Source organism: Dromiciops gliroides, chromosome 4, assembly GCF_019393635.1.
Source record: "Dromiciops gliroides isolate mDroGli1 chromosome 4, mDroGli1.pri, whole genome shotgun sequence".
Taxonomy (NCBI): domain Eukaryota; kingdom Metazoa; phylum Chordata; class Mammalia; order Microbiotheria; family Microbiotheriidae; genus Dromiciops; species Dromiciops gliroides.
Window position 1 is genome coordinate 311,052,528 of NC_057864.1, and position 72,089 is coordinate 311,124,616.

The 72,089-nt window shown below is 38.1% G+C and overlaps 1 protein-coding gene and 1 pseudogene across 1 annotated transcript; one reads left to right on the forward strand and one right to left on the reverse strand.

Moving 5' to 3' along the window:
- Window positions 1-14,235: 14,235 nt before the first annotated feature.
- LOC122755065 lies at window positions 14,236-14,555 on the forward strand (annotated as a pseudogene).
- Window positions 14,556-17,748: 3,193 nt separating this feature from the next.
- CGA (glycoprotein hormones, alpha polypeptide) lies at window positions 17,749-40,728 on the reverse strand. Its single transcript, XM_043963389.1, has 4 exons — window positions 40,600-40,728; window positions 21,105-21,211; window positions 19,628-19,812; window positions 17,749-18,025 (listed from the first exon to the last, which is right to left on the reverse strand). Exons 2-4 carry the CDS (start codon window positions 21,202-21,204, stop codon window positions 17,948-17,950), a joined length of 363 nt encoding a protein of 120 aa, XP_043819324.1. The 5' UTR covers window positions 21,205-21,211; window positions 40,600-40,728; the 3' UTR covers window positions 17,749-17,947.
- Window positions 40,729-72,089: the final 31,361 nt, after the last annotated feature.

Below are 72,089 nucleotides of genomic sequence, written 5' to 3' on the forward strand. Positions count from 1 at the left end.
TATCCACTGTGTCATCTAGCTGCCCCTGGAATTAATTTTTTTTTCTTTTTTTCTTTTTTTTTTTTAATGGGGCAATGGGGTTAAGTGACTTGCCCAGGGTCACACAGCCAGTAAATGTCAAGTGTCTGAGGCCGGATTTGAACTCAGGAACTCCTGAATCCAGGGCTGGTGCTTTATCCACTGCGCCACCTAGCCGCCCCTGGAATTAATTTTTTAAAAAGAAAAAAGCATGTTCATGTTATGATATAGAGTATTTATTTCAATATAATTTATTACTATATAGTGGAATTACTCTGAAATAAAACTCAGGCACTGAACCACACAACTAAAGGGGAATGGTGAAAACATGCTGTATCATCTTGCTAACTAAAAGACAATATTTCAATGCTCTGTCTTAATAAGGTAGGAACTGCTATTTATATTACTATTAATGTGGATGAATTCAGAGTATTTATTGAAAAAAAATGTGTTACATGCCCAGGATTTAAAGTGGATGCAATAGGGGAAGCTAGTAGGTGGCACAGTGGATAGAGCACCAGCCCTGGCGTCAGGAGTACCTGAGTTTAAATCCGGCCTCAGACATTTAACACTTACTAGCTGTGTGACCCCGGGCAAGTCACTCAACCCCAATTGCCTCGCTAAAAAACATAAAAATAAAAAAATAAAGTGGTAGCCATCTCTAGGACAGGGAGGAGGGGAGGAGAGAAGGGAAAAAAAGAAATTTACATGATAATTTTGTTATATATTCGAAAGGAATAGCAAGTTGTGCATAGTAGATTTGTAGTTTAATGTACAATCATTTTTTTTATTTTACCTTTTGTGGAAATGTTTGTTTTATTCCATAAATTAAAATTTAAAAAATAAAGTGGATACAGTTAATATTTTTTAAATCATTGTATTGGCTAAGATTCTTATTCTATGTAATAACATAAGATAAAAAAACAGCCCCTGTCCTCAAAGAGTTGACTTAACAATAACAACAATTGATATTTACAAAGTTCTTTAAGGTTTTTGAAACACTGTACATATATTATCCCACTTGATCCTCACAAAAGCCTTGTGAAGTATATGCTATTCTCATCTCCTTTTGACCTATGAAGAAACTGTTTGAGAGAAGTTGAGTGATTTGCCCAAAGTCACATACTTAATATGTGTCTGACGTGAGATTACAGTTCAGGTCTTCCTCATTCCAAGATTCATATTCTATCCATGATAACAAGTTCCTTTTAGAAGGAGTTATAAGTGAAGGCAGGATAAGATTAAACTATAAACCCTTAAATCTAATTCTGATCTATACATTTCTAAATCCCTCTGAATGTGATCCCTCCACAGTCTGACTCCAATTTAGAATGCCAATGTTATTGGCTAATTCCTTTCTTTCACTTTACATTTGAGCCAGTCCAGAATTGGACTACTAGATGTTTCCTGATCTTGTCCTATCCTCTCCTACCTCTGCACATTCATGTAATTTGACCCTAGACCTGGAACATATGTCCTCTTTATTGACATGAGTTGAAATCTTTCTTCTTCTTTATAGATTAGATCAGGCCCCACCTTCTCCTAGAACCCTTCCTTATTCTACTACCACCCCCATCCCAACCTTCCATATCAAATTTTCTAAAGGCACTTCGGATGTCTCTCTTCACCTCTATCATATCCTATTCTGGACCATATGTCTTTCTGACACAAATCATAGCAGGTAAAACCCAGTGAAGTCTCCATAGAGTTACCTAACTCAGAGAAAGTAAGTGACTTGTCCATGGTCACATAAGTAGTAACCTAGGTCTTCTTGACACCAGACATAGCACTACACCACACTGACTCTCAGTTCTGCAGCCAGATATAGAGGGAGAATCATCTAACAATCCTAGAATGTTTTCTTTAGAAAGCAGTACCCTCTACTAGATGTAGAAACCAAGTAGATACTTCCCTGGTCTTCCTTCAAATACAAGAGGTGAGAAATATTGTCCTACCTTGCCCCATGGTAAATTGGGGCTGGGAACTGTCCAAATACTGAAACAGTTAATCAAGTAATCTGGAACTATGCCCAAAGAGCTATAAAACTGTTTACACCTTTTGATCCAGCAATACAACTGCTAAGTTTAAATCACAAAGGCATCCCCCCAAAGAGAAAAAGACCTATTTGTACAAAAATATTTATAGCAGCTCTTTTTGTAGTGGCTAAGAATTGGAAATGAATGCCTATCAATTGGGGAATGGCTAAACAAGATGTGGTATATGGTTGTGATGGAATATTATTGTGCTCTAAGAAATGACAAGCAGAATGATTTCAGAGAGGCCTGGAAAGAAATATGAACTGATGTATAATGACGTGAGCAAAAACAGAACATTGTGCACAGAGACGGCAATATTGTTTGATGAAGAACTGTTACTGACTTAACTCTTTTCATCAATACAATGATCCAAGATAATGCCAAAGGACTAATAATGAAGCATACTCTTCACCTCCAAAGAAAGAACTAATATTGATGGAAGGCAGACTAAAGCATGCTATTTTTTACTTCTTTTCATTTTTTTCTTTTATTTGAGTTTTCATATACAAAATTACTAAAATGGTAACATTTTACATAATTGCACACATATAGCCTATATTTGATTGTTGGGAGTGACACCTGGAAGTGGGGGGGTGGGGGTGAGGAAGGAAGGAAGGAGGGATAGAATTTGGAACTAAAAACTTAAAATAAAAATGTTTACTATGAAAAGAATAATTCAAAAAATTAAAAAAAACCAGGCAATCATTGTTTACTTCTCTGTAAATTTCCAGTCTAAAGAAAGACCTGCATTAAAATAAGTTCAGAAGATGAATACATTTAAAATGACTTATTATGACAGGGAAATTATTCCATGTTCCTAAAGTCTACTACTGGAGCACAAGTTCCGACAGGCCCTACTAAAGTAGGAAGTCTTTGAGTCTGGCAACAGACTCTGTGTGCTACCTATGGACAAGCCTGAAAAAAGAAAGGCTCATTTCCAGAAGATTGGGCATCAGATCATTTATTTTTTGCCCTCAGTGAGTCACAAAATGAACAAAAATATAATGGATAATAATATAAATATAATGGATAATAGAATCATATATAATGGATAATAAAAATAGAATGGATAATAGAACAATAGAGTTAGAGCTAGAAGGGAGGTCGTCTAATCCATCCTTTCTTGTCACAGTTGAGAAAACAGAGATCTAGAGAGGAAGAGTTACTTACCCAAGATCACATAATAAGTGGAAGAACCAGGATTTGAACCCATATCCTCTGACTCTAAATCCAGAACCCTTTCCATTGCACTCAAGGTGCCTCAGATTAAACTACATTTTCTTAAACAGTAATCTTTGAGACACATGGTTGTTTTCCTCTCAGAAAGATTTTTACTTTTACCTGGGATTTTAAACCATGCCTTCCATTCAAACAGCTTTATCCAAACAATCATACCAATCTTTCAAATAAAGCAACATATTTGTGAGGCAGCCTTTGATATGAAGTTTCATTGATGTGAAGGATATTGTTTATACTTCCTGCTTAGAGAGAATCTTGACTGCTTCCTCAACAACCTGACCTCTCCTTTTTTTTTTCCTGTTTTTCCTCTTCCCACTCTCTCTCTACACCTCTGCTTTCAGGTCCTTATGACTTGCAAGCACTGGGAATGAGGTTCAATAGGCCAACATTCATCAGAACATATGCTTTTCTGGGGCTCAGAAGAGGAACGCATTCAGAACACCGGCACTTATTTCCTTTTCATGTCTCCTGTTTTGAAGTCCAATGCGATAATTAAGTTTCCTCTTTGCTCTGAGGAGACTGAGAGTGCATCAGCTCTTTGTAAAAAGAGTGTTTAATATTTACAGTTCAATGTACTGCACTATTTTGTAGAGATGAAATATGGAAATTAAACAAGGCACTCAGGGAAGAGAGCTTCTTTTGTGGCTTGGGGCGGTGAGGAGGGGGTGCTTATTAAATCCAAAATTAAATGTGTATGAGGTTGTTAAATGAATTAAGAAAATCTGTACAATGAAGTTAATGTCCTATCATGCTGCAAAAAATAAAATCACAAAATCAGGACAAATATTTCACATCTAAGACTGAATTTTACCTTAATACAATGGCACAATGTTGTAGTGGTGGTGGTGGTTGAGTCATGCCCAACTCTTCATGACTGCATGGACCTGTCCATGGGGTTTTCTTAGCAAAGATACTGGAGTGGTTTATCCTTTCTTTCTCCATTGTATTCCCATTTTACAGATGCAGAATTGAGACAAGAATTAAGTGACTTGCTCAAGGTCACACAGATGTTATTGTTCCTTCTTAATTTCTTTTTTTTCAGACAATAAACATTTTTGTTTTAAAGTTTGGAGTTCCAAACTTTTTCCCTTCTTCCCTCCCTCCATGCCCCACCTCGCTGAGCTGGTAAGCAATTAGATATAGATTATTAATATATAATTATGTAAAAAATTTACATAATAGTAATTTTGTATAAGAAAACTTTAATAAAAGAAAAATGAAAGTGAAAAATAGCATATTTCGATGTGTGTTCAATTAATATCAGTTCTTTCTTTGGGTGTGGAGAGTATGCTTCATTATTAGTCCTTTGGGATTATCTTGGATCATTGTATTGCTGAAAATAGTTGTCATTCATAGTTCTTCATCAAGCAATATTGTTGTCACTGTGCACAACATTCTCTGGGTTCTGTTCACTTCACTATACATCAGTTTACATAAGTCTTTCCAGGCCTTTCTGAAATCATTCTGCTTGTCATTTCTTAGAGCATAACCATATACCACAGCTTTTTTAGCCATTCCCCAACTGATGGGCATTCCTTTGATTTTCAATTCTTAGACACTACAAAAAGAGCTGCTATAAATATTTTTGTACAAATAGTTATTTTTCTCTTTGGGGGGATGTCTTTGGGATATTCCTCCTTAATTTCAAAGAGGACCAATAAAATCATAGGTTAATGTCTTGACTTGCTTGTGAATTGGATTTAAGCAAGGCAGAGTTGCACAAAGTCATTAGCCTCATTCTCACTTCCAGAGTCATCAAAGTCCAGTGTCAAGGCAAAAGTCAGGACAACTAGCAATGGCCCAGGATTCAGTGGATGGCTTCAATGCCTGACCAAATTTTAAGCCAACTTTGTGGCCACTGGAACAAATTGTTCTTATCCACCCGTTCCACCAGAGGAAGTCTTCACACACTTGAGGTAGACATCCCCCTAACTCACCAACAGTTTTGAAGCTTATTGGTTACCCTCAACTTGGATTAGCCCATTGACTGAGACAGTTTATTAGGGTGTCTCCATTGTACATGCTACAGGTGAGAGCTGGATGAGAGACGAACACCAAAAGTGGATGAGTGGTCCTGAAAAGGGCTTGGCAAGCCTTCACACCAGAGGTGCTAGTCCACACTGAATACCCCATATACCTCTAGTAAGTGTCTGAAGCCAGATTTGAACTCAGTTTCCTGACTCCAGGCCCAGAGCTCTATCTACTATAACACCAGCTGGCCTCTTCATCCTATGTAGCTTTCTGAAAAAAAATTTCATGATTCTGTCTCTATGGAGAAATGGGCCCATTGTGTGAAAGGCAAAGTTCTTATTCTATCCAGGAAATTTTGGGAGGAATCCAGGGCTGAGAGTTTTCATTCTATGTCTGAAACTAATTCACTGTGGAACCTTAGACAAGTCACTAACTTCTCTGGGGCCCAAGATACATATCTATCATCCATTTATTTATTCATTCACTTATTTATGCAGTCCTTCAATAAACAATTATTAAATACTTACTATGTTATAATAAACTGTTAGATGCCACAGACGATAAAGATAACACAATAATTATTCTAAGAGAGCAATAAAAATATATACAAAATAAGAGGGAGTTATACAAGACAACTATAACTATATGAATATATAAAACTATTAAAAATAAATATAAGTGAATATAACTTCATAATATCAGGTATCTAGATATGGAAGGAACTTCAGAGGCCATATAGTCCAATATCCTCATTTTACAAATGAGGAAACTGAGGGCTAAGGAGTTAATGACTTGAAAAGGTTATATAAGAAGCACATGGAAATCAAAGGAAAGATTTTAATCCAGACCCTCGGAGTCCAGAGACAATTTTCTTTCCACTATACTATGCCACCTCCCTATACTTGGGTTGAAAAAATCGTGTGAAAAAAAATTATGTTTTTAGTAGATTGAAAACTCAATATGAGGTAACAGTGTGACTCAACATTCAAGAAAGTCAATACAATCTTGAGCTACAAATTATTTTTGCAGTCATATTGTTTCAGACTATGAAGTGATAGTTGTTCTTCACTTTTCTCAAGTCAGGCCACATAAGGAGTGCTGTGTTTACTTCTGGGTGTCACATTTTAGGGAGAATATTGACAAGCTAGAACATGTCTAGAGGAAGGCAACCAGGATGATGAGGGGCCTTGAAACCAGGCCCATGAGGAGATTGGCTGATGGAAACTGAAATAGCCTTGAGAAAAGAATACAAGCAGTATAAAAAAGTTTTATTCCAATATTTGAAAAGGTGTCATATAAAAGGATTTTAATTTTTCTTCTTGGTCCTACTTGGCAAAAGAAGTAAGAATTGTAAAGAGGTACATTTGAAGTATGTGAAAGGAAAAAATCCCCTAATATTTAGAATTAGTCAAAAGAGGAATGGGCTCCTCTGGGGAGTAAAAGTGTCCTCTTTCTTGGGGGCCTTAAAGTGGACACACAGGCAGGAGACTTGATCAGTTACCTTTGAAAGAAAATAGTATACTCCAAGATTCTGTGAATCTACAGTAAATATGTTTTTAGTAGATTAAAATAGTGCTCCCAAAACTTTTTACTCTATTGCCTTGGAATCACTACCTGATGACTTAGGACATAGGTCAAAAGGGAATGATAGAGCTGGTACAAAACAGATTCATTTATTATACACCAACTATATGCCAGGCATTGTGCTAAACACTTTCCAAATACTACCTCATTTAATCCTCATAACAACCCTGGGAAGTAAATGCTCTTACTATCCCCATATGCAGTTGAGAAAACTGAGGCAGTTAGAGATTAAAGGACTTGCCTGAAGTTGTAAAATTAGCATCTGATGTCAAATGTGACCTCAGGTCTCCTTAATTTCAGACCCAGTACTCTATCTACTATACCAACTAGGTGCTATAAAGTTCTTTACAGTTTACAAAGCACCTTACAAATATCTCATTTCATCCTCACAACTCTGGGAGGTAAAATGCTATTTTTATCTCCATTTTGCAGATGAGGAAACTGAGAGAGACAAAGGTTAAATGATTTGCTCAGAGTCATACAACTAGTAAGTGACTGAAGTAGAATTGCACTCATCTTCCTAACTCCAGGTCCAATGTTCTGTACAGTGTACCACCTGGCTGCCTTAAGAAGATAATGGAAGAAGCAGTATTTAAGGGCTTTGAAGGATGAATTTCAAAAAACAAATAAAGGAAAGAGCATTCTAAACCTATAAAAAGATGTGTGAGCAAAGATCTGGAAATAGTGAAAGCACAGGATACATTTAGAAGACAGCAAATAGTCCTATTTGACTGGGGCACAGGATGTTTGTATGTGTGCACACAAATGTATATACATGTATGTATACATATATATGTATACATATCACCTTGGGTAAATCCCTTAACCTTTTAGTGCCCCTAGGCAATTCTAAATTGCAAAGCAATTACTGCTATGCATTGGTAAAGAGTTTCCTTATCCTATATGAGTGAAATCTATTAAGGAATAGTGAGAGGATCACTTTTGATTAACATGGTGACAAGAAATGTCATATACTCTAGGAACTATGTAAAAAATAACATTCTAACTTAACCAAGTGATAATTAAGAAAAACAAAGAGAGGGGCGGCTAGGTGGTGCAGTGGATAGAGCACCGGCCCTGGAGTCAGGAGAACCTGAGTTCAAATCCGTCCTCAGACACTTAACACTTACTAGCTGTGTGACCCTGGGCAAGTCACTTAACCCCAATTGCCTCACTAAAAAAAAAAAGAAAGAAAGAAAGAAAAACAAAGAGAAACAGCAATAAACCCCTTCAGTCCAGCCCAGGATTGTGCAAGAAAGACAGTCCCGAACTGCACGTATTAGAAAAGGAGAAGGTAAAGGAAAAGCTAGCAGTGAAGCTAGCATAAACTCAATTAAACAGACCTAAATCCCACAGTACTTTAACCAGAGATGTCCCTGTAGAGAAGAGGCATAGCCCCTTAAGTGGGAATGAAGAGTAGTCTACACTCTGTCTCCACCTCCTCAAACCCCATTCATTCCTTCTTGTTGTTTTTTCAGTCTTGTGACCTCATTTGGGGTTTTCTTGACTAAGATACTGAAGTGGTTTGTCATTTCCTTCTCCAGTTCATTTTACAAATGAGGAGACTGGGGCAGCTAGGTGGCGCAGTGGATGGAGCACCGGCCCTGGATTCAGGAGGACCTGAATTCAAATCTGACCTCAGACACTTAACACTTACTAGCTGTATGACCCTGGGCAAGTCACTTAACTCCAATTGCCCCGCAAAAAAAAAAAAAAAAAAAAAAAAAAAACAAATGAGACTGAGGCAAGAAGGGTTAAGTCACTTGCCTAGGGTCACATAACTAGTAAGTGTCTGAGGTTAGTTTGAACTCAGGAATATTAGTCTGCCTAACTCCTTACCTGAAACTCTATCTACTATGCTATCTTGATGCCCTTCACCCCTTGTAATTTGATTTCTGTTTCTCCCATTCTACTGAAGCTGCTTCTCAAGGCAATAAGATTCCCAGGAACACCCATGTATGATTATTCCTATGAAAAATAGCTTATTTCAGTCTTTTTTGTACTAAGACTCAATGTTAGCATCCATGCGAGGCTTTGTCTTTCCTAAGGGTCTAAATTGGGGTTTCTTTCTTATGTTCTGTTCCAACATTCCATTTTGGGATACTGCTAATCACTAATAAGTTTTCCCTTATGCTGAGCCAAAATCAACATTTCCCCCCTCCCCAACTTCTACCCACAGCTCTTAGTTTTACCCTCTGGCAATACACAGAATAAGTCTAATCTCCCTTTCTGCATGACAGCCCTTTAGATATTTGAAGAAAGCTGTCATGTCTCCCTAAATAGTCTCTTTCTCTGGCTAAAAATCCCCAGTTCTTTCAATCATCTCTCATATCACATAATATCCAGACCAGTCACCAGGCCCTTCTTTGGATAGGCTTCAATTTTTTCAATGCCTTTCTTAAAATAACATGCCCAGAATCAGAACCCATTTACATTTTAATAGATTGTCATTCCGTGAGTTGTGACCAAAATCACTCATCACCTGGTCAATCTTCCAGTAGAAAGTCCTTCTCCAGGTAGTTCAGCTGGTTCTTAAGTTAGCACACAGTCCATTGCTAGGCAGATAATCAAAGCCTTCTTGGTCGGTAGGACCTGCCACAGTTAGGCTTCCCATTTGAGAATCCAGGTGCATCCTCTTCATGAAGCATTAAAGCAAGACTCTCCACAGAGGATATAGGTGAAGCCAGCTAATCATGCCTACCCCAGCTAACAGCTTCCCAGTCTGGCCATAAGGATGAAACGAGGCAATGTATATAAAGCTCCTTATTGTCTTTTTAAGTACTATACATGTCAGCTATTAGTGCTATAATAGATTTTAAAATCCTCTTTAACTTTTCAAGTCCTAAACAAATATAAGATAGTTTTATCATTCCGATTTAACTTTTGTCAACTGTGTGGAACTGGGTTCCAATTTCCTCTGTAGGATTATGGTCTTCATGGATTTCTTTAGGTTACTTGTAGCAAGGAGTAACACCCATCATTTTGGTTTTACCTTCCTGAGGGAAAAGATTCTTTGGAGAAGCTGAGAGTTTCACCAATAAGAGGCAAAAAAGGAATCAAACTATGTTTGAGGTAATGTTTGCTTCTTGATGCTTAAGAAATATGGAGAAAGGTATTAGAATGCCTTTACATAAGCTGTCCCCACCCCTGATGCCTGGAATGCACTCCCTCCTGACCTTCAAATCCTAAGCATCCTTTAAAGTTCAGTCCCATGATTTACACATAAAGGGTGATACCATAAGCAAATTTAGAGATCATGGAATCATTTTTCTGTCAGATTTATAGACAGAGGAAGAATTTAGGACCAAAGAAGATAAAGAGACCAGTACAAAATGTAAAACAGATAATTTTGATTATATAAAACTAAAAAGGTTTTGCACAAACAAAATTAATGCAACCAAGATTATAAGGGAAGCAGAAAACTGGGAAAGAATTTTTGGAACAAGTATCTCTGATAAAGGCCTCATTTCTCAAATATATAGAGAACTGAATCAAGTTTATGAAAATACAAATCATTCAGGAGTAGCTAGGTGGCACACTGGATAAAGCACCGGCGCTGGATTCAGAAGGACCTGAGTTCAAATCCAGCCTCAGACACTTGACACTAGCTGTGTGACCCTGGACAAGTCACTTAACCCTCATTGCCCTGCAAAAACAAACAAACAAACAAATCATTCCCCAATTGATAAATGGTCAAAGGATCTGAACAGGCAGTTTTTAGGCAAAAAAAAAAATCAAAGCTATCTATACTCATATGAAAAAATGCTCTACATCACTATTGACCAGAGAAAGGCAAATTAAAACAACTCTGAAGTATCATCTAACACCTATCAGAGTGGCAAATATGATTAAAGGAAAATATTGGATGTTGGAGGGGATGTGGGAAAACTGGGACCCTAATCCACTGTTGGTACAGTTGTGGAAAGATCCAGCCATTCTGGAGAGCAATTTGGAACTATGCCCAAAGGGCTATAGAACTGTGTGCACCCTTTGATCCAGAAATAACACTGCTAGGTTTATATCCCAAAGACATCCCCAAAAAGAGAAAAAGACCTATTTGTACAAAAATATTTATAGCATCTCTTTTTTTGGTGGCTAAGAATTGGAAATCAAAGGAATGTTCATCAATTGAGGAATGGCTAAACAAACTGTGGCATATGATGGTGATGGAATATTATTGTGCTATAAGAAATGACAAGCAGGATGGTTTCAGGAAGGCCTGGAAAGACTCGTATGAACTGATATATAGTGAAGTGAGTAGAACCAAGAGAACATTGTGCACAGAGACAGCAATATTCTTTAATGAAGATCTGTGACTGACCTAACTCTTCTCATCAATATAATGATCCAAGACAATCTCAAAGGACTAATGATGAAGTATATGCTCCACCTCCAAAGAAAAAAACTGATTTTGATTGAACACAGACTGAAGCATGCTATTTTTACTTTCTTTCATTTTTTATTTTATTCAAGTTTTCTTATACAAAATGACAAATGTAGTAATGTTTTACATAATTGCAAATATATAACCCACATCTAATTGCTTACCACCTCAGGGAGGGGAAGAAGAAAGAGGGAAGGATGGATAAAATTTGGAACTCAAAACAATAAATAAAAATGTTTATTATTTTTTAAATAAATTTCAGTTTTTGTACCATCTCCCACATGAAAGCTTTCCTGATCCCCTCAGCTGTTGGTGTCCCATCTCCCCATTCAAGTCCCCCACACCCACAGCCACCCCTCCTGCCTTTACATCCTATTTATCACATTTATTTTGTACACACTATATGTGTTGTATTCCCTGATAGAATGTAATCTCCTTGAGGCCAGGGACTGTTTCACTTTTCTGTTTGTATCTCCAGCCCGTACTACTGAGCCTGACACACAGTAGGTGCTTAATAAATGTTTCTTGATTGGTTGACATAGTGGAAAGGACAGGGAATCCCCAATCCAAGGATGTAGTTGTTACTCTCTTGCTGGTATTTCTGTAAGCTTCATCTCTTCTTTAGCCCTTGGTTCCCTTATTGGCAAAATGAATTTGATGTTTGAAAAATATTTTGATAACTATATTTTATTATAATGGGTTTTTCCTTTGGAATTCTACATATTTCATAGTATACATTTTAAAACATTATTCTAATAAGGGCTGAATAGGCATCACTGCATTGCCATAGGGGTCCATGACAAACACACAAAAAATTTTTAATTCCTAACGTAAGTGATTTCTCAATTTTTTTCCAGCCCTAGATCCTATGTTGTAACCTAGATATCTGGCAGTGGGAGACATCTCTTTAATTTTCTTTTCCCATCTAAAGAAATTAGAATTGATGAGAAATGTCCCCCAGTACTCCAGCTTGCTTGCTGCCGAGCACTAGCAGAAAACCAATTTACATACATACAAAGTGCCAGGTAGTGACTACTCTTGAACAAAAGTATTTTGCTGCTTTTGCTTATTGCTATTTGGGATTGCCACCCCTTCTCCCCACCTTAAACCAGGTTTTATCTGGGGTGGCTATACTTTCTGTATCATTCCAATTCCTGCTCCCAGTTTCCCACCTCTGCCTGGTCCAGAATAGAGGCTACAGTGGCAAAGTGAGCCCTAGCAGAAAGGACAAGGCTGAAGGGGAGGAAGTGAGAAAGAGCAATGCCCTGCTTGTCATTTGTTGCCCCCTGCTCTTTTTCCTACATGTGGGGTTTTGGAAATATAAACCCCAATTCATTTCCTCACCTTCAACATGTGTGGTCCATCCTGCTTTTCACTCCTGGAGACTTCACCCATCCATCACTCCATAATCTGAACTCCTATTTTTTTTTTTTTGCTCTATGAAATACTTTTTTTTGGCAGTTTGATTGATATGGCAGTAAGATCCACATATAATTTTTCCTGTGAAAAATAGAAGCTTCGGTCCTTTGTATATGAATCATCATCATTAGCATCCATACAAGACTTTATCTTTTCCTAAGGGTTTAAATTGTGGATTCTTTTTATGTTCTATTGTATTTTTATTTACTTTGTAAAATATTTCCCAATTACATTTTAATTGTTATTTTAAGTTTCAAATTCTCTTCCTCCCTTAACCCCGTCCCCTACCCATTGAGAGGACAAGAAATACAATACCCATTATCCATATGAAGCTGTACAAAACATACTTCCACATTAGTCATATTAACAAGGGGGGAGGAGGAAGCAAAGTAAAATGAAGTGAAAAAATATGCTTTAATCTACACTCAGAGCAAGCAGATTTCAGAGAAACCTGGAAGCACTTACATGAACTGATGCTGAGTGAGATGAGCAGAACCAAATACAATAAATGAATCAATTCCTATTTCTAAAGAATTCACATTCTAACTGGAGGTGGCAGCTGTGGGGGAGGGAGAAGCAGGTGCCAGCAATGGAATGGGAAACATGTTGGCCAATATCTGACTCCCCAGTTTCCCATAGCTGCTCACCCAGAATCCATGGTGGTCCCATCTCCCACTCCTAAAATCAACTCCAATGGGTTAATATCACTACTCCTATCTCAGAGCTGAAGGAGCCTCTTCTCCTAATGGATTTCAGGTCATGACGAAGAAGGCAACAGGAGTAGCCAACTTAGGAAGATCCTATATGATGGGAAGAAACATTCCTATCTGTCCCATCTGAATCTTAATTAGTGATTCTGGCAATAAGGGAAAAATCAGTTGGTAGGAGAGCTGTCAGACAGTCTTGCCCTGGTTGGTTATAGTTGTGTTGGGAAGGAGTTTGTGTATTAAAGAATCGGGGCCACATGATGATGTTTGATGTTCCATTGGAGGAGATAAAACATGGAGAGGAAGTAGGCAAGCCCAGGATGACAAAAGGACCTAAGCCATGATGGCTGAGAAAGTGGAGGGACCAAGGCTAGACATTTGTGAGAGTTAGGGCCCTGTGATAGCATACAAAAGAACTTCACTGGGAGAGAAGGAAACTCCCTAGTGTCTGCAGCATGGGGAAAGGGCCAATCTTCCCAATCTAGTTACATCTCTGATTTAATTTTCCCATTGAAGTTGTGATGCTTAGGTTCTAGGAGTAAGGCGGGTTAGTTAATAAAGGCAGAGAAATGAACTAAGATGACCTTTTTTTCCCTAGGAAGCAATATTTTGAGCTCCAGCCTCAATGTCCCTCTGAATTCTGCCAAGGCCTCTATAGCTTCAATGAACAACTATTGTCCTGACAACATATCGTCCAGCTTCTCCTTCCTTCAACAAGGGGAGGAATGAATTCCAGAAGAACAAAACCCTCAAAAATCAAAACAGGAAAATAATCTGACAAATTTACACACTTCTGTGTGAATCTGACTCGAGGCCAGATTTGGACAAAGAGTGTGTGGCCACCGGGTTTCGGGTACACGAGATGCAGGCTTCCCCCATGGCGGCCGAGGTGTCTTTGCATTCGCCCCGGTGGGATATTTGGCCACGATCTTTGTCAACCGCATTACCTGGATGGCGGCCGCTAATGAGATCAAAGAACACTTCGGTCAATTTGGCACTGTGAAAAGATGTTTCCTACCATTTGAAAAAGAAACAGGCTTTCATAAAGGTTTTTGTTGGGTTGGATTTTCTTCAGAAGAAGAACTTCAAAGGACATTACATCAAGAAAGTCATGTCATTGATGGAGTCAAAGTCTATGTTCACCGCCAAAAACACAGACCTCAAGATATGAGGGAGCAGAACAACAATCCGAATTAGTATAAATGTATCGATAAATTGTGAAATAAAAACATTATGCTATGGGGAAAAAAAAGCAATTAAGAGAAGAAAGTAACCAACATCAAAACCTAGCTTCTACTATATTTGTATGGAAATCCAGGTTTCATTACAAAGTGACAACTCCAGTGAGCTCTTTGGGGGAATTATTCCATTTGAAGATACTCCATCTAGAAGACCTAACTCCCTCAAACTTTACATCCAAGATTTTGTTGTTATTTTTCAATCTTGTCTAAATCTTCATATCCATTTGGGGTTTTCTTGGCAAAGATACTAGAGTACTTTGCCATTTCCTTCTCTAGCTCATTTTACAGATGAGGAAACTGAGGCAAACGGGGTTAAGTGGCTTGTCTAGGGTCATATAGCTAGTAAGTATCTGAGGCTGAATTTTTAATTCAGGTTTTCCTGACTCCAGGCCCAGAGCTCTATCCACCATGCCACCTAGCTGCCCTTATATCCAAGATAGTGCATTTAACTGCCCCATAACTATTTCTTTGGCACCATTATAAAACTATAACAATGGTGAGGCAAGAGAGGCACTTGCCCCAGAATCACAAAGCTAAGAGGAGTAGAAAATATATCAAATATACATCTGCTATTCTAAGAGGCAACCTGCTCTAGTAGACAGACAGATGGCCTCAGAATCAGGAAGACCTAGTTAAGACCTGCCTTTGCCATGTACTGGATCTGTCACTGTGGGCAATTCAATTAAACTCTCAGTGACCTAAAGTAACTCTCTGAGACTATAAATTGCAGAGAAGGTATGGATTATCACCAGCAAAAATAAATACCTCACTGATAGCTCTCTATGAATGTCTAGTATAAGAAAAAAAAATCCAACATCCCCAGGATATCTTCATATAAGGAAAAGGCGTATAATTGTATGACCTTGTCTGGGAGCATAATTAGCAATTATGGTTTTGTGTATTGGTGCAAAAATCCTCCATATAGTCCTGGTTTTTGTTTGGTTTTTTTTGGTGAGGCAATTGGGATTAAGTGACTTGCCCAGGGTCACACAGCTACTAAGTGTTAAGTGTCTGAGGCCAGATTTGAACTCGGGTCCTCTTGAATCCAGAGCCAGTGCTCTATCCACTGCACCACCTAGCTGCCCACTTGTTTTTGGTTTTGGTTTTTTTGCATATAGTCCTGGTTAACTGCTAAGGTGACTTAACTTTGTACTTAATCTTTTTGTTACTTTAGCCCCATGTTGTATAGGATAGTGGCTGCCATTTTTTGAAACAAAAACCATCTTAAGATGGGTTGTGTTGTTTTTGAGCCAGGTAACCTGAATTAATTCCTGGGTGTCTTTCTTACTCAATACTGAACTTGGTGGGCATGTTACTTTACCTCTCTTAGCTTCAGCTTCCTCATTTGTAAAATGAAAATATTAGATGAAATAGAAAGAAACAGCTACAGCTAGGTAGAGCATTGGATAGAGCATGAACCCTGGAGTCAAGAGGACTTGAGTTCAAATCCAGCCTCAGACATTTACTACCTATCTGGCCCTGGGCATATCACTTAACTCTGATTGAGAAGGAAGAAAGGAAGGAAGGAAAGAAGGAAGGAAGAGAAAGAAGTGAAGGAAACAAAGTTGAGAAGATACCCAGTAAAAAATAGAAGCCAATAGGAGTGCCTTCTGGCTAATTGATGGAGTCTGCTTATGGAAGAGGAAAGAGGGGAAGAGCTAGGGAAGTCAGTAGGCCCCTGGCACCAAAATAATAAGAGCAGAATGAAATATATCATCAAAATATTTTGTTCCATAAGTATGAACAAAAATGTCATAAACATTATTTTGTTAGCTATGAAAACTGCATAGCTGAACATCATGACAAGTATGTATAGTCACTATAGGTAAATAATGTCTGTTTTTAAAAAGAGGCAGAACTCACCTCATTTATTAACTAACTCTCCAATCCTGAGTGCAACAATCTAATTCTGGCACATTTTAGGTCAGTTAAGATCTCATGGACTGACCCAAGAATCTAACCACCATGTACATGATTTCTATAGGAAAAATGTGTCCTGAATTCCAAACAACCTTTTGTGATACAGATGTGCCTAGTGATAGGATGGAGACTGTCTGTAGCCCTGTTAAAACCTTTCTTGACTATTTCACAGGCTAATAGGATCAAGGGATTTAGAACTAAGAGAGATCTTTAAGGTCAAGACTCTAATTTTATAGATGAGGAACCTGGGAGAGGTTAAGACCAAGATCACGCAGGTGGTAAGCAGCAGTTCTGGGACTGAAACACAGGTCCTTTTTATCTAAATTCAGTGTTCTTTCCACTTGTGAAAAGAATGTAGATATATAGATATAGATATAGATATAGATATAGATATAGATATAGATATAGATATAGATATAGATATGTGAAAGTGTTCTGAAAATTGTAAAATTCTATACAACAATAAGGTATGGTAATCACTATCATTGTTACCTATTTCAGCATTTCTGATAATCTAGGACTGAAAGAAGGAAGAAAAAAGAAGGAAGGAAGGAAGGAAGGAAGGAAGGAAGGAAGGAAGGAAGGAAGGAAGGAAGGAAGGAAGGAAGGAAGGAAGGAAGGAAGGAAGGAAGGAAGGAAGGAAGGAAGGGAGGGAGGAAGGGAGGGAGAGATGCATGTTGTGAAAACAGAAGCTTGAGTGCTGGTACTACCATTAATGTGGCTATGAGCAAGTCAATTCATCATTCTGGGCCTTTGTTCCTGGACAGATTTCTCCAACATTCCTTCTAGTTATGATTCCAATGGTTCTATGGAAATTATTTATCTCTCACAGAAACTGCCCTATCAGGCTTCAAGTGAAAATATAGTATCAGATAACAAAACAGGATAGGGATTAGAACTCTGATTTATTTCATTGATTTAAGCAACTCCCAAATAAGGAACTGATTTAACCATTGCAGTTGCAATGCAATTTATCATCCTAGAGAGTTGCCTGAACCCAGATGTACCTGGTGCTGAAGTTGGCTAGCAGGGACCATGCTGCCTCTCAAAGAAATATAATTGTATAGAATTTTTTGTTTTGGTTGGTTGATTCCTATCAGTCAACCTTGTGCAAAGCCATTGCTTTTAAATCTTTGAGAAAGATGAATGAATCAATCATTTTGTGATGGTTTAATACACACTTTATTTTCAATGGAAACAATTTTTGTTGATGATGTTAAATTCTATTTTTCACTTCAAATGAAGAGTTAAAATGTTCATTTATGAGGAAAAAGACAGAAGCAATATAATTGGTACATATATTGCAGTACACTAAGCTGGTCCAGAAAGAAACCCAAGCTTTTCACATAGCAGGTCTATAAAAGCTGAACAACTTGATTTTTCACTGAGTGAGATCAAGAATCATCCACAAGACTCTTAGCAAAATAGCTAAGATTTGTGATAATAACAGGTACTGCAGTGGCATTCTGTGTGGTTCTCCACTTTTGCATTGCCCATCACCGTCGCCTTAAAAAAAGAAAAAAAAATACAAGGTGACAAATGCTGCTGAGTCAAGTTGTTTCTACTAAAGAAGGAGTGAGTTGTGTATTGGTTTAAAACTCTGGATGGGGGAAAGTTAGGAACTAAACAGGTGTTTGATAATCATACACACAAAATGTCTTCCTATCTTTCTTCTCATATTTTTTTCTATACATGGGATGGGGTTTTGAGCATACATTAAGGAATTATGTGAGCATAAAGATATTACTCCACTGCCTGCCTCTCCCTCTACCTTTCCTTCTCCCTATATGTCTCCCTCTCCCTCTCCTTTTCCCTGTCCTTCTCCCTCCTTCCCTCCCTCTCCCCCTATCTATATGTATACAGGTATATATACATGTATGTGGATATGTGTGGATATATGTATATACATATGTGTATATGTGGTGCATATATATGTGGGAGAGAGAGAGAGAGCCTCTCTGAGGGATGGATATGGAAATAAGTACAGTAATTCTAACAAACCAGATAGGGTCCATTCTTCTAGGTATGTCCCTGAACCACCTATAGATAAAGAGGTGTAACTGGAGTAATCAAAAGCAAATCTATTCCATACTTAAACACTTTATAGTTGCTAGCCCAGATTTTCTTTTGATGGACATGCCCATCTTACATCAGGTGCTTAAATTTCTGCCTTTTTTGCAATCTGGACCCTATGAACATGATGGTTCTATAAAGCGAGCCTTTTAAACTTAAAAGGCAGCTAGTGGTACGGTGAATAGAACACTGGGCCTAGAGTATGGAAGTCATAAGTTCAAATCTGGCCTCAGACACTTACTAACTGTGTGACACTTGGCAAGTCAGTTAATGTCTCTGCTTCAGTTTCTACAAATGTAAAATGGAGATAAAATTAGCACCTACCACACAGGGTTGTTGTGAGGACCAAAGAAGATAATATTTGTAGCAGTGCTTAACACAGTGCCTGGCACATAGTAGGCACTATGTAAGTAAATGCTCATTCACGTCCTTTTTCCCCTAAGAAGAGGGTCCCTGCTATATAAGTTTTATTAATAATGCTTTCCTCCATAGGAAGAAGATTTCTGTATAAGAACAAACTACAAAAAACAGAGCTGGGTTATAGGTAGGTGGTGGGAGACAAAGCAATTTTTATGGAGATTCACTGGACACACTTTCTGTCCTCATTAATCTTTTTCTGATGTTGCGCACTTCCCAGGAAGCCTGGTGCTGCACAATCCAGTACTTACACAGGTGATTGCAACTACTATCTTAGGCAGCCTTGGGTGAGATATGTCCTTGTGTCCTCTCTACTCTAAATATGATCACGCCTGTCCTATAATCCCTGTTACTCTGCTAGTCAGTGGAGATCACATATCCATCAGGGGTCAACTCAGGAGAAATGGCTAAGGATGTGTCATTTACACACACACACATATCACACACACACACACACACACACACACACACACACACACATATGCCACTGCTCTGACATCCACCAAGCTAAAAACTCAGAGATTGACTGTATAAACAGTGATTAGAGTTTGGTTTTCAATTAAATGCTAAAGATCCCTGCAGGCTAAAAGGGCTCACTTTTGTAAATTTAGGATTTACCTTTGTAAATGCTTTGGCCACACAGCATGTGGCCTCTGATGTAATGTTCTTTGGAACCAACATAGTCTTCTTTGATCTTGCTGGAGTAGGATATGCTCTTGAAAAACAGCATCCCATGCATTGGTAAATGGGAGCTCCTAGCTTGGAGAAGTATTTGTTCTCCTTCAGTTTGCATTCTGGACAACCTGTCATAATGACATAGGAACATTACAGAATATAATGAAGAAAAAAGCTACTGATTTTTTTTCTGATGCATCTGATTTTAACAGCTTGTTTTTTTTCCCCTTGAAAGAATGATAATCAGTCCACCTTAGGATATAGCCTCATCTCCACGTTTGTACATAACATCCTATTAACACTGATTAGAATGACGCACATGGGAAAAATAATTCCAACAGATGTGCATGCTGAAGTCTCAATTGTGATAGTTCCTTTCTCTACTAGCACGGATTCCCCAATCTGGTGAAAATAGGATGCCTATAGTGAGAGCAAAATATGAGGGTGGAAAATACCATGCTGGTATGAAAAAAACAGAACTTTACCCATAAGTATTTATTTTTTCTTTAGAGTCTGCTATTCTATTGAATGCATAAAGAGAAAGATGAATATGCTTTAAGAAATGTTTGTGGATAGAGAAATAGCTTGATGTTAGGTCTAGGATTATGTAGTGATTGAGAGGTAGCATGGTACAGGTTATAGGAGAATGAGCCTCAGTCAGGAAGACTAAGGTTCAGGTCCTCTGACACATAATGACTATGTGACCATGGATAAGTAATTAACCCCCAGTGTCGAAAGGAAACTCATTAAAACTATCTGTATGGTTGCAGGGAATTTACACACACTGGGCTACTCACACATGGATGAAACCTCAGGTCCAGACAAATAAAAAACTAAGTAGCTCTATTGAAGACTTGATATAAGTCTGTAACCACTTATCTAGAAGAAAAATCAAGTCCAATCATGGTTTACAATTTCACAACAGATGGAAGTAACCAGCTGCAAGATGTGATTGTTCAAACAATACAGCAAAGCAAATTTATTGCATAAAAACGTTAGATAGAAACAAAAATAGTTTTTCTCACTCTATAACTGATGTGCAAATTCCTCTCCAAATAGAATTTTACAATTTCCCTAAGTCTTTTGGGAGATGAAAAAAGATAATAAGACAACTGAACATGGAGAATCTTCTATTTGTAAGACTGTGAAATAAATGAAGAATAATAACGGATTTCTCCATTCGAGATGAAAATGTCCTTGCTAGCATATAAATGGAGATGTAAAATATCACTAATGCTTTACATTTTCTGAAGCTATTTTCATTTTATGTTCACAACCCCAAAGTGCCAAGATATTTATCTGGGAGCAGAGATTTATGACCACATTAAGCAAGGTGGTGGAAATGTAATTAATGTGGTTATTGATGTATGTCTAACAGTGTGTTGTCCCCATTGCTGAATACTGAAGTTAGCTCACCCACCCTGCATGATAAACTCCCCATCTGGGAAGGAGTGGAGAATATGCAGAAATACAGACAAGGTGGCCAAAATGACAGCTGCATACTTTCTATAGTAATCCATGGCTCTCCTGCAAAGACAAAACAAATGATTAATATGACATGTGTAGTAATAATGATCTTTTCCCATAATAACCATCCTGATTTATTACCAGTCTATAGAGTGCAGCAGAGCATACACCAAAGAAGCTATATTGGTCTCTTCTATTGGAGGGAAGCAAGAAGAGAGCTGGATTCTCTTGTCTTTATACAAATCTGCAAAGATGGTTGCCTTTAAAAATTTATAACATCCCAGCTTTTAGTCTTGTAGATTAAAGAACCAGGATCAATAAGACCATGAGCATCATTATCATCATCTCCACCACCACTATCACCACCATCATCATCAACAACAAACTCATTGTATAGTGGGAAGAGTACTGATTCTGGGATCAGAGATCACAGGTTCAAATCCTACATCTGATATTTGCTTCTTCTGTAACCTTGGGCACAGAGAGATTGGTCTAGATGGCCTCTGTTGTCTTTTCCAGCTCTATATCTAGATTGATTGCCAGATATTACTTTTTCTGACTATGATAGCTGATGAACCCCATTTAACAAGGCACAAAGGCATTGAAATTTGCATGAGTAGAAAGAATATCCACACCAACAGATTCATTGAAGTCAGAAGCATATAAGATCTCTGTGTATGAATTATGTATGAAAATAAAAACCAAATTTGTTATGTATGAATAGATGCATTAAGTAAAAAAATCATGACCCATATTTTTGTTTTAGCCACGGCTTCTTATTTTAATACCTTGATGAATCTTTGATCTAACTCATGTGCATATTCCATCTGCCAGCAAAAAGCCCGGCCCTTTTATGCCTCTTCATACTATCCAATTCTTGTCCAAACTTTTCTTTAATAAACAAAAACATTGTATTGATTTTTTTAAATGTATATCATTATCATTTCCAAATACCCTCCCCCAATCTCAAAAAAATCCCTTATAACATAAGAGAAATATGAATAGACTACAAAAGACAATGAGAAACGGTTTTTTAAAAAGGAGAAAAGGATATCACCAAGGAACTGTATGACAGGAAGAGAAGATGGTACTGATTATGTGCCAAGATCAAAAAATAACAAGCAGAGAGAGATGTTGACAGAAGTCAAAGAAAATTTCCAGCACATTGGGTAGATTCTCTGTGGTAAAGTTTGGGGAGGAAGGACATGAACAAGGACACACAGAATACACAGGCATTGGAGTGTTGCTGTTTCATCAGAGGGAGCAACTGATTGGATGGTGTCACAAATCTGTTTGAATAGTTGAGTATTGGAAGCCTCTGGCACAGATTTTCTTCTCTACATATTTGTTAGGTTAATTCACTCTTCCTGACCATCTTCTTTGTTTGTTTTTTGGGGGGTTTTTTTGGTGAGGCAATTGGGGTTAAGTGACTTGCCCAGGGTCACACAGCTAGTAAGTCTCAAGTGTCTGAGGCCAGATTTGAACTCAGATCCTCCTGAATCCAGGGCCAGTGCTCTATCTACTTCGCCACCTAGCTGCCCTGTGGCCATCTTCTTAAATGCCAATGTCACCTCCTTACATAGCACTTTAATCATTAGAGTCACTATGTAGCAGTTCCACTATTATTGCTAGTAAGAATAGATTATTACAGAAATGCTCTTTCATTTTACATCTACTTCTTTTATTCCTTTCAGTTTCATCTCCTAATGTTTTCAGGATGAACTGACTTAATTTGAACTCACTACAAGCTCATTTTATCCTCAACTGCTTTGTGCTGTTCTGTGAGATGTTACTATCCAGTCTGTTGTCATCCTCCTATATAATATTTTGCAAATGTCCTTATACACTAAGTTCCCATTGTACGTGGATGTCCTCTCCACTTGGCAAGGTCAAATGTTTATTAGTTAACGTGGTTTCTGAGCTTTCCCTATCTCCTCATTTTAGTAACTGTTTTACAACAGTTAAACATCTCTAAGAATTGGTAATATTTGCAGTCAATATTTTTACTTTGACCTATTTCTCATTTTTCAGAGTTGATGGATTGCTTAATCTGGTCAGGTTAGAGCTGCTATGATCTTTTATAGCAACAGCATCATTATCTTCTCATTTCCATCCTTCAAATTTGACCTCTCCTCTTAACTGTTTGCATGCAGATGATTCTGAAATAATGTTTACATTGGTAACCAATTATTGACTATCCTTTTAGAAATAATGAGTCCGTTAACCAACACTTATTGAACTTTTACTACATTCGAAGAAGATATAGGACATTCCCAACATTACATAGATAGTAAGAACAGATCTAGAATTTTAGTGTAGTACCAACTCCAGATTCACTCACAGTTCTTTCTATTGCAATAAAAGAATCCCAAGAAAGTATGCTTTTTGGCCCAAGCTCTTCAGTAGCCTTTATTTGAGGGAACACTAGAATGTTGTTGATAACATAGTTCAATATCAGAGAATAAAATGTACCAGTATTGTGTTTCCCTTCATCTGAAAAAAATCTTTTTCCTTTCTCATGGTCATGAAAAGTGAGCTCAGCATACAGATTGGGAAATAGATACCATAACTATAATGAAAAAGGGACTGGCCAACAAGAGCCCTGCCTTTATGAGCATGAGTAGTGTACTTGACTTGTTGTTCAGTCACATCAAACTCTTCATGACCTCATTTGGGGTCTTCTTGACAAGGAGACAGGAGCAGTTTTCCATTTCTTCATCCAGATAATTTTACAGATGAGGGAACTGATGCAAATAGGGTTCAGTGACTTGCCCAGTGACAGCAACTAAGTGTCTGATGCTGGATTTGTACTCAAGTCTTCTTGACTCCAGACCCAGTACTCTATTCACTGCACCACCTAGCTGCCTCCCTCAGCTTGAGGCTACCCTTCATTTGGACTTTGGAATTTGGAAAGGTATTCCATTTCCTGTCTGCTAACTACATAGTGAAGAAAATGACTTTTAATTGGCCACTAAGCTAGAGCTGGAAGTAGATACAAAAAGCTCCCTTGTGACAACCTGTCCTTTTCCTTCTCTGGTGATGAGCAGAGCAGGGAAGATGAGGTATTATGGGCCTTCTCCAAATACAAGAGATCTCAAGCTTTTTTTCACCTCAAGTTACCATTATACCAAGAGCATATGGCCCTGATCTTGTTGAGAGATATAGTAGTAGTAGCAGCTATGACCTGATGCCAGCTGCCTATCTCTCTACCATATGGCCTGGAAACACATGGTCCTTCTGTTGCTTCTGACTGTCTCTATTATAACTTTAATATATCCACATATATATATATATATATATGTATAAATGTGTTTGTATATAAATGTTATCTCTGTTATATCTCTATTCTCTGCTGCTTTTAAGTGACAAAATTTGAGTAGTCTGTGAACTTGAAAGGCTTAGAGAGAGAGAGAGAGAGAGAGAGAGAGAGAGAGAAACTGTCCTAGGTCTGGAAACCATAGTTAAGGCAGACTTTGTGATCCACAAATAGTGCACTAAGGATCTACTGGGACCCAAAGCAGCAAGGAATAGACCCGGAGGCCAAGATGTTGAGTCCTACAAGAGGGAGAGACTTGTCCATTGGTTATGCCTAGTGGGGCAAAAGTTTGGTAGTAACTGTTATTAAGTTTGAATCCACTCTCTGAGATGGTATAGAGAATAATGTTCCCCGAGGTATTGGGAAGAAATGTTTGTTCTTTTCTTTTTTATATAGTTTCTCAGTAAATATCCTTTTACAAAAATGAATTGGTATTAAATGGGTAGAAGGAATAGGGCTCCTAAACATTGATTATTGATATTGGGGAGAATAGGCTGATGGCATTAGAGAAAAATACCAATCACCCCTTGGGGGCACCCTTAGAATCCTAGTGGGGAGATGTAACCTGCTCAGGGACATAACTTGACTGTGGGAGTGGGAGCTAGGCTAAGAATCCTCTGAGCTTTAAAGGTCACATATATGAAAATACATGGCAAAGGCATACAATAGAACACTAGGCTTAGAATAAGCATGATCTGGATTCAAAACACACTTCTGACTAGGTGGCCCTGGGCAAGTCATTCAACCTTTATGTGTCTCAGAAAACTCTCTAGGACTTCTCTACAATTGAGGTATTTGTTAATAGATAGAGTTCCCACAATGGAATTTCCCCATACTGATGAAATCATGAATCATTTGCATATTTTACTTATGAGTGTATCTGACAGGATAAAAAATGTTTTCTATACACTTGTATCAACTATGATCCTTAGAAGAATAATTTAATTGAATTTGCAGACATCAAAGTACTTCACCTACATATGACCTAAATGCACTTTTTGTGTTTATAGGGGGCCTAGGATACTTGTATATAGTATTTCATGAATTACAAATTGCATCCTGACAACAGCCAAATGGGGTTGGTAATGCCATTATTATTGTCCCCATTTTACAAATGAGGAAGCTGAGGACCAGAGAGGTTAATGACTTGCCAAGATTCACATAATATCTTATGTTCCAACACTGGGATTCAAACCCTACAAATACAGACCTCTTTCCACTACAGCTTATTACCTGAATGCAAGTGGGAATTAGCCCAAAAGTCACTGAGAATTTTGAAGGCAAGGAATCAAGTGACTTACTTACCTAAAAACATAAGAACATCCTTAACATTCTGAGTTAAAAGAGCAAAATTTAAAAGTTGGGTGAAGGTCCTCCCTAACAACATATTTCAAAAGTGCCTTAAAATTTACAAAGCCCTTTATTTCCAACACTTCTATCCCCTGGGAAGGAAAAGTATTATTATCCTCATTTGGTAGATGAGGCTGAGAGAAGTGATGTGAGATGTCCATGATCATACAGGTGACAAGTGTCAAAGCTGTGATTTGAAGCCAGAACACCTGACTCCATCGGTATACCTTCCACTATACTTGTGTTGACTTTCTCCACCAAAAGGTAATCTAGAGCTGAGATTTTCAAATATCCATGGCTCAAAATTGAAGTTAATTGTTCATCCAGGCTAACAGAGTAATATATAAACAGGAATACACTAACATATACTATGACCCTTATAAGTGATTTAATTGACCAGTACAACTAACAGGTTGCAAACCCAGCAAACTAAAGAATTTATAAGCATAGCTATCACTAAAATAAATATATAGGTCATGATTTTTACTCAATGCATATATTCATGCATAGCTAATTTGGTTTTTATGTTCATACATAATTAATGCCCCAAATCCCATGTGAATTAATGTCCTGAGTAATGCATAAAATCATAAGAAAAATTCATAGTTGAAACTGATTTTCCTTTTTAGTTCGTATTGTTTTTGTGCCTTGGCTTCGCAGCCCATATATTATGAAAATTCACACATTATTCAGAGACCCATTACTGAGAGATTAATTCAAAAAGAGACATTCATAACAGGTTTCCAGGGTTGGGGAAGAACAAGTTATTGCAGATTTTTAAGTACATCTTTTGATATATTAAAAAGGTCAGAAAATCCAGAGCGATCCTAGGAATTAGAGCTGGAAGGAATCTTGGAGATCATCTGGCTTACCCTTTCATTTTACAGATCAGGAAACTGTGGTCCAGAGAGGCTAATTGGCTCATCCCTGGTAGAATAAGTACTAAGACACAGAGATGGAATTCCTACCCAGATCCTCTGACTTCAAATCTGTTCTTTGTTCCACCACATTCTACACTATCTCTGTAGGCTCCACTTGTCATTCATTTTTTTATTTTTTTAAAGGAGGAAGATGGAGTAGGGAGAGTGAGAGGGATGAGGTCTTTCTCAAATGTTTTGTGTTTTCAAAGGGTTTTCTCATTTTCCTTTTTGGGATTTGGATTAAATTGATATGGCATGTGTCCCAGGTATTTTTCACCTAAAATGGCTTGCAAGTCCTCCAAGAAGGCATTTGGGGGGCAAAGGGGTGGAGAGAAACAAGTGTTTGGGGATATGGGGTCTATATTTCCTAATAATTTATAAGTATCCATGAATTTATTAGAAAGATGAAACAGAAGGGAAAAGCAGAAGGAGAAAGAAAAGACAAGGTAGGAAAACATGACTCAAATGAGCTGGAATGGATTTTGTTTTGTGCTATTTCTGGTTTGAATTGAGTTTTTATGCTAAAACCCCAAATTTGAAATAATAATAAAAAGATCAAGCATAAAAGTGTAAATACAGAGCTCTATTTTATAGTGAAGAAAAATTGAGAGGGAGAGAAAGGAGACTGTAAAACTCAAAACAGAACAAGATCTCCAAAGATTGTAATTCACCAGGAGATGATTTCTCAGTCCATTCAGCTACAGGAGTCTTAGCCGGCTGCCATGGGAATTTACAAGTGTTAAATATGCCAGAGGCAGGAGCCATTCCTGTGTTGACTATAAAACTCATACAATACAAATTACAGAGAACACACATAAAACAATTACACAGATGAGTTCCAGAATTTGAGCTGTGTATTTCCTAATTCAAAGAAGAGTATATGTGTACACAATTCCATGTCTATATTTATTTACTTCCTTCAGTATAAAATGTGAGTAAATGGGGGGAAAAGAAAAATTAATCAGAGTAAATTTGTTCGAAATCTTCCAAAATACTAAGGATTTTGGAGTTCTGATGACCTGCTTTAATTAAACATACACTGAAGTACAATAAAGTTAAGTGATTTATAGAACATTAGAGTTATAGGACTAACTAGAACTTTAGTGAATTTAACATACATGTTAAATTAGTAAACAGTCTTATCTGACATTCACATAAAAAGATGATGCTATTTACCCAATAGGTAAGGAAAACAGAGTCCTCTTTCCAGTAATTGTGATAGCTATGCTGACCCATCAACACTTTCTCACTTGGTGACCATTTGACCCACAGAACCCATTTGAGGGAATGTATGGTAATAATAAAGGAACGCTGTATGTAGCCAAATAGTTCCATGGGAATTGAGCCTGCAGAATTATCCTTATTCAAATGGTGAACATATCAACAAGGGGATAAGGAGGGGGTTGGACTTCAATAAGTGATAACTAACAGAAGGAAAGATCAATATATGTCAGCATCTTACCCACCAATAATCAACTAATAGAGTTATATAGAGATGGTAACCCAGAAGCAGTCTTAGGGATTGAAAATAGTCATTTAGGAAAGGGAGACAAGACGATCCTTACTCGCAGGCCAAGTAATTGGTATTGGGAGACATCCTCAATAAAGCCTTTCGCCCAAAAATATATCTGCATACTGCCTGAAATTCCATAAATTAGGAACATATTTGTTTTTTTTTAATTCCTCTTTTGAAATTCAAATATTCCAGTAAAGTTAAGGAGGCTATCAGTTCATTTGTGCCTGAGTATGAATTCATTTTAGCAACTTTCTTTCTTCCTAACCTTTCACTAATATCAAAAGAAAAAATAGGAGTTCGATTTAGGAGAGGATAGAACACTTCAGAGGAGATCAGACCTTACAGAGTACTGGAGAAAAGACTTATGATTTGAAAGGGAAGTGGAAGGGTTTGCCAAAGAAAAATGTTATCTATGTCCAAATTTTGCCAAGGTCCTCCAAGGCTTGAATTGTTGAAATAGAAAAGCAAGCATTTTTAATGCACTGTGCCAACATGATTTAGCACTGATTCCAATATGAAAGAAGTGAAATTTAATATCCAAGTTGATTGCCTGAAAGATAGGAAGACTAATGGGAATATTAACAGAGACCAAAGGAGGTAGATAAATAGAATAGTGAATAAGATTCACCTGATCAGTAAATATTTGCATACTTCTTATGAATTTATATTTTCATCTATGTGTTATTTATCTGTGCATGCTGTATCTCCACCTACAAGAATCTATTCCAGTTGAGAGCAGGGACTAGGTATTCCTGTATATTCCTAAGTGCTGTAATTATTGGAATGATGCCACTTTCTAGAGACTTACTATAGGAAAGCTCCACCATGAGGAGAATGCCTCAGAGGGCAAGGCCATGTGGCTTTTCCTTGGCGTCAGGAAGTGACGTTTGCTCATGGGTGCTGTCTATCAAGGCTACCAGCCAATTAACTTGAGGAGCCTCCTATTTTCTGGGAGGGGACAGGAAGGAGGAAAGAGGGCCTGCAAGGAGAGCTCGGTCTTTTTTTTGGTTCCTGACTTGATGGTGGTGGTGGTGGCAGAGGACTTCGCAGGAAATTTGAGGAAAGATAGGAATGCCAGGCTGCTGAAATTCTGTTCTCAATCTTTCTCTTTCTTTCAATAAACCCTCAAAAACCTAAACTCGTTTTATCAGTGATTTTAGTCAGTTTCCCCCAAAACTGGGGGAACAGATTAGAACCCACATTTAGAATCTTAAATTATACAGTGCCTAGCACGGGGCAGTACACATAGTAAGTGGCTAATAAATCTTTGCTGAATGGGAGGGGGAAGTGAAGATCACTTAGTAGAAAAATAGGGAACTCAGTCATTATAAATTTTGTTTTGTTTTGGTTTTTTGCAGGGCAATGAGGGTTAAGTGACTTGACTAAGGTCACACAGCTAGTAAGTGACAAGTTTTTGAGGCCGGATTTGAACTCAGGTCCTCCTGAATCCAGGGCCGGTGCTTTATCCACTGCACCTCCTAGCTGCCCCCATTATAAAATTTTAAAAATAATTTTGAAATTACGCAGGATTCCAAATGTCATATCATTTAAAGTACCTTTTCTCTAGCTCCTTTCAAGGTCTTCCCACAGGTTGGAAAGGGGAGTTCCTTAATTAGTTCAATGATCTCATAGTGAGATGACATTGGGATTTTTGAAAGTGTCTGCCTATGGACAATGTGGATATTCTCATAGGCATCTTGTTGAGAGGACAAAAGACATTCCCTAATTAAGATTCTGTAACTTGCACTATTTTCACAAAGAATTGGTTGGCCTAGACTCTTGAAAGAATGATATCTTGTAGAACTCTACAAGAACTATAATCTTTGCTGAACTATAAAGGGGAATGAACAGACCTATTTGGGGGCAGCTTGGTGGAACAGTGGATAAAGTATGGGCCCTGGATTCAGGAGGACCTGAATTCAAAATCTAGCCTCAAACACTTGACACTTACTAGCTGTGTGATCCTGGGCAAGTCACTTAACCTTCATTGCCCCACACACACAAAAAAAAAAAACCTATCTTAATTCTTTTACTTTCTACCCTTCTTCTGGAAACATCTTGAAATCATAATCAATGGGAAGGGCTCTTCCCAGGAGCCCTTAATAGTGAAGAGTACAAGCACACACACACACACACACACACACACACACATACACACACCAAAAGTTATTAATGGCTGCCTTGAGGAATGGGCACATGATTACCCATGCTTACCCTAGCCCAAGAAGGGAGTTCCTAAATAATGTCATCCACAAATCCTATTGTCTCAATTAAAAGATAGGGGATTTCCTGGGCAGCACTAGCCTTAACAGTTGCCTTCACAGGTAACCCCCAGATTTGAGAGTTAAGGGATGCAACTTTCAATAAAGGGAAGGGGGATTTCCTGAGCAAAACTCTTGGAGAGATAAGAGGATTGTACGCATGTCCCAGTTCTGAGAAAAGTAGTGGCAAAGGGAACTAATCTAGGCACTCTAGTATTACAGTGAATTATAGGGGTCTATTGGAAGTGTTCTCTGTCAAGCAGCCCCAAGTGTGCTTCTCTTCTAGGACAGTCTAATACCTCAAAGTAGTACCATAAAGCTGATTATTTCTTTGGATCTCTGCATTCTAACAGGAATTCACCAGAATATCAGGGCTTTGTTGGTCTAGCAGTCCAAGTTCAGTTCCCCTCTAAAGGAAGTCTAAACAACTACATGCTGAGTCAGGAAGACTTTAAGATCTTGGTGGAAAAGTGAGACCCAATGGAGAGGGAAGAGAGTGTGCTGTTTATCGACTACTGTGAGTGCCTTTCACTATTGTTGTTTCTGCATTTTTGAACTTTTATGAGTCCTTTCCATGTTTTCTGGGGTGAAATAAGGCTGTCCTATTCATGATATTTATACTTGTTCCCCTGAGTGCTCAGGCTAGGGATCCTTTTACCCATGTACATGAAAATCTAAAGACAAACTACACTCAGTGATTTTCCCAGAGTAAACTCTGAATGGGAGCATAATGATCCAAAGAGAGAGCAATATTAAGGGAATACCCCCAAGATCAGACCTAGTTCTCTCTAAGTCCAGAACTTGAGGTGCTGGCATATGGATTATACAAACCTTTGTCTTTATGATGTTCAATATTGAGGTTAGATTTGAATTATCAAAAAGAAATCCAAATAGAGGAGCCTAAAGGACAGAATTGAACCTGAAAAATAGCACTGGCATGGTCATATAAGGCAAAATAGAATCTTTACTCAGCTAAAATGTTAGGACCTGTGGAAACTGCCAAGGCTACTCTGCCTAATAACAATTGTGGCTAGCTAAGGTCAAGGCCACTCCTGCTAGCTATTGCTACTGGATCAACAGGTAGAAGACAGAAGATCATCATAGAGAAACCATTATCAGGTATTTTTCCTGACTATAAGATATGCATACAGCCAGCCCTGACCAAGTTTCAGGGAGCATACAGCACAATCTCACTCATTCCTTCCTTCATTTAGTTGTTATTAAGCACCTACTCTGGTGCAGCCAGGTGGCACAGTAGATAAAGCTCTGGGCCTGGAGTCAAGTAGCCTTGAGTTCAAATCCAGCCTCAGATACTTACTAGCTGTGTGACCCTATGTAACTTTGTTTGGCTCAATTTCCTCATCTGTAAAATGAGCCAGAGAAAGAAATTGCAGACCACTCCACTACCTTTACCAAGAAAACCCTAACTAAGGTCATGAAGAGTTGGGCACAACTGAAATGACCAAACAACAATGGACAAAAAACTAAGTGCATGATGGTGAGAAAAGAGAGGAGAGGAATACAAAAATGAATAAGATATACTCTCTGCACTTTAGGAGTTTACAATTCATTTCCACCAATACTTGGATAGATGAGGCTTCAAATTGCCTATTCCATTCTCTAAAATTAAAATCAACAGTGGAGTAAAGCAGCTTCTGTTATCTTAAGGCACTCAAGTTGCGAGCTGGAAGAATAATTACTTTGGTAGACATGTAATCTTTGCCTCATTCACCATGTTTGTTTGTTTTTTCCTTTCTTCCTTATCCCTCCCTAGTTTGAAGTGGTTGGCCATTGTGACCTTCATGGGATAACCATAATTGCTACATTCAAATAGCATACAGTCTCTGTTAACAATTAAAAATGAAAAACTTTGTGTTCAACTTTATCAGCCAGCATCACAGAGTATCAACTAGGGATAGAATACTGAAATGAGAACAGTATTTGGCAACCTTTAGGACATTTTATAAATGTTAAAGATTAGCATGATTAATAACAGACCTATCATTATCAATTTTGTACCCAAGGCAAATGGTATAAAAACACCATTAATTGGATTTGAGAGGTGGGGTAGAGACCCCCAGATACTGCATAGATACTGCTAGGGATGGGAGGTAGGTCAGAACTAGGACAAGAGAGGAGTTCATCTGAGGTGCAGACAAAGCAGTTTCCTGTTTTAACAAATTATCCTATCTAACTAGGTACTAAGCTCAATTATTTCTCTGCCCTTGAAGAATTGAAATTGTCATCAGTGCTTCCTCTAAATTTCAGCACTGATTGCTCTATCCTTTATATACTTTGGTTCAGTCTTCCTTTTGAGAGGAAGTGTATGTAGATTGTTGTTGTTATAGATAATACAAAAGAAAGAAATATTGGGTCCTTGCCTTAGATGGCCTTTTTCATCTAATGGAAAGTCAAAAGGCATGAAACCACAAATGATAGTAAAAAGCACATAATCCATCCCAGCTGTGCAGCTATATAGCCAATAGCTAAGGAGGATCCTGTCATGGAAAGCCTAGCAAGATCCAGATACAATTCCACCCCTCTCCACACAAACATACCAAGACTATCTGATGTTTTCCTACAGCCAGTCTTTTTTTCTTCTTTTCCCTTTTAGTCAAACTTCTTACCTTTGAAGCCAGGTTGAGACCAATAATATCTCACATATATGAATTACTTTTAAAATTTATAGGCCATGGGGCAGCTAGGTGGCACAGTGGATAGAGCACCAGCCCTGGATTCAGGAGGACCTGAGTTCAAATCTGGCATCAGACACTTGACACTAGCTGTGTGACCCTGAGCAAGTCACTTAACCCCAATTGCCTCACTCCCCAAAAAAATTTATAAGCCATTCTGCTCAGAGCAACACTAAAAAAGTAGAAGTGTATCTGTCTCCATTTTTACAGATGAGAAAACAAGGGCAGAAAGATTAAAGATCTTGCTTAGGGTCACACAGCTAGAACATTTCAGAACTAGGGCTCCAATCCAGGTCTTTTGACTCTAAAACCTCTCACCATTCTACTATGCTATTCTTGGAATTCTTTGAAAATGTTAATTGAAGAAGCATAGGATTTATTTTATTTTTAATTTTTTTTCTAATGAATAGCAGACTTGGAATTTCATGGATTTGGCTTAAGACTCATCAACCTTCCAAGCTAGGGCCAAAGCCTAATTAGCAGCAGATTTAGCCTGATGTCCAACTCTCACTTGCTGTTCCGCCATTCTCTCAGGGCCTCTCCCCATGGTGACTCACACTAGTAACTCACACTCAGGCACTTTTCTTTCCTTTTTTCCCACTAGGGTCTTTCATGGAAGCATAGACTCAGAACTGAAAGGAGCTTCAAAGACTGAGTTCAACCCTCTCATTTCTTTTTTTTGGGGGGGGGCGGTCGGACAGGGCAATGAGGGTTAAATGACTTGCCCAGGGTCACACAGCTAGTAAGTGTCAAGTGTCTGAGGCCGTATTTGAACGCAGGTCCTCCTGAATCCAGGGCTGGTGTTTTATCCACTTTGCCACTAGCTGCCCCCAACCCTCTCATTTCTAAAGATGGGATTATTTTCTGCACCAGTCCTAGAGGTGAATCTGTCTCCGTGGCTCTCATTCCCTGCCATACTTTTCCTGATGCTGGCATTTTCCTTCATCTCATTTAGATGCTTTTCCTCTGACCTTTCCTTCCCGTACCTACGTGTTCTTTCTTTTCCTTCCTTTGTCTTCCTCCCTCCTTCTTTCTTGCTGCCTCAGTCTAAAGTGCTCCCCTACAAACCCCTTCCCTACCTCAAAAGCTTGCATTCTTGACTCTTCTCCAACAGGGCTCTTCTCGTCCTCTGGTTAGGGATATGAGGAGAGATGGCTATGCCAAAGACAGCATCAATGAATGAGGTTAAAGAGTGCACTTTAAGGTATTTGAAGTAGTGTTAGGCAGCTAGCTCCGATATTATGTATGTCAATGCCTCCTTTTCCTCCCAACGCACCCATTCAGTACAACCACCTATACTTAGCCACTGGGTCTGAGTACACAGTACCTACTGAGGAAATCATATGAAAAAAAAGTAATTTTAAAATCCATTCTCATTCAGATGTATAGTTCTAATTCTCATTGCTTCCTGGGTCTCTGGAATTCGGAAAACCTACACTAAATAAAAAGTCCAAAGAGCAGCATGTGGCTGGCCTGACTGGGGAGATTAGAATCAGGTCATTGTGTAGGAGGTTAGAGTTGAAAGAACAGATTTATAAAGGGGTCTAGCGGGCTGGTAGCCCAGCAAAATGAAGGAAACAGGACCATAAAGAAGATAAAAGCAAAAAGGAGAAAGTTTCAACTTCAAAAGTGGACAAAAATGGCTAACCCAGAGGCCAAAAATTTTGGGGATGAGAAAATGGCCTGAACACTTGGGCAAATTTGGAGGTGAGGTGTGCCAAACTACAAATTCTATTGTTTGGTGGGTTGGTGTTCTTATCAATCTAACAGTGATTAAAATGAAAAAGATGAATTTATAGCAATAAATAATTGGATGAGAAAGGAAAGACAAATGTGATAGGAGCTCCAAATATCCATTAATTCTCTCGGCATTCCCAAAGAATGCTGTATCTGGAATCGGAAGATATGGGTTCAATTCTCAGTTCTACCACTTATTACCTGTGTGACCTTGGGAAATTTACTTAACCTCTCTGCGCCTCTATTGCCTCATCACAAAAAAGAGGAGAATATACCATAGACCAGAGATGTCAAACACTCAGCCACCCGTAGCATTGTGGGTGGCAACACTCCTGATTAAAATGCAATTGGGAAATATTTAACAAAATGAACAAAAATATAATAGAACATGGATAATGTTAATATGTGCTTTTCTAAGTCATTATGAGGCCTGCCAGGATCCTTAAATGTGACTTATCAACTCCTGTTTCTATTACAGTTTGACATTGATTGCTATAGAAAACTTCTAAATTCCCTTCCAACTCCTCCAAAGTATTTCAAAGTCATCCTCCATCCTCATTCCCACAAACCGACAGATAAGAAAAGTAGAACACAAACCATGGTATTTGTACTGGGAATAATAGGGATCCTGGTTTTTTGTTCTACATACTTTGAAGGGACTATTTTGTTTTGTGTTTTTTTTCTTCAGGCAGGGTAGAGGGGCTAATGGTGAAGATGATGAAATCATGAAAACATCATAGATCTAGAGCTGAGGTCCAACCCCCTCATTTTACAAATAGAGTAACTGAGGCCCGGAGAGGTTAGGTGATTTTTTTCCAAGGCTACACAGGTGGTAAATGGCATAACCAAGATTCAGACTCAGGCCATATAATGTCTAGGGCAGTGTTCTTTCCATTTCATAATGCTAAGTTGGTAAGACCCTGAGGACTGGGGTTTTCACAATTAAGGGAGGGAAGGAGGAATAAAAGAAAAATTGTAGCCATGTCTAGAAGGAAACTAAAGGGGGTTGTAGAAGGCAAAGATGATTTAAAATGCCTCTTCTGACTGTTCTTACAGAGATCACAAGTGTTTACAGGGGTGGGTTTTTTTTTTCTAATTTGACTCAATTTAGGTGGATCCCATTACTGCTGCTACTTTAATTATTACTTAAGGCCGCTTTGTGATGCTGACATAATTATATAATTAGAAGACTGGCTCTTTCATTACTCTCCAGGTTTTACTAGCTCAGAAGCCATTCTTATGCAGTCTATGAACAATGCATCTAGGAGCTAAAAATCAATGAGAAATGTTGATGGGGAAGAAAATCATGCATTATAAAGCACGGTCCTGGGTCCTCATTAATGAACATTTACAATGTATGTTGTTTCAGAATACCCAGTGAATAGGTGGATTTGAATGTACTAATGTGCTTCTGGTAATAAAGCGTGACATAGTTTCAGTGCAGCCCATCACCATCTATAAGAGCCAAAAGCCACATGCAGGTGTTGTTATTATTATTATTATTATTATTATTATTATTATTATTATTATTATTATTATTATTATTACAATAAGTGACCTTCTTCCCATTTTTTAACATGTGCCCAGTTCTTTATTATAATTTTAGCTCTCCTGAAACAAATGAGTAGCTTAAAAAATGGAGTCACAGAAAAGGTTATGTGTTTGACCAAGGTCACTCACCAACCTAGTAGTTGAAATTACAGTATGGATAGAGCTACATTCACATTTCCAGTGTTTTTGTTTCCATGATGAAATAAAAGCAGGATACTCCCAACATGAAAGGCTTTGTTGCTGGCTTTGTCACCAGCAACTTTTCTTTGTAATTTCCCAATAGAATGGATTTCTCAGTATGGTAAAGGAAAAGGAGTGCTGGATTGGGGGACAGAGAATCACAAATTTAGAGCTGGGAGGGGCCTTGGAATCAGCTAGCCTCAATCCCTCATTTTCCAAATGAAGAAGTAGGAAGTAAAGTGGCTTGCCCAAGATCATAAATAGAGCAAGTAGCAGAGTTGAGATTTGAAACCAAATTTTCTGACTCCAACTCCAGTATTCTTTCCATTGTGCCACATTGAGCTACTTCACCTGGGTTTAAATCCCATCTCTGCTTCTTACTCCTTGTGTAAACTTGGACAAGCTCCTAGATCTGTCTCTTCACCTGTAAAATTTGGGGTCTTGGATTAGGTGATCTCTAAGGTCTCTTCTGGCTTCAAACCTATGACGATATGGGTCCCTTGGGCCTCCCACCTTTGCTCTTTACTTTTCCCCTTGGTCCCTTCTGTAGTTTTGGTTATCATATGTTCAGCTAGCCTCTAAGATGGCAATTCTATTTTCCTATGCTATGAGGAAACCTCAGGATATGTACTTCATACAACTCAATTGGAGGCAGTGTGGTGTTGTGGAAGGGTCACTGGTCTTGGAATCAGAAGGAATCTCTATTTTAATCCAGCCTCCAATACTGCCTAGCTATTTGTCACTGGACTTAACCTCCTAAGTTTTGATTTTCACACCTACAAAATGAAGAAAATAATAGTGGCATCTCCCTCACAGGGTTGCTATAAGGTTTAAATAAGATTATTTATTCTAAGTACTTGACAAACATCAAAATGCCATATAAACATCAGCTATTATTTGTATTGGATTTTATTGGCTTCCCATAATAGTCAGCCTCTCTACATTAGCCTGATTTTGTCTCACGAGGGTTTCATTTATAAGATCACAGATTTACAGCTGACAGAGACATTAGATTCCATCTAGCCCAAACTCTTCAATTCACAGATGAGGAATAGGAGGCCCAGAGAGGTTAAATGACTTGTCCAAGGTCACACTGGTTATGAGTGACTGAAGCAGGAGCAGAATTCAGGTTTCTACTCCAAAGCCAGAATTCTTTTCATCATGCTATGGTGTTCACCTTGTTTCCACCTGTAGACTAAGTCGGAACCCTTTGTCTCAACTCCCTTGGGCCATAAGGAGGTAAAACCATTTTTGTTTGGTCCTCGTAGGTCTTACCCTTGAGTTCAATCCATAAAAGCCCCAGGAATGAACTGAATTCTTTGTCATTAAGCTGTGGAATTCAAGGATCTTTACAAAGGTATTATTCTTGTAGAAAAGAACAGTGGGGCCCCCTGAAATGGTACCCGAAAATGAAAATTTTTGCATAGGATGCATAGTGAAAGTAGCCTAAAATCCATTAATGGGAGTGACTATAGTTTGGTATGCTGTGCCATGCTGTTTCCAATGGAAATATTAATTGATTAATATTAAAGTTTCCAAGTGTGAAGGTTTGTGGTATAATATAAAGTCTAGGATATCTTGTATTTCTTCCTGAACAAGATTCATATTTCTCTTTCTCTCAGAGCTTTCATGTAAATTAGAGCTCCACACTAATAAAAAAAACAGATTACTGAGGATTTACTCTGGAATGTAATCAATTACTTTCCTAACATTTTTTAGATCTGAACTTTTAAAATGACAATAATAGTTAGCATTTATACTTCACTTTTAGATTTTCAAAGTACATCACCTATTATTATCTCATTTGATATCCACAACAACTCTGTGAGGTAAGCATAATCCTCATTTTAGAGATGAGGAAACAGAGGCTCCAAGAAGTTAAGAGACTTGTCCACGGTCACACAACTAGTAAGTTTCAAAGGCTAGATCTCAGTTCAGGACCCATCTGATGCTAAACCAAGTGCACTGACTGCTTTGCCATGCTGCTGCAAAAGTAGGAAGAAACAGGAATTATTATTCACTTAAAACCTATTTGAGGGGAAGCTTAGGTAGCTCAATGAATAAATCAGTAGCCCTGGAGTCAGGAAGACCTGAGTTAAAATCCATCTTCAGACACTTCACACTTACTAGCTATGTGACCCTAGATAAGTCACTTAACCCCAATTGCTCAACAAAACAAACAAACAAAAAACCCTACTGGCTAAAAATAAATTTCAGAAAACTTAAACCTGAAGTTAAAATAGAAATTAGTAAGGCTTTGGTACTGGAAAAGATGCTCATTTCTTTTTAAAAAAATATTAAGGTGACAGCAAAGTACCTTACAATGCAGTATTTTAAACAATTGACTCAGAGATGCACTAAAATAAATTATCTGTTAATTCTTTTTTTAAACCACCTACAGATGCTTAAAAGGAATACTCTGTGCCAAGGAGTGATATGTACTTCACTATAAAGCATCTTCCTTTGGGTTTGGTAAAGGGCTTTTAAAAATTGACACAGGAAACACATCACAGTTGAAGCATATTTTTTGCATTTACCAGAAAGTATATGGGTAGTTCATGATATTTTCCATACTCCCTACTCATGTTCTTCAAAACTAATTAGGTAGGGGAAAAGAGAACTTTTGAATGTCTGCTTTCAAATCCCCTGCTCTCTAAAGGGATTTTTTCAACCAAGGTTATGAAGACATAATAGTGATTTTTTTTTATGAGAACAGTTATTTAGTAAAAAATTTAAATGAGACCAGCATTAACTTCAAACCATAGACCAACTAACTATTTAATCCCTGATGACTAGTGTATAATTAGGGCAGAACAGTGAGAGATTTTCTCAAGGTACTGATATCTGGCACAAGATGGGGGGAGGGAGAAACCCAACCTACCTACAGAGACTGGCGCATAGTAGGTGCTTAATAAGTACTTATTGACTAATTGACTGTCTCCACATCTTAAAGCATTCAAATCCCCATGGAGGTTCAAATCTCCATAGTCAGGCTCAGATATAGGGTGAGGGAGTCAGGTCATGGGCCAATAGAAATGCATGAGCAATGGGTGAAAGAAACTTCGCTCTCTCTATTCAGTTGGTCTGTCTCTATCTCTCTCCTCTGAGGCCATACCTCTGTAACCCATATCTAGCACCACATTATCCCACAACTGAATTTACCGACATGTCAGGATTCATGATTATGCCTCTATTGCTAACCAAAGTTACACTCAGAGAAGTAATTTATCAGAAAAAGGCTCTATGTATGTAATAGTCACTAACCCACAAGGACATATTGATCAATCAGAGATATTTTAAGAATTTTGTAAAACTAGCAAGAGAATCAAAGAGATGTTATTCAGAAATTTTCTAATCCCCTCATCAAGTCCAGGCTGGAATGCTGGCTCATACATTATTAGAAGCTTCCCATTCTCAATGCTGAAATTATAGACTGTTCTTCCACTGGTCAATTTTAAAGCCTTTTCCCTAGTTTGGAGCCTGACAATCTACAAAGGATTGTAGCTTCAATTTAATTCTTTCTCCTCCATTTGACCCTTAGAAGCTATGGCCAAATGAAGGCCTTCTAGTTGGTATCAAAGAATCTTCCAGGAATGAGTTCTAAGACCAAAGAGCACAGTTACATCCCAGCAGAGAGGGAAACTAACTGCTGGTTTTCTCCACATTAGACTCTGTGACATAATGTCATCTTTGCCTGTGATCACAGATCCCAGCTTTCCAGACTTCACTTGGGAGTTCAAGTGTAAGTGCATTAGAGAGTCTGAGTAAATGCTGCAACCTAACTCTCTTCCTCATTCCATTTATCTTGCCCTGACAGCTTTTAGAGAAGAAAAAAAAATTCTGTTTTCCTTCTAGTCTCAAGCTTTTCACCTCTACCACCCCCCAATTCAATGAGAATTTTAAAAGACATTTCATTCATGTTACCTTCCTTTGGTCTTTTTTTTTTTTTTGCAGGATGAAGACAGGACAGTTGATTCAGAATCTGAAAAGGGAGTTTAGATTCTGCCTGGGATTCTGAAAGCGAAGGCTTTCCCTTCAGTATCCGTAGTTAATAAAGTCCTTTCCTGCCTTTTATACAAGCAGTGTTCAGTCCCATATGCCCACCTACATCTAAGCCCTGGGATCAACTGTAAAGTCAGCCCAGTGATTGAATGGTCCTTGATGTAATTACTGGCATATCAATTTGGCCTTATCTCTTGTTTTTGACTCAAATCACTTCTTTGTTTTAAAGTTTGTTAAGGTGGCCATGACATCAAGGTCAGTTTGTGAGCACTGTTGTTCTCTCTCCTCTAACCCCCACCATCCGGTCCTCACTTTATCAAGACTTAACATGGAGCATCTGGAAACTGGATATTTTCCTATAAACAAGGCCCTAGAAGCATCTAGCTTAATTAAATATCTCCTATTTCCTTAAAGCAGTAGGAGGCTTTCAAATTTCAGACAATTGAATGAAAAATACTTCCTGAATCGTAACGTTTTTTTCCAATAGGGAATCAAAATAACACAAACGCAAAGTTCTGAAAGGTTTTGATGATGGCAGTGGTGATGGTGATGATAATAACAAAAAAAATTTATATGATGTTTTAAAGTTTGAAAAGCTTGTTACGTGCATTGTCTCATTTGAAGTAATGGAATCCCTTCCCCAAATGAAAGTCCAGCTTTGACGTGTGGTATCAAATGATGCCTATGTGACCTAGGCACATCAACTAACTTTCCTGGACCTCAGTTTCTTCATCTATAAGCTGAGGGGGTTGGACTAGATGGCCTATGAATTCCCCTCTAACTCTAAATCTATGATCCTGTGATCTCAAAATAGGTCATTTTTTTGTTTCTGTTTTGCTAAGGTAGAAGAATCTGGGGGGGAGGGGTTTGTGTGTGTGTTTTTTAAGGGAAATGTACATGATGCATACCATCAGGGTTCTTGGATCTGCCCCCTGACATCTAAGAGAGAAAAGACATGGAAAACTTTATTAATTGCAGATGCTGAAGGAGACCACTCCTACTTTGAGAATCACAAATCAAATCTAAACTCTATCTCCAGATGCCCAGAAATACATGGAAAGAGCATGGGACAGATTTCATCCTGGGCTTCTTTGTGCCTTTGTTTCTTTTTTGTTTTTACAGAGAAATTCAGTTATCCTCAAACTCAAAATTATACATGAAATATAGTTTACTTCTTTTGGGGGGTATGCGGCAATGAGGATTAAGTGACTTGCCCAGGGTCACACAGCTAGTAAGTGTCAAGTGTCTGAGGCTGGATCTGAACTCAGGTCCTCCTGAATACAGGTCTGGAGTTTTATCCACTGTGCCACCTAGCTGCCCCCAATATAGTTTACTTCTGCAAAAGCCATGCATATCATTAAGGATCACAGGTTCTAAAATCCTAAATCCACTTTGCAGAAGGAGTTTGGGATGTTAGAGATCTGCCTCATCTATTTTGAAAGAATAAGTGTTACATTCCTAAGTCTCAACCCATTCTGTACAGAGTGTCCCTCTAAAGCTTTGAGATCCAATGATCTAGGAACCAGGATAGAAAATAAAGTAGTTTTTTCATACTTCTCACTTAGAATAAATCTGCCCTGGCTACTGGTTTCCTTCTTATGAAAACTGTTGATTTGTGTTGGTGTTTTTTTTTCCTTCTCTCCACCGTAGAGATCACTATCTACCCTGCCCACACCTTACACTCCACCAAATTGCCCCTTCTCATTGAGCATTATGAAAATTGGTATTTCGTGACATGAATATTGACGTCATGACAACCATATCCTGTCCTCCATCTCTAAGTGCCTCATCCTCTTGCCCTTTCAATGTTCCTGTCCTGCTAATCCCTAACCTTGTGTCATCCCCAAACATCTGTTTTCACTGATTGTGCTCTCAAACCAGTAAAGCCTGTTGGAGAAAGTAATGAAACCTTACTGACTGTGTCTGTTTTTAAAAAAAGCATGCTTCCCAACCTCTACTAGGCTCTCACCAATGCAAGGCAATTCTTTTATTCGTTTCCGATTGACTCCCTATCACAATCCCTCTTGTGATGACTCCAAACTTTCCCCTCCATCCCCAAACCTCCAATGCCATCCTCATCCATGGTGTCTCTCAGCAAATGGCAAGGCCTCCTACTTGGCTGAGAAGACTGAAGCCATCTATTCTGAGGTCTCTCATCTCCATTTCTCCACACTGCAAAACCTCTTAACCCATTCTTTCTTCTTTACCACCTGTCTCAGAGGATGAGGTAGCCCTCCTCTTAGCCAAGGCTAAACCTTCCCCTAATAAACCTTCCCTTGATCCCAGTTTCTCCTATCTCCTCTTCTGAGATTTTGTTATATCATGGAATCATAGAGACAGACACATACTGTCAAACTTGGAAGGGATCCTAAAGATCTTCTAATCTAATTCCTTCATTTTTCAAATGAGGAAATCGAAACTGAGGAATTACTTGTGCCAGGTCATATAGCCAGGGAGTAACAGAATCATAACTCCAAACTCAAAGTTAGTTCTTCTGACTTCAAGTCTAATGTCTTTGCATAATATTTCTTCCCATTTTCTCTCTCTTTCCATGACCCCTTCCAGGTACCATCATCTATTGACCTTTCTCTTAGCTATTAAGCATGTAGAATAAGTATTTACTCAGAGCAACATTCTTTGCCTCTACTTCCTCACTACCCATCAACTCTTCAGTCTTTTATAGTCTAACACCCCTATTTCACTGATATAACTCTTTCCAAAGTCACTAAAGATTTCTTTATTATCAAATACCTTTTCTAATTCTCAGCACCTGGACCTTTCTACACTGTTTTGACAATATTTGCCATACTCTATTCCTGATATTCTCTCTTCCCTTAGCTTGTACAACTCTTCTATCTCCTGGTCCTAGGTCTACACCTCTTGCAATTCACCATTGATCTCCTTTGCTTGTTCTTCTTTCTGATTCCTAAGTGTGGGTGACCCCTACAACTTTTCCATCTCTACATTCTCTTCCTTGGTCCACTCCCGGTGTCTTCTATGAGCATCTCTATGCAGATATTCTCTACCCAACTCCAGATACCAATCTTGTGTCTCCAACTGCCTACTTACCATTCCTATTTGGATGTTTCACTAGGACCTCAAAGTTAACCCCACTGAAATTGAACTCAACATCTTCCCTTCAAAAACCTGCCCCTTTTCTCAGCTTCTCAGCTTCTATTGATGTTCATATTCCCAATCATTCAACTTCAAGTTTCAGTCATCAATCAATCAACAGGTATTTATTGAGTACCTACTATGTGCTAGTCTCTGTACTCAGCATTGAGGATATAAATACACTAATGAAAACAATCCCTATTCACAAGGAGCTTACATTCTTTGGCTCCTTTCTCTTTCATTTGTCCTCATTCATTTAGTTGTCAAGTCCTATATCCACAATATCTGCCCCAAATATCCTCTCCTCTCTATTCACATTGCCACTACATCCTCACCTTTCACTTAGACTTTTAATAGCCTCCAAACTAGTCTTTCTGACTGTATTCTCTCTCCCTTTGTATATAAACAGATACACAGCTACCAAAATAATCATAGGATTGGGTTTAAAGGGACTTTAGAGATCATAGGACCTTAGATTTAGAACTATAAACAAGGAAACTTGGAGGTCATCAAATCTAACCACCTAATCCCACAGGAGAAGAAACTCAGGCCCAGGGAGTTAAGTGATGTGCCCAGGTGATATACACAATTAGTAAATGGCAAAGCCAGGATTACAACCAAGGTCCCTCTCTCCAAATCCCATGTGTTTTCCACTGTACCTCTTCTGGTAAAACCCCCTAATTTTACAGATGAGGAAATCAAGGATTAGTAATTTGCTATAAATAATGCAGATAATAAGTGACAAAGCAAGGATTCAAACCCAGATCAGATCCAAACCCAGTGTTCTTTCCACTATGCCATGTTCCCTTCCTGATCAAAGTTCTGACCATGTTACTTCCTACCTTCAAAAACCTTTATTGTTTGTAGGACAAAATACAGACTTGTTAAGTCTCCAAAATCTCATACCAAATTATTATCAATCTTATTTCATACTAAGCCTTTTCACATCAACATTTCAGCCAAACTGTACTACTTGCTGTTCCCAGCTCTGTCCTGCATTTTCTTCTTGCATTCCTATGGGTAGTCCCTCCCCATGCAAGGCAGCTAGGTGGCACAGTGGATAGAGAGCTGGCCCTGGAGTCAAGGGGACCTGAGTTCAAAGCTTACTTCAGACACTTACTAGTTGTGTGACCCTGGGCAAGTCACTTAGCCCCAGTTGCCCTTTAAAAAGAAAAAAAACATCCAAGGCTATCTCCAATTGTCCTGATAGATACCTTGCCACTGGACCCAGATGGCTCTGGAGGAGAGAGTGAGATTGGTGACTTTGCACAGCCCTCGCTCACTTAAATCCATTTCATTGCAAGTCATGACATCACCCTGATATCATGGTGCTCTTTGAGAACAAAGGACAAACAAAAACAACCCTTTCCATGCATGTCTTAAAGAGAAGCTCTGAAGCTGGTCCCCAAAAGTGTGGAGTACTATGCCACTTTAAGTGCCAGGTTCAATGCTGAGGGACCTTGATCTTTCTTTCATTAGAGATTAAATCTACCATCCTCAGATTCCTTGACTAATTAACAAACCCTGCACCTGGCTACTAGGGGAAATGGTTCTGCTCATGGTTCAAGTATAGGGGTTAAAAGGTGGTCAGTGGATAGCATGAATCAGGTATGTGATGAGGTCTTTATTCCTACACAGAAAGAGGAATGATAAGCATAAGTTAATCATTGTTGGTCAGACATTCAGTTGTGTCTGACTCTTCATGACTCTCTAAAGAATTAATTGTTGGGGGCAGCTAGATGGTGCAGTGGATAGAGCACTGGCCCTGGAGTCAGGAGTACCTGAGTTCAAATCCAGCCTCAGACACCTAATACTTAACTAGCTGTGTGACCCTGGGCAAGTCACTTAACCCCAACTGCCTCACTAAAAAAAAAAAATTAATTTAATTTAATTTAAAAAGAAGATAGAATAGACTGGAATGGGGAGCAATTTAAGGCAGAGAGATGAATTTAGGCTATCATAATAATCTAGGCAAGAGGTCACGAGAGCCTGAACTAAAGTGGTAGCCATCTGAATGGGAAGCAGGGGTCAGATACAAGAAATGTTATGATGACATAAACTGCAAGTAATCAAATATGTAGAGTGAAAAATAGTGAAAAGTCAAGGATAATCCTGAAATTACAAACACAGCTGAATGGAAGGATGGTAGTGCCTTTGATAGAAATAAAGAGGTTTGGAAATGGGAGGCTTTGGGGGAAAGATAATGAATATCTTGCATTTGAGATGTCTGTGGGATATAGCATTTGAAATATCTAATAAATAATTAAGGATGCAGAATTAAAGTTCAGGGAAGGTTACATAAATATGTGTCTGTGTGTATATATATATACATATGTATATATGTATAGTATGGAATTGTATAGTATGTTGTGTTATCTTATGCTATATCACATTGTATCATATTTATTTTATCATATTCTGCTATTGTATGTTGTATATTATGTTGTCATGTGATATATTCTATTATATCATTTCATTTTGTTTTGTGTCATATCATATATTGTATCCATGTTATGTTATGTTTTGCCATGTCATGTAATATAATATTATAATTATCTCTATAGAAATGATAGTTAAACTAACTAAATGATAGTAAAACTAATGAGGAGAGACAGAGAGAGAAGATGGAAAAGAGAAAAGGGCATAGAATAGGACAGAACCTTGGGGAACCACAGTTACATTGAAAAGTAACTTTAGAAGAAATGTGAAGATTCAGAGAAAAATGTTTTTTCCATATAGACTCCATGGAAAAGTCACTAAAAACCTCTATATACCATTTCTCTCCTGCAATATAGTTACTTGGGTGTATATCCCAAAGAGTTCAAAGATAAAGAGATACCATAAAAATAAAAATATTTTTGCACCACCCTCTGTGGTAGAACAAACTGGAAATAAAGTGGGCACCAAAGCTAAAAGGGACCTCAAAGTCATCTGGTCTGACTCCCTCATTTTATATCTGAAAAATAGTAACCAAATAGTAACCTCTTTAGCTAATTCAAGATCACACAGGTAGTAAGCATCATAGATGGGATTTGGCCCTGACTCCAGAGGCAACACTTTTTCCACTGGACCATATTGCCATCAATTGGGTAAATAGCTGAATAAATTGTAATAGACTATCAGTCATACTGTAAAAAAGTGAATATAAAGAAGTTTTGGAAGAGTTAAATGAACTGATACAGAATGAAGTAAACAAAATGAGAACAATTTACACAATTATGCAAAGGAATACAATTTTTTTTTTTTGCAGGGCAATTGGGGTTAAGTGACTTGCCCAGAGTCACACAGCTAGTAAGTGTTAAGTGTCTGAGGCCAGATTTGAACTCAGGTCCTCCTGACTCCAGGGCCGGTGCTCTATCCACTGTGCCACCTAGCTGCCTCAAAGGAATACAATATTGAAAGATAACAAAACTAGTCAGTGCAATGTCCAATCTTGATTTCAGAGGAAGGACATATATATATATATATATATATGTGTGTGTGTGTGTGTGTGTGTGTGTGTGTTTGTTATGTATATGTGTGTATCTATATGTGTGTATACACATGTATGTATATATTTTTTGTGTATATACATATACATACATATATATATGAGCTATGGATGTGAAATGAGGTATACATTGTCAGATATGGCCAATGTGTTTGAATTTTTTTGTTTACTTATACTTTTGTGTTCCAAGCAAGGCATATGTGGCATTTGGACATGACATTGATATTAACAAGCATTATAAAATCTATTTTTAAAAAGAAGTAGTATAACATAATAGAGAGCTTCTCTCAGAATCAAGACAAACTGAGTTCATGTTTGCCTTTGACACGTACTGGTTCTGTGACCCTGGACAAGTCATTTAACCTCTCAGTTGCCCTAAGCAACTCTGTAAGACTAAAAATACTGCAGAACAGTTTCTCATTTGCATTGAGAAAGAAATCTCCTTACCAGAGAGCTCCCTATAACTTCCTATAAATCAAAGGAAATGGAACGAAAATAAAATCCTTTTTAAATGGGAAGGAAGGAAGGAAGGAAGGAAAAGAGGGAGGGAGGGAAGAAGGGAGATAAATAAACAAGGGAGAATGTGGAGTATTTTCATCTTAGGACACCTCTATAGCTCAATCAAATTGTAAAAATCATTTTTCTCTGTAGTTGTAACAATAGCTTAAGCACAAACAAATCAGTCACACAGCAATCTGGATCTATTGTTAAGATCATCTGGAACACTCAATTATACCATGGCCACAACACCTAAAGTATACAATTATTTCTTCATCATAGAGATATAGTTTTAATCATCATCACCAGGTAAGGAGGTTAATCATGGAAGAAGGCTCCAAGACAATGTTTTTTTCCAAGACACCAATTTAATTATTCTCACCAACTTAATATCTCTAATGAAAAACTCATGAATATGAAGGGGAACAATGTGACATGTAAATCAGTCCAGAAAATTTTCTATTATTTCAGTCAAAACAGTAGAGCCTGATAAATCCTGCAAACATCCTGTTTTTTGAGCTAACAATCTCTGTCACTTTAACCCACACAAAGAGAGGAACTGCTGTTCCAATTATATATAATCTGCCTGCAGTCTAAAATGTCAGTAGCCTAGGCAAATAAGACAGGGAGAAGACAAAGAAAATTCTTGAGTTAAAAATAATTTGCTTAGCCTTTTCCAGTTTCTTTTTTTCCCTTGATGTACATACACATCCCTTCCTATTTCCACTTCATAAAGTCTTCAGTAATGGAATCTCAGTGAATGGCTTCACAAAAGAAATAGGTTTTCTGGAATAACAAAAAGGGAATCAGACTCATAGATGGAACAGTTCCGTTGTATAGTACTACATGAGAGGGAGACAAAGATGATCTCACCTCCAGTGTGGTAAGAAAAATGCTGTGAGAGGTTAGAAGTCTCCCAAGGTTAGAGACATCAAAATGCCTCTCCTTTCTAAAAGGAGAATGTCTCGTCACTTTGAAGTGGGAAGCAAATATGCTATCATCAGGAAACTCCATGTATTTTCCCTTTATGTCTATAGAGTAAAAAGATGGGACTAGGAGTGTGAAAGTTAGGCAGCTGCCTCAGGGAGGGAGAGAAGTAAAACAAGGAATGCTTTTTAATACTATATTTTATATCTGTACATATTTTTAATACCAGAAAATTCTGTTTCCCAGGGCATGTGGGTATTTATTTTGCAACAATTTGCATGTGTTACAGTGACAATCCAAAGCCTTCCATATGGCTAGAAGCACTATTTTCAAATGCACAGGGAGCTACCATTTTCTAACCTTACCCAGGGTATACAAACATCTTCTCTGGGCTCTAATATAAAGGGTTGTCATTTTGAAATTTTTAAAAATCGGGGCAGCTAGGTGGTACAGTGGATTCAGGAGGACCTGAGTTCAAAGTCAGCCTCAGACACTTGACACTTACTAGCTGTGTGACCCTGAGAAAGTCACTTAAACCTCATTGCCCTGCCTAAAAAAAAAAAATTAATCTTCTTTCCACGTATAAAATTTTAGCAGTAACCCCACCACACCTAGAGCTTATAAAAGAACTCCCTTCTTTCTTTTCCTTCTTGACTTGTAGGTATCCTTTCGGCACATTCCCAAGTTCCTCCAATGCTAGCTAGGGACCTCATGGAGTTACAAATAAACCTTGGGGAAAGAATAATTCTGACTATAATAGCTAGCATTTATATAGAGCTTTAAGGTTTGCAAGGTGTTTTACAAATATTAGCTCATTTTATCCTCACAACAAGCCTATCTTCATTTTATAGATGGGGAAATTGTGGAAGACAGAGGTTAAGTGATTTGCCTAGAATCACACAGTTAATACATATTTAAATATGGATTTGACTAAGTATAGTAATATCCCTGGTACCATGAAAAGAGTAATGACTCTGAAGTCAAAAGACCTGGATTCAAATTCTATCTATAACACTACATTTATTCACCTCAGGCAAATGACTTAATCTCTCTGGACCTCAGTTTTCTCATCTGTAGAAATGAGCTGTGGTGAACTAAGTGGCCTCTGAAATCTTTTCCAGCTTTAGAGCTATGTTCCTATAAATCCCCTTAATGAAGAGCCAACTCCCCGATCTCTAGTTCTCAATATTCTACTTGTTGTTTATATAGTGAGGAGACCCCATCCCTCACAAAGACACTACCAACCCTTTCCCAGTATTATGGAGATAGTATGAATTCCCAACCCCTAAAGAGACCCCAAACTCTACTCCTGATGTAAAAGCACAACAATTCTCTTAATGTCTCTGAGTTTCCTTTTCCTCAGCTGTCAAATGGGAGTGATAACAGCATTTATGTCACAGGGCATTTGTGAAGATTGTACAAGAGGATGTGCCTAAAATGCTGTGAAAGCTTCAAAGAGTTATAGATATATGAGGCATTATTATTACTATTTATCATTATTTTCATTTCTTACCTTCCTTATGAATGGTCATATCATTTTTCACAGAATTCAGATCTAGGAGGGATCTTATAGTTCACCTATAAAGATCAACTCCATTCAGCTGTCAAAGTGATTTTCCTAAAATATAGATCTGACCATCTCTCTCTTCTCTCTCTCTCTCTCTCTCTCTCTCTCTCTCTCTCTCTCTCTCTCTCTCTCTCGCTCTCGCTCTCGCTCTCGCTCTTGCTCTCGCTCTCGCTCTCACTCTTTCACACACACACACACACACACACACACACACACACACATCCATGGTACCCTTTTATTTCCAAGATCCAATTGGTTTTTAAAGCCCTTAGGGTGTATGGGGTATTTAAGGAGGACTAGCACCTCTGGTATGAGGGATTGCCAAGCCCTTTGCAGGGCTACTCATCAATCTTTGGTGTCCACCTGGCAGTCAACTCGCACTTGTGGCTCCAAGAAATAGAGCATGTACAGTGGCCATACCATGGTAAACCATTTTGGCAGATGAGCTAAACCAGGTTGAGGGTAATGGAGAGCCCTCAAACCCATTGGTGAGTTAAGAGGATGTCTACCCCCAAGTATGTGAAGACTTCCCCTGAAGTGAAATGGGTAGACAAGAACAATTTGTTCCAACAGCCATGAAGGTGGTACTGTGAAGCAGGTACTGTGGAGTGCTTAGAGCATGGTCAGACATCAAAGACACCAAGGTCATTCATTGAATCCGGGCCATCATCAATCGGCCTGACTTTTGTCTTGCCACTGGGCTTCAATGCCTCACAAAGAGAGTGAGACTGATGACTTCATGAAACTCTGGTCTCACTTAAATCCAATTCACACACAAGTCAAGATACCACCCATGATGTCATTGGTCCTCTTCAAAAATGGACAAACAACAACAAAGACATTCATCTGCAAGGGGCCCTTCCTAGTCTATCCCAAATCCTAACTGCCAATGCCTTCCCTCTGGGATTACATCCCACTTATACATACTTCATATGTACATAAGTTTTTGATATGTTTTTCTTCATTGAACTGTGAGTTCTCTGAGGACAGGGACTGTGTTTTTGAACTTAGCAAATACCTAACCCATAATAAACACTTAATAGAAGCTTACCGATGATGTTGATGGTATCTAAAAAGTTTAAGTAACTTGCCCACCTTTACAGCCATACTAGCTCCAGGATTCAAATCCAATTCCTCTGATTCCTTTTCTAGAGTTTTTCCATTACTTATCATCTTGTCTACCATGTCTAACAAATTATGCTCCTCTATTTTATGGTGCTTACAAAATTAAATCAGATAGAAGGCTGGGATGAGCAAGGTAGACCTAGGAAAGTAATGACTCAGATTCAGGGATAGAAAACCTGATAATAGATGGCTTAAGAGAAGACTGTTCTGTTTCTTCCTTCATTTTTGCTTGCTATAGAATGTAGCAACATCCCAGGTACAGATTACTGGTTTTCCATCACTAAAATGAATTGGCTTAGTAAAGAGTTGAAAGAAGCCTTAGAAAAAGATTGTAATGATTAAGAACTAAAGCTACTGCTAAGAAATAAATGGAATTGTAAATCTAGTGTGAAGAATAGTAACTGTAAAATGCACTATAATAACCCTGTGGATTAATGTGCATGTGTGGTAAGGGTGTTGTCCAACACAACCTTTGCTAGGTGTCTTACTACCACGGGGGGCTTCTAAACACAAGATGGAAAAATGCTATGGAAAGGAGCTGGATGAGAAGATGTTTGTGTTCATTATAGGGAAAGATGGGTTAGAGAGGTTGTTAGAGCTTCTCTCTCTGGCTCTTTATCTGGTTCAGTTGTCATTGCTGCTATTGGCTAGTCAGGATAGTGGATTTTGCTGGTCATAGATATAGACAGTGTGAGGATAATCAATAAAATCCTGAACCAAGTGCCTGAATCTGATAGTCTATCTCTGCCTCATTGGCCATGGTACTCAGAGCTGTTCAAGGGCAGCTCATGGGGTATAACATTTTAGTATGGTGAACAGTGTGGAAAAAACAAAAAAAGGAGGAGACCCAAGCTCCATTCCCTGAAAGGATGTTCTGGTGGATATGTAGGCAAATACATGCTGATCTTGGTTAAAAAAAAAAATAGAGAAGGAGTCCATTTTGGGTTCTTGGCCTGACATGAAAGGATCTTAAAGAATAGACAGAGAATTCCTGCTTCCCTGAGGGGGCAACACTCCAAAAGGAAGAGAAAGGGCCCTGGTTGCCTGGCTAATGTTTTGTCTTTGGAGACCTTTGATCTCTGAGACTCAAAAGAACAGCCTGGAAGATCTTAGGGAATAGGTTATGTAGGCTTGCTTCCCTAACAAGAAACCTCAAAGGGAAATGCAGAGTATTCTGATTGTGGGAATAAGTGAGATGGATGGCTATGAAATTCAGAGGTTACAAGAATTGTCTAGAGGGCTTGTATGGTGAGGGTGTTGATAGCAAGAATATTAGGAAATGGGGAGAGGGGTTGTCTACAAACCTAAAGAGCAATCCCAAAGGAAAGGACAACTGAATTGTTTTATAGGTTCTATCAGGGACAGGAGTATTATGCTTCAAAACAGTGAACTTGTATTTTTTTTTATCATTCATTCATCCATCTCTGAGAACACAAGTACAGGCTGTTGGATCTTAGGGCAGAGAAATTCTATGACCCTCTCATAGAGGTGAGAACAGACCTCAAAGGGAAAAGGAATCCCCTTAAAGGTCCTGGTAGGGGATTATTGTTTAGAGGGCAGATATATACACTCCATGCAAATTGCAGGTATAGGCTGGAGGACTTTAGGGAATGGATGGAGGAAATCTTCCCCAAAGAAGAGAATAAAGGAGTTTTTTTAAGAGCCCTGATAGATGAAGAAGTTGAAGAAAAGGGCAGTGTTTTGTGGCAAGAAGTATAGTCACAGGCTGGAAGACATGAGTGAGCAACAACATATTCTCATATATCAGTGGGTTATAAAGGTCATAGTGAACTCTGGGGACTATCAGAAATTGACCCAGGTGGAAGAACAAAGTGAACTAGGGTTTGATAAGTGTGACGCAATTGTCCCTGTGGCCCAGGCAGTTTTATATGGTGTGCTAAAAAAAATCCAAATAGCTACCCAAAAGAAGAGGGGACTAGAGTAGTGAGAGAAATCTTGGAAACCTGCAATCTGTCCTTAATCTAAATAGACATAACTGGGGTGGTGGTTAGGGGCCTAGGGAAAAATTCTGATGGATATATTTTGGCTTCCAGGCACCTATATATCCCTGAAAGAGGAAGGTGCCTAATTCTTAAATAAGATAATGTAGGTAAAGTGCTTTGTAAATTGTAATGTGCTTAGCACAATGCCTAACACATAGTAAGTGCTCAGTAGATGCTTGTTGACTGACTGACTAAAGTGCTACATAAATGTCAGCAATTATTTGTATTAAATAATGTTGATGGTAGGGATAGTAGTGATGGTGCTATGAATATGTGAACTTTCTTTCATTGGTTATAGGAGACTGACATAGACTTGGGATAGGACCTGAACCTGTGAGTCCATTAATTCAGAGAGCTTGATAGGTAAGGAATCTTTCTACCAATTCGAGTTAGAATTTTCTCTGCAACTTCTAGACTTTGAGAGTGGCCCCAAACACAGAGAAGTTAAATGACTAATGCATGTCAGAGGCTTGACCTCCAGGGCTTTCAGAGTCTGAGGCTAGCTCTCTAACTGCTACACCGTACTGCCTCATAAGGATTCAGGAAAATTCACTAAAAATTCATCTCAAGCTGTTGGTCTGGAATTTTATTCTTTCCTTTACAAGTGATTATTCTAAAAGGTTTTTTGTGGTTGTGTTAAATCACTTTGTGTGAATATGCATCCACATTTTGCTCCTGTTTACATTTATATACAAAACACCAGTATATCCGGGGTTAAAGTGGTTTGGAGAGAGTGTTTTGTTTTTCTTTAGCAATGAAAAACTAGGAGTGAACTTGAGGGAGTTAGAAATCATATCAGCATCTCAGTGGGGGGGTGGAGGAGAGTGAGTAATGCTGACACTTTCAGGAAACAGGAGGAAAGCAAGATCCATCATGAAATTCCAGCAGGTTTAGATAGGGTGGGAGGAGAGAAATGACCATCCATTTAAATTGAAATTCATGGTTCTAGTGAATTTAGTGATGGTGGAATTAGCTTTTAATTATAAAGTTTCTGTCAATTTGCCTTCTTATGTCTGACCCATATAGTATTCTGTTTCAGACCCTGAATTAAATGAAGTAAAAGGCTCCATGGATTAAGCAAATTCAACTGTCACAATATGTTTGTCTGTGGGGAGTATTTTTCCTTATAGTATAAGAGAATAAGGAATACCTGAACCATTTTTTTCCCCTTCTGATGAGAGGAAAGTTTGACAAATGGCATAATGCTTTTTAAATCCTTTTTAAAATATATTTTACATTTGTTTTTAATTAATTGGATTTCTTTACAGGCTAAATTTGGTTGAATTTGTATTTAGAGGACTACAAATTATAATGAGATAAATATTGGGCTGTAATGTGATTTTTTTTTTTTTTGCAGGGCAATGAAGATTAAGCGACTTGCCCAGGGTCACACAGCTAGTAAGTGTCAAGTGTCTGAGGCCGGATTTGAAATCAGGTCCTCCTGAATCCAGGTTCAGTGCTTTATCCATTGTGCCACCTAGCTGCCCCCTATAATGTGATTTTAATTGAACATATTTCATCATTGGGGAATGAAACTGATAATCAGGAGCACATTTGGTAGGCTGTCATTGATGGAGAAGGAGGAATCATACCTATGCAGAGGTGGTCCACAGGGAATTTGAAGTAGGTTTCTAGACCATAAACTTGGGGAATACAGGCATGGAGAAGTTATCGCATGTAAATAATCCCTACATTTGATATTGAAATACAATATAACCAAAACAATAAATTGGAAATCTGGAAAGAAAAAGAAAGGATAAAGTGCCTGCTTCCTATCAGGGAATTCTGCATTGTCTACTAACATGCTAATTGGGTTACTCAGCTATTGGGGAATGGCTAAGAAAATTGTGATATATGAATGTAATAGAATTGTGCCTTAAGAAATGATTAATGTAAAGAATTCAGAGAAACATGAGAAGACATTTACGAACTGAAGTCAACAGAGCTGGTGGAACAACATATGCAATGACTGTAGTAATGTAATTGATAAGAACTATTTTTAAAAGCCAAATGTTATATGCTAACTCCATATTGTTTGTTTTTTTCCATTTTGTAGTTATCTTCTATTTTGTAATCTATGCCTTGTTTTGGGGCGGGGTTTGTTTTTTTGTTTCTTTACACTTTGTTTTAATATAAAATCAAATGATTATGGGGAAATTTAGATGTTGAGATAATTCTAGGAAATTGGAGTCATGGGGGCTGAGCACAAAAATGTTTCATACATCTTGTAGAATATTTTTGTAATAACAACAGAATGTTCCAGGATGCTTTGTAACAACCACAAAGTGTTCTAGGGTGCTCTGAAAATTACCACTAAATTTGTAAATCAGATTGCCTGTTATTCAAGTTGATTGGTTCCTCATTACTGACTATAAGAAAAGCCTGTTAGCCCTTGAATGGCTTCCTTATGCCTACTGAAGGGCCTTGGACCCTATTTGTTATGTATGCAATTGCTAGCCTTGCTAATAAATAGATATGCTTGGAACTTTAAATTTTTTGTTTCCTCAGTTTCCATCACAACTGGATCCAAAGAAAGGCAAAAGATAGTTCCTGCTCTCAAAGAATTTACAATGTGGAGTTTGCAAAGTAAAATAGTATGAAAGAAGGCTGGAGAGATAGGGAGGCATCAGACTCTGGGAAGTCACTGAGGGTTTTTGAGAATGAGCAATAGACTATAAATAATGTGTAGGACTGCAACAGGTATGTGTTTGAGGAAATGGTACTTGAGCATAGGGAAGAGCAAGCATGAAGGAAAGGAGAAGGGGGTAGCAAAAGGAATGTCAGGTATTTATTCCCATTATTTGGTGGCTTTGTATACATAAAGGGGGAAGTAGGATCAAATATACAGAACTGGAAGGGACCTCGGGACCTATGTAATCCCATTGAGACTCAGGAAAGTTAAGTGACTTGCCCAAAGGGGCACAGGTAGTAAACATGAGGCTTCAGAGTCAGTGCTCTTTCTAGTGTACCACACCACTCCATGTGATGCTTGGCACATGACAAATATTTATTTCTGATCCAACCATTTTGGAGAGCAGTTTGGAACTATGCCGGAAGGGCTATAAAACTGTGCATAAACTTTGACTCAGCAATACCACTACTAGGTTTGTATCCCAAAGAGATCATAAAAAAGGGGAAAGGACCCATATGTACAAAAATATTTCTAGCAGCTCTTTTTGTGGTGGCTAAGAATTAGAAATTGAGGAGATGCCCATCATTTGGGGAATGACTGAACAAGCTGTCATATAGGATTCTAATGGGATAGTATTGTGCTATAAGAAATGACAAGCAGTATGATTTCAGAAAAACCTGGAAAGACTTACATGGACTAATGCGAAGTGAACTGAGGAGAACCAGGTGAATGTTGTACAAAGTAACAGCAATATTATGCAATAAATAACTGATTGGCTTAACTCTTCTCAGCAATACAATGATCCAAGCCAATCCCAAAGGACTCATGATGAAACATACTTCTAACTCCAGAGAAAGAACTTATAACATCAGAATACAAACTATATTATACATTTTTCACTTTCTTCATTTTTTTTCATTGTTTGAGTCTTCTTGTACAAAAGGGCTAATATGGAAATTTTTTACATGATTGCACATGTATAACCTATATCAGATTGGTTACTATCTCAGGAAAGGGAAAGGGGAGGGATAGAATATGAAACAAAACTTTTTTAAATGTTAAAAATTATTCTAACATGTAATTGGGGGGAAATATTATTTAAATTTTTTTTTAATTTAACAAAATAAATGCTCGTTTCCTTCTTTTCTTCTCTCCTCCCTCCCTTATGGTATTCCTTCATTTCTTTCTTCCTTCCTTTCTACATGGAATAAAAATATGAAGGAGGCACATGGCACCTCTGATACAGATTATCCAAGTGACCCTGAGCAATTCACTCAGTGTACTAAGCAACATTCAAAGATTACAAATTGAAGAAAATTGCTCCTATTTTTAACAATGAGTTTTATTGATGTCTTTTGTCTCATAGTTATCCCCAGTCTCTTTCTTCCTCTTCCATGACAGCCATTCCATAAAATAAATAGTATTTTTGAAGAGAAAAAAAATAATCCGCATAATTTATAGATTCAGTCAATAAATATTTATTAAGCTCCTACTATGTGACAGGCACTGTGCTAAGTGGTGAAGTTACAAAAAGAGGCAAAAGATAGTCCCTGACCTTGAGGAGCTTACAAGCTAAAGGGGACACAGCATGAAAACAAATTTATACAAAGCAAGTTATATACAGGATAAATAAGAAATAATTAACAGAGGGGTGGCACTAAAGTTAAGTGGGGTTGGAGAAGACTTCCTGTAGAAGATGAGGTTTTAGTTGAGACTTAAAGGAATCAGGGAGATTAGTAGTTGGAGCAGAAGAAGGAGAGCATTCTAGACTTAGGAGCTGGCCAGAGAAAATGATCAGAGCCAAGAGAAGGAGTATCTTGTTTGTGGAATAGCCAGGAGGCTGGTGTCATTGAGTCAAAGAGAGTAAGGTATAAGAAGACTGGAAAGGTGAGGGGGGAGGTTATGAAGGGCTCTGAATGCCAAACAGAGCATTTTATATTTGATCCTAGAAAATAGGAAGCCACTGAAGTTTATTGAGTGTCATGATCAGATCTGTGCTTTAGGAGAAGTTTAATGGAGGAAGGATTCATGTGGAGAGGGAGTTGAGGCAGGCACACTATTGCAATAATCCAGGTGTGAGGTACATTTAAAAAATCTGAAAACATGTGCAGTGTGTACCATCTGTAGACCTTCCACCTCCACTAGGTGGTAGTTTGAAGGTGTCTTTTCATATCTCTTCATTAAAGTCATATTTGATCTTTATAATTTTGTATGACATGTTCAGGGAGGACTAAGTACTTCCGGTGTGAGGGCTTGCCAAGCCCAGAGCTGCTCACCCACCTTTGGTGTCCACCTTTCACTCAAACATCCCCTGTGACTACAAGATGCTATAGCATACACAACAGTCATATCCCAATTAGACCATCTTAACAAAGAGGTTAAACCAGATTGAGGGTAATTGATAGGCCTAAAACCTGTCTACCCCAAGTATATGAAGACTTCCAAAAGTGGAATGGACAGATGAGAATAATTTGTTCCAACAGCCATGAAGGTGGCTAAAATCAGGTGCTAAGGAGTACTTTGATCTTGGTCAGGTATTGAAGACACCAAGATCATCCAATAAATCCCAGGCCATCTCTAATTGTCTTGATTTGTCTTGCCACAGGACTTCAATGACTCAGGAAAAAGTAAAGCTAATGACTTTGTGCAACTCTGCCTCATTTAAATCCAATTCATGCATAAGTCAAGACATGATCCTGTAATGTCATTGGGCTTCTTTGAAAACAAAGGACTGGGGCAGCTAGGTAACACAGTGGATAGAGCACTGGCCCTGAATTCAGGAGGACCTGAGTTCAAATCTGGCCTCAGACACTTTACACTTACTAGCTTTGTGACCCTGGGCAAGTCACTTAACCCTCATTGCCTGTCAAAATAAAAAACAAAAACAAAACAAAACAAACAAACAAAAACAAAGGACAAATAACACTGTTGTAGTTATTGTATGGGGCAGCTAGGTGGTACAGTGGATAGAGAACCAGGCCTGAAGTCAAGAAGATTTGAGTTCAAATCTGAATACTTACTACCTGTGTAACCCTGGGCAAATCACTTAACCCCCATTTACCTCATTTTCTCATCTAGAAAATGAGTTAGAGAAGGAAATGGCAAACCACTTCAGGGTCTTTGCCTAGAAAACCCTGTGGACAAAAGTTCATGTAGTCACAGAGAGTCAAACATGGCTGAGCAAGTTGTGTACATATATATGGATATGTGTTTATATATATATATATAAAACCTTTATATAGTCTTATTGGTTCTGCTTACTTCATTCTGAATCAGTTCATGCAGATCTTATCATACTTATATATATAATTTCTTAGAGTACAACAATATTCCATGACATTCATGTACCACAGTTTGTTTATCCATTCCCCAAATCACTTTCCTCATTTGGAAAATGAGAGGATTGGATTAGGTGACCCTCTGGGTCCCTTCTGCCTCTAAAACTATGGACTCCAAATCTAGCATTCTTTTCTACTACATCACACTATTTCCCTTGCCTAAGATCATATAGCTAGTAAGTGGCAAAGCCAAGATTGGAAGAAAAGTTTATTGGTTCCAAATCATAAGATCATGAGTCAAGGGATAGCTGTGTTTGGTATAGGGACAAAAATGTCAGTAGTCATTGAGGGGTTATAGAATGTTGGCACACTGATGTATTATTGGTAGAACTGTGAGATGGTACAACCATTTTGGAAAGCAATTTTGAATCATGCAAATAAAGTCACTAAAATATCCATACCATTTGAACCAGAGACTGCATTACTGAGTCCCAAAGAAAAAGATGACTTACCCAAGGTCACACAGGTAGTAAGGAACAGAGCAATTATTCAACTTCAGGCCCACTACCTCCAAATCTGGTGTCCTTCCTAAATCACAACTATCCCTAGATACGTATGTGACTGAAATTTACATGGGGAATAAGAGATCAGTAGGGAATAATTAAAAAGGCAATTACTAGGACAGCATCCACTCCACAAAGTGGAGCAGCAGCTGACACCATCAAAGCTAGGGCAGCCCACTGATATACTCCAATACAATAAGTAGCATGGGGGAACTCTAGGCACTCTAGGAACTCAGGGAAAGGAAAAAAGGGAATCCTTGATAGTCATTTGAGAGGCTGCTCCCAGAACTAGAAGTACTGTTACATACTCTCCCTAGAATTCCTGGGTACTTTTTCATGTCATGCCTCAAGGAAGCTAAAAGAGCAAAAAACTCAGAGATCAGGATAGGTCAGATATTTTATAGGGAGAGATGAAGCCCTCTTTGACACTGGTTTTCTACCATTGGGATCAAGGGCAAGGAAGCAGCAATCAGTTAAGAAGCTGGAAACTTCTAGTTTGGGAAGGCTCAAACACAAAAGTTTTGAGATGGATGGGGCACCACAAAGGCACAGGGTGGGAAGCTGATATCAAGTAGGAGAAAGGAGTGTGGCTAGGGCATAAATGGCTTTTTGTTGAACAGAAAAAAACTTACATGTGAAATTAAGAAAGAACCTAAATGTAAAAAAAAAAAAACCCTACGATGACAGAAGAATCTGGATTTATAGATCATAAATGTATAGCTAGAAGGGACCTCAGCCATGATTTTTCCCAGCCCCCTCACTTTACAGATGAAGAAACCAGGCTCAATGAAGTCAAATGTATTGCCCAAGGTCACATGGGTAATGGATGCCAGGTCTTTTGATTCTAAGCCTATGATATTCCATAGTATATCTGATGCAATCACATAATTAACAATATGTTGTTATTTTTTCTTATATGTATGCCTAAATCTACCCAACTAGATTGTATGTTCCTTGTGGGTGAGAACCAAATCTTAGCCTCCTTTTTTTTTATCTCCACAGGGTCTGGCACAATTGAGTGAATAAATGAAAGGGAGAATAGGGTCATTGGTGTAGACTGGATTGCTGTACAGTAGGATCTGTTCCTCAATTGACAAATGCAGCTTGCATTACATCTTTGCCTCTGGGGAAGATTTTCAAGCATTCACCAAAGGGCAGAATTTTACCTAAGCAGCCAGCCCAGCAAACCAACAATAAGCACACAGCTGGGAAGCTCCACTCTCAGCACGTACGTGTTGCCATTGCTGCTATTAGAGCTGCCTGTGTGGGAGAGCAGACTGCTGGGTAAAATGGAGAGTTAAAAAAGCATTTATGCATATTTTTAGAGAAAAAGAACAATTAGGACTAAATGTAACTCAAAATCTAGTTAGTAGAGTTGGCATTTAAATTGGCTGTTTAATTAGTCAAATTCTATATGATTAAAGTAGTCACTTCAGAACATTTTTTTAAAAGTTAGGAATTTGAATATGCTCCAGTTCTTAGATGAACCAAATAACTTAATCCTTTTCCCCCTGGAATTGCCTTGTATGCAGTTCCAGTTAACAAGCCCCTGAGCCAGGATGCTGAAAGAAGCTTATTCTGTCAGAATAAGGACAGCACATGACTATTAAGGACTGTTAGTTTTTAAAAAAAACAGGTATATATGTCTATACATATATATATATATATACATATATATGTGTGTGTGTTGTGTATGTGTGCATGTATATAATATATTGTATGTATATAAATGCATATAATTTTAGAGCTTTATTGATGCTTTTTGGTTTTTACATTTTCTAATAATCTGCTCTCCCCACACAAGAGGCTGTTTATTCCCATGCTTGTCTATAAAAATGAAAAAGAATCTGAAAAAATCTGGAAACAAAAAGGATACCCACACACATTGAATCCTCCCACCTAGCAAAGAAAAGCAATTAGTAGCAAAATAAACCACCATAATCACTACATCTGATAGTAGATACAACATTCTGCACCCATAATCCCTCATATCCCCCAACCTGGTATGTACTTCCTCCTCAAAAAATTCTCAGAGGTCATCTACTAAGAAACAAAAGAACTATGATGTATGTGGATGGAGGATAAAAATCACTGCTCTTTGTACCAGATGGGATAAATTAGGTCTGGTCCCACCTAAAGGAAAAAAGATGAACTAGACAACCTGAACCAAGGTTCAGTAGTCTGTTGCTGTATATCTACAATTATCAAAGTAGATTCCATGCTGGAAAACCCATAGAGGGAAACATGGGGAAATTATCCCAAAAGGTTCTTAAATTCTTTGTGGGCTTCAAGGGTAATTATGGAGTCAGTGACTAAAAAGAATAAGATGCAATATTGAAGTCACAGGCTTCAACCTGATGAGACGTTGTTCATTCCCACACTTGGCTATCAAATATAACATAATAGCAACAAGGATTACACAATACCTAGCAGCTACTACATTGCTTCAATGGTCTTTACCACAGGGCTTGGAATACTATATTTCATAGAGCAAAAGACCTGAGATTATGATCAAAGGTAAATTATCCAGCAAATTTAAGTATAATCCCTGAATTTTTTTAATAAACATTTTAAAGGAAATTAAAAGTTTTCAAGGTATTTGTGACAAAAACAGCAGAACTTGTGGCAAAATTTGACATAAAACATCCAGGAGAAATTTAAGGTAAACATTAAAGACCAATTATAAAGGATTTAATAAGATCAATTGTTTACGTCTATATGGGAAAATATTAGCAGTACTCTTATGACTGTCATCATTATTGGATAGTTTGAAAGAAAGGCATGGGCTTAAAACTGATTATGATGAAGTGATCCTAAAAAAAAAAGAACTGTACAGAGAGATAAAAAGGAGTAATTATCTCATATAAATGAGCATAAAAGGGAAAATTGTACAGAAGAAGCTAGTAGGAAGAGGGCAGGTATGCTGGAACCTTACTCTCATTGGGAATGGGTTAAAGAGAGAACAATATACATATCTAGAAAGGTATAAAAGGGTTAAAGAAAAAAAAAGGGTTAAAGAAAAAACATGTAAGTATTTGTGTATGTATATATATATATATGTAAGTTTTCTAAATTCAGAAATAGGACAAGGGGATAGGGGAGGGGAGAGGATAAGGAAGGGACTCTTGGAGAGGCAGGTAGGTTAAGGAATAGGAGGGCAAGGTAGCTGGTAGAAGTAAAACAGAGGAGAGATAGGGTAAACAGGGTGAGAAGGATAGTGAGGAAAAATAGGAAAGAGGAAGTATACAAGTATTTACAGCTTAGAATGTGAAAAGGATGAATTTATCCACAAAATGGAAATGGATAGCAGATTAAAATTTGAATTCAACAATATGTTGCTCTCAAGAAATACTATAAAATGAGAAATACACAGAAAGATAAAATAAAGGACAGGAGTAAGATTTATTATATAAAAAAAGCAGAGGTAGTAATAAAGGTCTCAGACAAAGTTAAAGCTAAAATAGATTTAATCAAAAGAGGAAAATAAGGAAACTACAGTGTCACTAATGTTCAATATTTGTTTTAGACCATTTAAAATAACTAGACAGTATAAAATACCTAAGTGTATACCTGCCAAAACAGGCACGAAAACTATATGAACATAAACATAAAATACCTTTTATATAAATAAAGCCAGATCTAAGTAATTGAATTTTTCTAATGTTCTAATTATGTGTATCTCATGTTCATGGGTAGGTAAAGCCGATATAATTTTTTTTTTTTTGGTGGGGCTATGAGGGTTAAGTGACTTGCCCAGAGGCACACAGCTAGTACAGGTCAAGTGTCTGAGGTCGGATTTGAACTCAGGTCATCCTGAATCCAGGGCCAGTGGTCTATCCACTGCACCATCTAGCTGCCCCCGCCAATATAATTTTTAAATGATAATTTTACCTAACTAATCTACTTATTTAATGTTGTACCAAGTAAATTACTAAACAAATGATCTTACTGAGTTAGAAAAAAATAGGAACAAAGTTCATTTGAAAAAACAAAACTTCAAGAATCCAGGGGAAGAAAGATATAAAAGAAGTTGATTTAATAGTCAGACCTTAAACCATATTATAAGGTGATAGCATTGGTGAAGTGTAAAGTGGATAATTTTGATTATTTTAAATTACAATTTTCTTGTATAAATAAAACCTGTGTAGCCAAGAATAGAAGAAATGCAGAAAATGGAGGAGGGTACCTTTCATAGACCCTCTCACATATAGGAGGTGATTGGATTGGAATTCTGCTGTGGTGTAAGCCATGATGAGCTGGTTGATTAGAAAAACATTGAAAGATTGAAAGTTATGAAGGAAGATGCTATCCACCTTCAGAGAAGTAGTAGTAGTAGTAGTAGGCCTCCACCAGTCGCAAAGGACCATGGATCAGCACCTTGAAGAGCCACAGGCCACAGTGTGGCTGTGCAGTCCAATATGGGAGCCACAGCTCCTGAGTGACTTATAACCAGTAACTGCCGCATTCCATGGTTGTATCTACCCCATGAGGAGTAGCTGGAGTGTCTTCTCCAGGGTGCTGGCCTGGGCAGATCAATATGGAAAACAAGCTGTTGCCCATGTAGGAGGTTTTCCCTCTCTGCAACATTGGTGGATCCAAAGGAGAGTCAGAGCCAATACAGTTTGACACAAGTGCCAATGCAGGAGTTGCCAGAGGGATGTAGTGTCCAACATCCAACTGCCTAAGGGACTCTGACTCCTACTCCTGATTTTTCCTCGGGGTTAACTCCGGAAGCCTTTCCCATATATGGGTAGAGCCGCAAGGCAGTGGAGGTTTAAAATCAGGGTTCCTTCCCCTAGGCGTGTTGCCTGCCAAGGCTAACAAGCCCCACCTGCCCAACCTTCAGAGGAAACAGAAGTGAAAATAACCATTGTAGCCTTCTTAGTGTAAGGGGGGAAGTAAAATGTACACAGCAAAAAACAAAAGAAGTCATACAAGGAAGCAAAGAAAAGCTGGGAAGCTTTGAAAAACAATGTACAGTATTTATTACATAGGTTTTCTTGAAATGGAAATGTATTGTTTATATTTAATCCTCTCTTATGTTCTGCTGTGTACAAGGCAATGGTTTTTTTTTCTTTCATGTTTGTAATTTAAGTTTAAATCAATTTCAAAAATTAGAAACAAACAAACCAAAAATAGCAGCAACAAAAACCAGGAAACTAAGTCCATTGAATGGGGAATGATTGAATAAATTGTAACATATGAATGTTACAATATTATTGTGTCATAAGAAATAATCATAGATTTAGAGCTGGAAGGATCATAGAAGCTATCAAGTCCATTTTAGGAAACTGAGTCACAGAAAGGCTAAGTGACTTACAAAAGGTCTCACGGTTAATATATGACAGGGTTTGAATCTACATATTCCTGACTTCCAAATCCAGTACTCCATCTACTTTATCATGCTGCCCTTGATGAAAAATACAAAAAAAAAACATGGAAAGACGTACATGAAGTATGTAGAGTGAAGAAAGAAGGAACATGAGAACAAACTGCACAATGACCTCAGAAAATTAATACTGACTCCAGAAATTTGATTGGATAGCACAGCTCAAGAGCTAAACCCTGCAAGAGTCCTTCATGCTCCTCCCCACACCTAAAATTGTTTTGTATGTATTTGGGATTTATTTCTCTGTGAATCTTTCATTTCTTCCAGCAGAATGTAAGCTCCTTGAGAGCTGTGACTTCCATTTTTGTCACTGAGTCTTTGGGTGCCTAGTTTAGCACTGGTAATAAGGGCAATAATAAATTGAATTGAATTTTGTACCAATTCCCTCTTAACCATGTTTGTTCTACCCTTCTCAATTTATAGATAGGTCTCCTTGCTACATAAGATGAAAGCAAAAAAGGAGTCAAATATTCTGCATTCTTTCTGTGATGTGTATTTCTGAATGATAGCACATTCATCCTCAGCCATGTTATTGATGTTACAGCTTCATTTCCTCTTGTTATGGTCATCGATCCTATATGCAATTTGCATCCTAGAAATAAAATTGTCCCCTGTCTAAGCATTCAACATTCTCTCCTCTCTTTGATATTCTCCCCTGCCCAATGAAAATTAAGAAAATATCCATATAGTTTTGCTCTTTAGGTAAAAATAGCAAAATATTTAGCTTTTGATGTTGCTTTTCATTTTTCAAAGCAAAGATGTTAACATTTCCTGGAAACAAAGGGACTCCTAGTGTCTCTTCAGCCCTTCCCCATTTTTTTCTGCATAAAGCGTGAAGACCAAACAGATGTAAAGATAAGTATAGGATCTTATTTTCCTTGGGGGGGCGGAGATGTGGGGACTGGGAGAGAGAGAGAAAGAGAGAGACACAGAGAGAGAGAGAGAATCTTGATTCTTTTTTCCTCTATGCAAATCAAGGGCTTCATTTTCTTGTCAGAATTTGAGAGGAAAAAACAATTAAGTGTAGGAGTAATAAATGCATAGACCACTATAGCCACTCAATGCAATCATACATCCTCCATACAGCCTAGGTTGCTTCATTCTATCTTCAGTTCTTTATCTGCTTCTCTCTCTCCGCCCTTTTTCTCTCTCTCCCTCTTTTTCTCTCTCACATACACACACACACACACACACACACACACACACACACACGCACATACAATTTACAAAGCCACAATATTGTTTAAAACTCCAATCTTTCAAAGTCCCATGAAACAGGGGTTATCTCACCATAAATGTGAATCATCACTTTCCACACCTTAGTAGACATCTTCATGAGTTGCTATGGCTAAAAATCATCCATTTAGCTACAGTATGTCAACCTAATAAGGGGCCTTTCCAAATATAGTGGAGCTGGTGCTCAGAAATCAGAAGCATAGAATTACATTGCCCAAAGCCCATACTTGAAGTCTTTTAAGTTGGTGTCATCTGCCAATTATTGAACTCCATTGGAAAAGTCTTTGAGAATCTGTAAGAGTTATTCTGCTTTAAAACAAAAACTCAAAACAAGTTGTCTCACTTTACCTGCACGTTTTATGAGATATTGCCAAATTTAAGCCCTGAGATTGCTTAAGGAAAAAGTTTCTTGCCCCCACCTATCTGAAAGCCCCATTTATATCATGTGCAAATATGAAACAAGGAACTGTTTTTAAAACCAACATACTAATTTATACATGAGAAATGGAGTCTATGCCTTGAATAGTAGTAATCCCTAGAAAGCTATACATAAATCTCAATGATGTTGTCATTGCTCAAAAGTTTAGGGAAATTCTAGTTGTGATGCCTTCAGTCTCAATTGTGGGCTACAGAATCTTATTTTACTATTCTAATTGCTTTATAGTAACATTGCATTTTAGACCAAGTCTGATTATATTTGTTAAGCAGCTCCCTTCAAATGGGTTTCATCGCTCCAAAAATCAAATTCACTTTCAAAAGAAGATTAGCAAGCTATGGGATTTTTATGATTTTAGTTTTTATTTTGAACTTTAAAATCATCAACACAAACATTTCAATATATGAAGAAGAAAGGGAAATTTATATGGAAGTCTGACCTTCTGTTACATGTAGTTTTTTATGTCTAGTTAGATATTAAATTTAACAGACTAGTTTGTGTCTCCTGTACTTGTTATCTTCTGTGAATTTTAAAAAGTTTTATTAATGCTCTGTTTTAACATATTTATCACCACTACCAATGGATCCCTCCATAGAAATAGCACCTGGTACCAAATATGTGTGAATACATGGTCTAGAGCAGGGCTTCTTAAACTTTTTCCATGTGTGACTCCTTTTCACCCGGGAAATTTTTACATGACCCTGGGTATATAGGTATATGAAATAGGTAGACATAACCTTTTACTGTTGCCAAATTTCTCACTATCCCCACATTCAGTTACTCAACCCACAGTTCAAGAAACTTTGCCCTAGAATTCATACTCCAAATCACCCTCATACTACAAAATCAGGTCTTCAGTCTGGGCTGTTACATATCCTCAGGGCTCCTGGGATACCCATGAAAGGTGAGCATGTCTTTTCTAGTGATCACAAACCATGAGCAGTGTACTTCCCCAAGATTATTAGTTGAGAATCAATTTAGTCAGCTAGCCTTAAGTGACTTTTAGAAAGGGTTATTTCTAAGTTGATAATAGTTGGAACATGGCTGTTGGAACAAATTGTTCTCATTTACCCATTCCACCAGGGCAAGTCTTCATATGTTTGAGGTAGACAAGCCCTAACTCACTAATGGGTCTGAAGCCTATAGGTTATCTTCAACCTCATTTAGCCCCACTGTTGAGATGGGTTTTACTAGGGTATGGCCACTGTACATGCTACAACTTCTTGGAGAGTGAGAATTGAGAGCTAGGTTCACACAAAAGGTGGATGAGCAGTCCTGAAAAGGGTTCAGGATCCCTCACACCAGAGTGGTAGTCCTCCCTAAGAACTCTACAACACTCCTGATACTCTATTAAGTATCAGAGCATTTAATCATCTACTTTAAGTAGGGGGTAGGGGGTAGAGGGGTGACTTGATTCAAGTAAATCACTCTTCCTGGAATTTAAAAAGCCTACAGGAAATTCACATAAAACAAAACTAGAAAGGTAGAGTGGCGAGTAGCAGGCTGAGGAATTTGCAATCTCAGGGTTTAAATTTGGCAATATCTCATAAAATGTGCAGGTCAAGTGAGGCAATGTTTTGAATTTTGTTTTAAAAGCAGAAAATTCTTATAGGTTTTCAAAAAACTTTTCCAATGGAGTTCAAGAACTGACAGATGCCCCAAACTGAACAAACATTTAAAGGTTCATTGTTGCTGTTGCTGTTTTTTAAATAGGTGTTTTAAGCATTGTGTTCTCCGTTAGATTCAAGCTAGTCTCCTGATAGTTTATGATCAATATTGGACACCTATAGGACATTCAACAACTAATAAAAGTAGATTTACTTGTGTGTTTTGTTATCCTTTGTTCTCAAAGAGGACCAAGACAGATGTCATGACTTGTAATGAATTGAAATTAAGTGAGAAAGGGTTGTGCAAAGTCACCAGCCTCACTTACTCATCCAGAGCCATCTGGGTCCAGTGGCAAGATATGGAGATGGCCCCAGATGTTTAAGGTAATTGGGGTTAAGTGACTTGCCCAGGGTCACACAGCTAGTAAGTGTGTCTGAGGTCAGATTTGAACTAGGTACTCCCAACTTCATGGCCAGTGCTCTATCCACTATGCCAACTAGCTGCCCCTTCAGCCTAGTATAAAGCTAAGACCAAAGCAGGGGTGGGGACTGTGAGTTCTGTTACTCTGAACTTGTGGAGTTTAGATTTATTTAGCCATAGTAGAAGGAGACTCAACACATATGGAGTGAAGATAGCCTAAACAGATTCTTAGGTGCCAATTGTGGTCCTGCTAGTCAAGCATCTGGGAGCACCTGGGGCTCTTCATGGATGGTTTGTATTCAAGCAACCAGGAAGTGATATCAACAATTTGAGACTTTAGCCTCATGAACAAATCAAGTCTTGAGTATGCTTTCCCTACTTAGATTGTAAAAGTCACTGACTTCGGGGCAGCTAGGTGGAGCAGTGGAGAGAGCACCGGCCCTGGAGTCAGGAGTATCTGGGTTCAAATCCGGCCTCAGACACTTAACACTCACTAGCTGTGTGACCCTGGGCAAGTCACTTAACCCCAACTGCCTCACTAAAAAAATAAAAAATAAAAAGTCACTGACCTTGGTGGAAGGGATATAAAGATGAAAATAAGTGACAACACTCCTACCCTCGAGCAATTTACAAAATTTACAAAAGGAGAAAAGACAATAAATAATATCATACAAACTGGAATGTGGTTAAACATACAAGAGAGGGCCAAACAGTCCTGTGAGAGTTTATGTTGGAGAGATCACTTCTGACTCGGACAACAGGAAACTTCATAGAGAAGGTTTCAGCTAAACTAGACTTTGAGAGACTATTAAGTTTTCAGCAGGTGGAGATGAGCACATTGGATGGAATGTGTGATATTATTAATGGCATGATGGTAGGATTCAGGATAAGTTTGAACCTTCCAATTTAGTTGGAATGTATCAATCAATATTCAGTAGTATTGTACATGCGGCACTCCCCCAATAGAATGTAAGCTCTTCGAGAGCAACGTGATTAATTTTTTTTAAAGATTTTGTGTTTCCAGGACCAGTACATTGGAAATACTTGTAAAATCGAAAGTTTTTAAAATTGAATTGTTCAATGAGGTATTAAATCCAGAAGATTTTTTTATACCAGGTGGCATTAGAAATTTTGAAGCAGGAATTCAGGATTAGATAGAGAGTGTTGGGGGGGGGAGATTGATGTTTCAGCATCACTTGTTAGTGAACAGAAAAGAAGACATTGGGGGCAGCTAGGTGGCATAGTGGATAAAGCACTGGCCCTGGAGTCAGGAGGACCTGAGTTCAAATCTGACCTCAGACACTTGACACTTATTAGCTGTGTGACCCTGGGCAAGTCACTTAACTCCAATTGCCTCACCAAAAAAGAAACAAAAACAAAAAAAAAGAAAAGAAGACATTGGAGACTTATAGGTACTATAATAATAAGGTAACACTGAGTTCCCGTAGTTAAATATCAAAGTTTCATGATACATTAAAAAAACTAAAAGAACCAATGGGAAAAACTTAAGAGCCATCTGGGATACCAAAATAAATTTCACTGGTTTCCAAAATTATTTTTCATGTCAGCAAACTAATTTCTCCTTTTTTTCTTTAATGCCTTTCTCCCAATCCACCCTTACCCCACCCTCTCCTTCCCCCAACACACATACAATGAAAAGCCATTAAGAAAACTTTGCCTGTGGTATGAAATTTTGGACATTTGATTGCTCTGCAAAACACAAGCTTGCTTTCAGCAATGGTGACATTTTGCCCCTAATCAAATGTAAGAATAGCTGTGTTAGGAGCTGTTATTTCAGTGTTAAAAAAAAAAATTGAAGCTCCACGCCTCTGACAAAGAATATGTTTTGTGAGTTGTTAGTCTCAGGAGGAATATAGAGAGGGAAGTTAATATTTCCTTACAAGACTTTCCATCACTGTAATGCCAGTATATTAATTGTAAATAATGCCAGGTTTTGTGCAAGAGAAAATTGGCCACATAATGAAAGGTAAGGGAAAGTAAAAGTTCTCTGATAAAGTGAGGTATATATTATAATGCACTTTATTAAGCATCAGTTAATGTGATAGTCTTTTTTTTTTCATTCTCACCATTATTTTTCAACTTTATGTTACACAAGAAATTTATTCTTTGTTATATAGCATTCCCATAAATCTTTTTAAATCAAAATTTTTATTGCTTTTCCATTTTTTCATTTTGACTGCTAGTGCTTGGGCTCTCCCCTCCCCCATGTAATGATTTTATCATATGGCTGGAATCAATATTCTAGTAACAGGGAGTACATACATCATTCGTCATCAGTCAGAACAGCAAAGACTAACAAAACACTTAGAAAAATTGAGCCTGAAAGCCATCTTTGTCAATGTGGTTTGCTGAACAGTTTTTGGGTTTGGTTTGGTTTTGGTCTTTTTAGGGTTTTTTGTCTTTTCAAGGGACACTAATATTTCTTCAATTTCAAGAGTGCCATGTAATTCAATACTAATTGGCCAAATATTTCAAGGGTAACATCATATTGATGGTAAATAAATATTTGGAAGCTATTTTGGCCCTGCACTAATCTTCTTTATGGGCCACTGATGCTTCTAGTATTATAATGCATTCAATTATTTGGGGAAGATCATGCTTAAATTTTCAAGTACTCAGATAGAATGTTTTGATCTCAATAATATGAGTATTCCTGTAAGCAATGTAGATTACACACTTGCCTTTCCTGGGGGAGGCTCCAATCCTTTTCCTCTCATAAATTCACAATAGTATTTCCAACATACTGTGGGCCATCCTAGCTTTCACCTGACATAAGAGACATCATCATCACCACCACCACCACTAAATATTTATGTAGCATTTACTATGTGTTAGGGACTGTTAGGCACTTTACAATTATTAATCTCTTTCAAACCTCACAACAACCCTGGGAGGTAGGTATCATACCCATTTTACAGATGAGTAAACTGAGGCAAACAGAGGTTAAGTGTGACTTGCCTAGGGTCACATAGCTAATAAAAGTCTAAGGGTGGTTTTGAACTCAAAGCTGCCTGAGCTCCAAGCCTGGCACTCTATTTCCTCCTCCACCTCACTGCCATGTACCTGCTTCAACAGAGCCTAAGGTTTACTGTAGTTCTCTCCCTC

Coding starts and splice junctions, on each gene's coding strand:
- CGA (XM_043963389.1), bottom strand. CDS start 21,204: ATGGATTACTATAGAAAGTATGCAGCTGTCATTTTGGCCACCTTGTCT. Junction 19,813..21,104: donor TGGGGAGTTTATCATGCAGG/GTGGGTGAGCTA, acceptor TCATTATGACAG/GTTGTCCAGAATGCAAACTG. Junction 18,026..19,627: donor TGGCCAAAGCATTTACAAAG/GTAAATCCTAAA, acceptor TCTTTTTTTAAG/GCGACGGTGATGGGCAATGC.